Source organism: Aphelocoma coerulescens, unplaced genomic scaffold, assembly GCF_041296385.1.
Source record: "Aphelocoma coerulescens isolate FSJ_1873_10779 unplaced genomic scaffold, UR_Acoe_1.0 HiC_scaffold_125, whole genome shotgun sequence".
In the NCBI taxonomy this organism is placed as follows: Eukaryota; Metazoa; Chordata; class Aves; order Passeriformes; family Corvidae; genus Aphelocoma; species Aphelocoma coerulescens.
In genome coordinates, this window is record NW_027183481.1 from 415,352 (window position 1) to 487,440 (window position 72,089).

A 72,089-nucleotide genomic window follows, 5' to 3' on the forward strand; every position below is an offset into this window, starting at 1 on the left:
CTTGTGTAGGACTCTAGCAATTTATAGTGACTTGGACTTCTAACAGAAAGTCAGGGAAAAGACTCCATCTCTGATTCCTTCAGACTGGGTATTGGTAGACTATAAATGGAATTTTAATATATCAGCCCAGAACCGTGAGGCAGGTCAGGCTTAGGGTTCTGTTACTGCCTAATGATTTAGCAATTACTTACCTCAGTTGAGGTCAGACCCTGCAATAAAAGGTCAAATGATGTTCAGGGATGTCTTGAAAGGATATGAACACGGTCACATTGCTCTAAACCATGGTAACACCTTCTTGAGCTGCAGTGAGAAGAAATGGTAGTAACTGAGCTGTGATTGCCAAACATGTGGAGAACTGGGATTGCTCAGCCTGGACAGGAGGCGACCTCATTGTGGCCTTCCAGTGCCTGAAGGAGTGACAAGGAAGATGGAGAGAGATTATTGACACGGGATGGAGTGCCAGGACAAGGGGGAATGCCTTCCCACTGCCAGAGGGAAGGGTTAGATGGGATATTGGGCAGGAATTGTTCCCTGGCAGGGTGGGCAGGCCCTGGCACAGGGTGCCCAGAGCAGCTGGGGCTGCCTCTGGATCCCTGGCAGTGCCCAAGGCCAGGCTGGACAGGGCTTGAAACCACCTGGGATAGTGGAAGTTGTCCCTGCTTATGGCACGGGGTGGCACTGGATGAGCTTCAAGGTCCCTTACCCCCCCCCCCCCCCAGACAAATCTAAGATTCCATGATTCTGTGAATGCTGTTAATCTTTTAGACATGTTAAACCCCATCCCTGTTAGAAGTCCCACAGTCATGTAGTTGTTCTTGGTGGTGATAAGCCAAAAAAACTACTGGAGCACCTACCCATGAACCATACATGTCTTTTTTGCTGGATTTGACAGAACAGGCAAACGTTACACATTAATTAAGTATATAGTATTTATTAAGCAGCTGTATTTCAAAATGTGTTTTCTGAAGCTGGGAATTGGGTGAAATGTCCCCAAAATACAAGGTTAAATACCTTGGAAAAGAAACTAAGTTCTATCAAGACAAGTTTTTCACAGAGTAATAAAAAATGGGAATGGAGACAAAGATGATCTCATGAGGTCACCTAGTTGATGTTTTGCCCCAGTTAAAGCTAAGCCATTCCTGACAGATGTTTGTCTAGCTCTTATTTTTCTCATCCCAGCATATTTTTAATTCTCTGGCTGAACTTATTCTTTTATGAATCAGGCACTATCGAGTCTCCATAAAAGATTAAAAGTTTCCTTTGAATAAGAGACTGTATGGTGTAAGACAAATTATGTACAGCAGACAAGGGAGAATTTCAGAAGGGAAAATGTCTGACCTAGAAACTGCTGTCATTACTAAAAGGTCTTCTCTAGAATGAGTTTGGGATTAAATAGTTACACATTGCAGTATATGCTGAGGTTTAAAAAATCCTTGATAAAATCAAAATACATTTAAAAAAATCAATTATTCCTCAAATGGTGTTAATAACATGTATCATGTCCTCTGCAAATCTCACAGGAGTAAATAGTTAATGCTTATTAAATGAAACCCTTGGCCGAAAAACATCATAAAAGTAAATGCTACTAGTACTAGAAATAATCACAAATGGGAGTCTTCCAAACAATATTCTTATAACTGCTTTAATGAGCAGGGCTTTTTTTTTTCTTTGCACGTGTCCAACTTTTGCCTTCTTTACAGATGGTGTCTCTCTCCTAAATTTAGAAAACCTCTTTTTGGTGCTGGTTGCATCCTGGGAAACATTAGACCTGCAGCAGACACTGTAAAGCAACACAAGAGCGATGCAGATTTGCTGGAATTATGTATTTTGGCACCATGTCCCTTGCCCGTGATGCACCAAGGGTCAGTCGACGTGTGCATTGTGCTTAGAACCTTGCAAGAGTCGAAGGGATGCTGCAGAGGGCACTATTTACCAAGAAAATTAAAATAGGCTCAGGGTTGGGCTTAAGGGGTGAGCCATGCTTGTGAAAACACGTAGGGCGCTTTGATCCATCTATTTTTTTTACTCGTTTTAATCAGGTATGAAGCAAGGATTCCATTCAGGTTTTTCCCTCCCCAAGTTCATTGGTCTGGGAATGTCTGCACTCTGAGTTTTCTCAGGATGATGTGTACTCACTCAACTTTTATTTTTTTCAGGAAGAAAATATTTACAAAGACAATAATATGTGATGCAAAGTTGTGTCTGAGACAGTTTTAATACTTCGAGGGTTTTTTTCCTGGTCTGCAATAAATTGCTGGAAAATGAAAGAAAGTCAAGTTCTAATATCACCGAGACTAACGTTAGACTGTAGCTTTCCACAAAATCAGAACAAAACAGAAGAAAAACAACAAACCCTTCAAACAAAACACAAAAGCAACCAAACCTGCCAAAAAAACCCCCATCCTGACACTAATAAAATGACTGAACCAGATAATTTGCCAGGTGCGAGGATGAGAAGGTGTTGTAAGACACAGAACTCTCAGTATCAGCCTCTCCCAGTGTTCCAGTCACAGCCTGGCTGCATATTTTATCACAGTAGGTAGCTTTAAAAATTATTTATGAGACTTGAAGAACACTTAGTGTACCAAAGAAAGGACAAATCCCTTCTGCTCAGTGTACATTTATGTTGAATTCTCACTGGTCTGCGGCGAGGTTAAGATGAAGCTTCTCTTCTTTCCAGGGAAAGCAGCAGAAGTGTGATCCCAACAGGCGTTTGGTGGTTCAGCTCGTGGCACCTGCACAGGGCTGGGAAATAGTTTTCTCTCCCAGCTATGCCACAGCAATGTAACCTGCCCCATTCCATCAGCAGGAGCTGCTTCCAGCAGCCTTTTGGTGGGTTATTGCCTGAGTGAACTAAAAATGCCAGAAAGATGCAATCAGATCAATTTTACGAGTGTTATTTTGAAAGGAACTTTTATCTGCAATTCAGCCTGCGCTGGTCAGATTTTTATCTGTTGCTAATAAACTCAGTGAGCTAGATTTGATTGTAGCCTGGAGACAAGCAGACCCTCTGTCTTGGGATGTTTCCATCATATTAATCAGGAAAATCTGCCTGTTGGTCCAGTCACAAGACACCACCTCCACAATGGATTTCCAAGTCATATAATTTGTTGTATTCTGTTAACAGGAGTAATTCAGGAGCTGAGCCAACACAAAATCATATCAGTGTGTTACTGGAGCACAATATGAGTTCCCCATGCCTTACAAACATTTTCTACATCTTTTTCATCCCCACTCCACCAAACACAGGGATATACCACACAGGTTCTTCAATCTCTTGTTTGCTTTGTGTTGTATGAATTTAATGAAGCATTATATGCTGTTCTTTGTACTGAGGTTTCTTTTTATTTTAATGGCATTGAGAAAATAGATCAAACTGTCTGGGAAATGTGTTTGTCTTTCTAAGTGAAACCATAAATGTATAGAATGGTTTAGGATGGAAGGGAGCTTAAAACTCACCCAGTTCCACCCCTTGCCATGGGCAGGGACACCTTCCACTATCCCAGGTTGCTCCAAGCTCCATCCAGCCTGGACTTGGACACTGCCAGGGATCCAGGGGCAGCCACAGCTTCTCTGGGAAACTTATTCCTGCCTGGAACAGTCAGTCAGCCTGTTCCAAATAAGATGATTTGCCCCTGATGAAGAAAGAGTTTGCTTTTTAAATGTTGCAAAAAGCAATACAAAGTTTTGATGTACTGACTTGTTAAGAGTCAAGTGTCTTCATTTAAGAAGGTTTTCAGCAGATACTCCTAAGATAATTTTGACACTAACAGTGGTAAATGATACAACAGGAAGTTATCTGGTTCCTAAGCAGTGGAATAAAAGACCGTAAACACGTAAAATTGATAAATAAGTCTGTGCACCTCTGAGTTTTTCCACATGTACTTTATAGAAACAGCTGCTTTGCAACTTCTTTCAGGATGAAATGTTTAATGTAGTTTATTTGCCTTGTTGAGTGAGGGATGTTGTGAGAATGGCAGAGAGATGCTTGTGAGATTTCCCTGTGCGACAATGCAACATTAGTTTTAGTAGGAGTGCTAATGTCTCTTTTTTCTTTCTGCTTTAGACTCTGACTTCCTGCAACAATAGACTGACTCTCTGATCACTCTGAGTGCTCAGTAATGAGGAGAGGAAGGTTCATCCTCTATAACCACAGTCTAATCCAACAGTCAACAGTACCCACAGAAGCTCGTTCTGATACAGGCAACTGAAATAATTTTGTCAGGGATTTGTAACTGAAATTGTGAATATATTGTTTCTGCATGGGGAAATGAACACATATTTAAACTACAGAGGTAAGGGAATAGAAAGAATCCTCCAGAAGTTGCCCACTCACTGTGCTAAGGTGGGATGTAGGATTTGGTTGCCAGCTGTTCACAATGAAGGCAGCAGGTTTGCAGCTGGTGGCCAATTACCCAAGCTGCATCCAGCCTCACAGGAACTTGGATGGGGAATCTTTTCAGAGGCTGAACAGTTTATTTCTTGGACATCAGTTGGCTTGGTATCACCTTTGCTTTTTTCTGGAAATCTCTGTAAATCAGGGGTTGTGATTATTCTAATCTTTATGACTTCCATTGAAGCAGCAACATCTTTGGTATTACCAAGCACTGATAAAGTTGTATTTCCTTTTGTTTTGTGAAGGTGAGAGAAGAACAGACCAGCACTGAAAACCCCAGAGGTCCTGGCTTTGTGAAGGCACGAATCCAGGCCACTTTAGTGTCTCATTCCAGAAGGGTGGTTGGACCTGCTCCCAGCACTTACTGCAGGCTATTGATTGCCTGGAGGAGAAATTCTGTGGGTAAATTTTATGCACAGTAGTAAGAGATCAAGTTTGACAGTGATATATCTGACACATTCTGACATCTAAATTACAGACTTCACGCTCAAGCCTTCTGCCAGCGTTTCTCCCCTCACTCTCAAAAAGCACATTTTCCTAAGAGCTGTCCCAGGGCTGACACGCTCCCCTGGCTGCTGTTGTGCCCAAGGCAGATCCCCTTGTTCTCTCATCCAGCACGATGATGAACAGCAGTGAAGGCTCAAGGGAGAGCAGAGCACCTTCTTTTTGTTGCGTTGTGCTGCTACAAGATTTGAGCAGGCTCCTCGCTATGACCAAACCCTTTCTTTATGGAAGTCCAAGATTAATGGCAAGTCTATATACTAAGTTTAAAAACCAAAAAATAAGTGTTTCAGTGAACTGCACATGGCATGGCAGTGTCTTTAAGAAGGGGCAAAAGAAAATTTTATTAGTTAACATAGCTCAGCAGGGAGCCCAGGATAAGATTAGATTTTCTGAAAGAACAATAATAACCTTTAAACCAGATACTAAGATTTTTTTTTCCTATGTTTTTATTAAAGCAAACCTACTGTGGTAGCAGGCACAAGAGAGATGACACAAAATCTACCCATAAATAATTTCTTACAACCATTTGTCTTAGGTCCCTTAGGTCTTCTACTGCAGTCAGGTTTGCTGTAACAAAACCACAAAACATCATCTTTTGTTGCCTGTGCAAGAGCAGCTTCATCACATTCACTAGTTCCTCAATTGATTCTGCCCCTGGAGTTAAGAGAATTCATTTTGCTAATTTCAGTGACTAATGAAGCATGATCTTACAGAGGAATCAGTGTGATTCTTGGTGAACTGTACCAAGAGATGTTTTTTTATGAGCACTTTCTGAGCAAGTTGAATCTAAGAGACAATTTTTCTCTCAAGTCATATGGTCGTCTTCAGCATTTTTGCTTCCACAGTTCAAAAACCATCTGAATTAATTTCATTCCGGCTTAGTCTTACCCAGACAGCTCTTTGAGTGGTGAACTGTGCTGCCTTAGCTATTCAGAATGGCAAATGGATTGGCAAATGGAGCTCTTGGCACACTGTAACACTCTCTCCCACCCATGCCTGGACCGGATCTATCCAGGCTGCAGCTTCTGAAATAGAGCTGCAACTTCTTCTTGCACATCTTTGAAGTGGTTCCAATCACTCCATTTCCAGTCTTGCCTCAGATTGCTCCCCACCTTAAATTCCTGTTCCTTGGCATATTTTAACCTCATTTAAGGCTAAAAATAATAAAGGGAAGGATGCCATGTAACACTAATGTTTCTTTTTTCCCCTAAATAATCAGTGGTAATGCGATAAGAGCTTATGAAAGAGAAGTGTTTATGGATTATGTGACTGTATTGATGTACTGCCCTCATATGCAATTAGGTAAGTGCTTTACTTCACATGCCTAAATACTGCCAGAGGGTACAGCATCAGATGTTATCACTGCAGCAGCAGAAACAAAAATTGTCTTGAAGTTTTGTACTGAAAACAATTTGTTACTGGAAATTAGTTAATCCTTTACCTGTATACTAGAAAGTATGGAGTCAGAGAATTGTTTGGGTTGGGAGGGACCTCAAAGCCCATCCAGTGCCACCCCCTGCCATGGGCAGGGACACCTCCCACTGTCCCAGGCTGCTCCCAGCCCCAATGTCCAGCCTGGCCTTGGACACTCCAGGGATCCAGGGGTAGCCCCAGCTGCTCTGGGCACCCTGTGCCAGGGCCTGCCCACCCTGCCAGGGAACAATTCCTGCCCAATCTCCCATCCAGCCCTGCCCTCTGGCACTGGGAAGCCATTCCCTGGCTCCTGGCCCTCCAGCCCTTGGCAATTGTCTCTCTCCAGGTTTCCTGCAGCTCCTTCAGGCCCTGCAAGGCCCCAGTGAGGTCACCCCAGAGCTTCTCCTCTGCAGGCTGAACAAGCCCAGCTCTGGCAGCCTTTCCTCCCAGCAGAGCTGCTCCATCCCTCTGCTCATCCTGGTGCCTCCCCTGGCCTGGCTGCAACAGCCCCAGGTCGTTTCTGTGCTGGGACCCCTGAGAGCTGAAGGCATGTTGGTATCCTTCTGAGACATGCATATTTTTGACCTAAAAAAATTAAAACATTCAATGACACCACTGTAAACACGGAATTTGAATTTCTGCTCAGGATAATGGCACAATTTTTCTTTCCTGTTGTAGAAGGCCATCTGTGCAGCACAATCTGTGCAACTGTACAGGCACAGCTACAGGGATATCACAGGTGATTTTAAGCCATCAGTACTTTTCAACAGCTTACCTGTGCTCATTACATGTCAGGACATCCAAGGGTGTCTTGTAAAGCACAAATAAAATGATGTGCACTCCTGCCATCCCCATCTAAGTCACAGGTGGACTCACAGTTCTCACAGTTTTGTGCTGTTGGTTAAATTCTCCCCAAAAGCCTCATGGGGACTGAACCCTTCATCACCTCTTAAGTCTCCCTGTCTCTTCCATGCGGTTGTGCTGCCACATTTCTAAAATTCAGGAGACCAAATATGCTGGATTTTAGGACTTCAGGCAGGCACTTGATGGAGCTTTTTGTTGGTTGGGAATTCTCAAGCAACAGTGAAAGGTTTCCTACTTTTTCTTTCAACTTTGAAGGAGGCTGTAGACCAGCAAATAAAGAATTTTATTAATGGGGGCATAAACTTAATGAACAATCCAATGCTAGATACATAGATACAATGATAAATACACAGAAGCACTAAATCTGAGATAAAGAAAAAAATGTATGGAATATCCCTGCGTAGGATTTTCAAATACCAGCTCCTTTAACTTTGTGCAATCTACAGAGGTTTGAGTTAATGCTACTCCCACAGAATGGCTATAAGTGAATCATCAAAAAAACTAAAAGCCATAGATACTGGTCCCAAATTCCTCTAAGTTTGGGGGTTTTTTTAAAGTTTCAGAGTAAATAAGATAAACTTGCTCATGTTATTCACTGTGTCTGTAGAAAACCAATTTCCTAGCTCCTTTTTTTTACCTCCAGGTGTGTCTCAGATACCTGTTACATAAAAATAACTTTGTTTGTAGACAGCATGTGCTGTTGAGCAAAAACATTAGCCTGTTCCAGCCAGTGAAAAGGAACAAGTCTTAATTAACCCAGAAATACCCAAAGGAAGTCAGGAGCTGGTCAAGCTTGTAGTTACAACCTTCCTTATTTTGACATCCAGGCACCATTTCCTGACATGGGTTTTGAAGTCCTGTTTTAGAACATTACCACCATGACAACCTACTTTAAATTATCTTGTTGGCTGGAGTCTACTGAGTGAAAACAGAAAATGAACAAAAGAAATGTAGTTGGGTGGTGGGTTTTTTTTGTTTTGTTTGTTTTTGTTTGGGTTGTTTTTTCGGTGTTTTTTTTTTTTCTGCCAGGTGCTTGCAAAATAATGTGTTTCCCTGCAGGCTAAAAATAAAAAGCATCTTATTAAATCACATCATAAATGACCCATGTAGCACAGTTTATTTTACATTACCTAGGTAAGGAGGCACTGAGCCAAATAAATCAAAGTGAACAAGGCAATAATTGTTCCTCCTTTTATATCACCTAAAATATGGGAGTAATGAACAAACGTGATTAAAGGGATAATACTACATTAGTAATAGGCTCTTCATTTATTGTTTTTTAGAGAAATCGTGTTCACTGTGGATATGGAAGCCCTTTCCCCTGTATTATCAAGCTGACACTTTGTATATTTTAAAAGGATAATGCTGTACTTGTAAAATAAGAACAAGTACAAAATGCAGGTGGCTTTCTTTAGAGAGATTTTATGAGCTGGATTTGTTTCGGATTTTTTTCCATGAAAAATAGTATGTTCAGATAGAGGTCAAGACATCTCTTCAGTGCTTGCATTAAAAATTCTACGATTTTCTGGAGACCAAAGACCACTGTAGAGTCTTTCTTTCATGTGCTATCTAGTTTTATTGAAATAAATGGAATTACTAAATGGAGGTTATGTGGTGAATCAGTTTCTTAACTGACCTGTGTACTTTGCCCATTACTTTTCAGAAGGATTAAGATTTCACAGAATAGTGAATTAGATTTAACAATTACAGCTTAAGTAAATGAAATAGCAATAAGGCCAAGTGTAGAAAAATGCAATTAATTATGATTAAAAATACAAACCAAGGAGGAACATATCTTTATGATCAAGATCAGCCAAACACTTGGCAGGTCTGAAACATGATTAGGTTTTTAAAGGTGCATCTGAAAATATTCCAGCCTGGTCCTTGCTGGCTCAGACCAAGGGTTCTCTAAGTGCAGTGTCCTGTCTCTGAGGTCAGCCAGAAAAGACACAGGAACACAAGAAATAGGAAGTAACAGAATTTTGGAGAGGTACTAAATGCAGCATTACATACAGGTGCTTTCCTCCCCACACTTTCTGTTTTACAGGCAAGAGTTCACATTGTGGACCCTCCTGTTGGTTTCACACTGACAAGCCTGTACTCCTTCGATTTGTCTGATCCTTTCCTAACTCTTTCACACATTTTGCAGCGATGTGTTCTGCAGTGGGATTATCTGCAAAAAGGTAATTTCCTTCTGTTTGTTTCAGGTGCCCCTAATCCATTATGGGAACGGGGAATGCTGTTTGATTCCTGCTTAGCAGGAGGCTGCTGGAAGTACCAGTGCTGAGATTTTTGGTTAGACACTGAATTCAGATTCTGAGCTTTTGAGTCATCCAGACTTTTGGGACAGAAGGACAGAGGCTGTACCATGTGAACACTGCTTGTCTTGGGATGACTTTATGATGTGTATCCCATATCGCTGCCCTATGCCCAGAAATTAAATTTGTGCCTTTCTATGCCTTTAAACTGAGCCTGAGAGGGGGAAGGAAAAACTGAGCAAAACGTTTTCAAAGCAGTTTGCAGCTTGTTCAAGGTCACACAGAGATAGCAACATTTTTTTCCCAGCTGCAGCAGGGGAGTGAGGAAGCACCCAGCTTGCTGCTCCCGAGTCAGTTTCTGGCCAGTGTTTCAGCTTCTTTTTCTCTGAAGGGAGACTGAGAGTTTAACTTTGCTTTTCCTTCCCTGGAATTTCGGATTTTCTCCCTTTTCTACTGGACTGCTTCAACCTCAGAGCATATCAGGAGGACTTTCCACCGAGCACAGAGGGCCTGGCCCTGGGCCAAGCCCCAGCTCCGAGAAGACCAAAGGCAGGGCTCTGACACTTTCCCAGGTTTTTTCTCCACAGTGAGAGATTTTATTATTTAGCATTACTTTCATTTTCCCGTGTGTTTGTTAAATAAATAGTTTTTATCTCTTTCACTTTCCTTTAAGGAAAATTTATTTTTTCCCAAACCTGGTGGGGGAGGGGTGGTGACCTGCCTTCTCTCAGAGGATATATTTCTAAATTTGGCCAAACTGGAACACTGCTGTACCTCAGATGGACCCCAAAGCCATGGACTAAATGACCTCAGTAAGCGTTTTGGGGACATTTGTAGACATTTCAAGGACATTTGAGAAAAGTGGTCCATAGACTAAGGGAACAGTGTCTCTGTACCCCATCAAAAGGAGGGAAAGATGGGTGGTGGTTAACAAGGGTGCACTGGAGACTGCGTGGCCTGGGCATGGAAGAAGAGGTGGAGGATGGATTGCGTTTGTCTGGGGTAAGGTGAGTTTTGTTCAGAGTAGCTGGTGTGGGGCTGTGCTTTGGATCTGTGCTGGGAAGAGTGTTGACAACACAGGGATGGTTTTGCTCTTGCTGAGCTTGCACAAAGACATTCCTCCTCCTCCCACCACCCAACCAGGGCCAAGGCTGGGACCACACAAGGAGCTGGGAGGGAGCACAGCCAGGACAGGTGACTGCAGATGACCCAAGGGACATCCAAGACCTTGCAGCATCATGCTCTGCATGTAGAGCCGTGGGGACAAGGAGGAAAGGGGGGACATTCAGAGTGCTGGTGTTTGTTACCTGAAGTCACCATGACATGTGACAGAGCCCTGATGTCCTGGGATGGCTGAACACCTGCCTGCCTGTGGGAAGTGGGGAATGGACTTCTGGTTCTTTGCTGTGTGCACGGCTTTTCCTTTACACGTTAAACTCTTTATTTCAGCCCATGGGTTTTTGTCACTTTCTCTCCCTGATCCCACCAGGGCAGAGTGGGCAAGAAGCCACGTGGGGGTGACTTTCTGGCTGGGGTTAAACCACGACACACATAAATCTTGACAGCTGATCATGGGAATGGGTGATGCACTCCCTCACAGTGATGCTATGTTATGCCTCAGGAGTGAATTCTGCTTGATGTCCTTACCTAACATTTGCAAGTAGAAAGGGTCAGGCTCTTTCTCTGAAAATAAACTGTGGAAGAGCCTAGTAACAAGCCAGTGTAAAGCCTGGTTATCCAATCAACCAAAATGCAATCTCATTTTCCCACAGGAATCCTTTAGGAATGATCTGGATGCACAGGCCCACTTGTCCTTGCTCAGGGGAGCAGTGATCAACCTTACCGCAGAGAGGGCTGTAATCTGCATTTTCTATTACTGGCAGGCATGAAACAAACTGACACTTCATAAAGCATTTTGTAATCCTGTTGGGATGAAAAAAACCCAGTAGCATAATCCTCACTTGGCCTTGTGGCTGTCTTGTGTACCAGAAAAGAAAGGAAAGGAAGAACAGTCCATATCCTTTCTCCTCCTTTGTATAAGGTCTTCCGTAATTTAGACATATAAAGCATCTCAAATTCACCTTTACTCAAAGCACAAACCTTGTAAGAGTATTGTTTTCTCATCCCAAATTACCTCCATATAAATAAATTCCTCGAGCCAGCTCACAGAATTGGCTCAGGAGTCAAATACTTGGGAGAAGAACAGAGGAAAGAGATTTGGGCCAGCTCCCACCAGCTGTCCAGTGATGTGATCAACGCATTTGTGCATCTGTGCTGACTCTGACCTGCCAGCCAGCCTGGGAAATACATTGCTTATTTGGATCTCCCACATAATGGTATCTTTCGGTATTAGATTTCTTAGTTTAAGGAGGAACAGAACCAACTCATCAGTACCAATAATTAAGAGTTTGTCAGGGTTTTTAGGACCAGATGACAATGAAGCCATGCACTCTTAGGTTACAACAGCCATCAAGCCAAAAATTGACTTTTGGTTGGTGCTTCAAGACAATGTGTTGAAGAAGGCATGATCCCCTATGCCTCCTTGTCCATAGTCACCCCAAAGTATCTCCCTCTCACTGACATTAGCAAATCTTTTGAGCACAGGCCAACAGGAGAATAATGGAGGTCACTGAGAGTGGTTCCAAAAGATCAGTTTTCAGCTAAATAGGTCTGTGCAAAAGGAGACATCCCTGGGCTGTCCTGACAGTTCTTTTGGTGCAGCCAGCAGCGAGAACAAGCAGCACTTGCCATGAGTTATTTGTGAAGGGATTCAGGGCTGGATCCAGAAGCCTGATGGAGGAAGCCAAAGCAGAGTCAGCAGGGTGTCCAGCCCTTCTTGGCAGACGAGCACCGCCTGTGTGATGCTGATGGCTTCAATCTGCAATTGAACTGTGTGTAGATTTTGTTTATGGCCACTGAAGATGGCAGAGGAGTGAATGCTGCCCTTGTGCGTTGTTTATTCTCTTAAATGGGTGGCTTTCAAGGCAATGCTTCTGGCTTGCCCTGCTTTGTTGTGGTGGGATAGGGCTGGGGGCTGTCAGTGTTGCTTTGGTAAAAATGGTTTCATGTCACAGTCGGTCGTAATTGAGAGAGTGAGAGCACATCCAAAAGCAACATTAAACAGATTGTGCTAAATATGATGTGCTATCTTAATCAAATGTGTCGTTTGAAGGGTAACCAAACACGGCCACAGCTTTACTGTCACTACATGGTCATTTACTGGGAGCCAATAAATTACACAGTGCTTGTTAAAACCAGAGTGACCTTTTCAAGGCTGAGTACAGCACTAAGTGTATTAAACGAGCCGTGTTTCCTTATCTGGCATGACAGATGTTTGATTTTGTTGACATTTTCAGGAATGCACAAACAATTACGACTTCAATTGTTTATTCATCAGAGAATGCAAAGCTACCTGATGGTGCTTATATACTGGAGGGTATTGCTCAATAAATCTTGCTGGGGTTGTTGGTGCCACCTAAGTTTATCAAGCATTTAAAAAGACATAAGCAGTGATTTTTTTTTCCTTCGTGGAAAGGTCATTCCTTTCTGAGGGGTGATGTTTTAGGCACCAGCAGTATCTCATGGAAGCGTGAGACATTTAACAAATTACTTCCAGGCATTACAGAGAAACCAAGCATTGGCACAAAACTACATGAAAAGGCATCTAATTTGGGTACTCCTGAATTTTACAAGACTCACCAAACCAAGGAGTATCCTGCTCCCTTGGGTGCTCTCTGAATGGATGGGGAGTAGCTGATGGATGTCTGACTGGGAATTCTTTCCCTTTTCTTGGTGACAGTCCAGAATTTCTAATTTTTTGGCAAATGTTTGAGCATGCATTTCAATTTTCTTCCACTTATAATACTTATTATAGCAACAGAGCACTGTGAAAACACTGCCTGTTGAGAAAATGAGGTAAGGGAATGATTACAGTCCTTTGGACATTTGTGTGAGACCACTTGAACTGAGCAAATAAATGAAGAATTAGACAATATTTATTCAGATATTGCAGCACTATATAAATAATAATTCTGTGCAAAGACTGAAGTTTTAGGAATTAGGTTTAACAGCTAAGAAGTGCAGAATACAGGGAAATGTAATGGCAAAGCTTTAGAAATGGTTTTAATTTCCTCATTCTGTGCATATTCATTCCCAGGTAACAAATACTGTTTTTGGGTGGAACAGAGAGCAACTCCAATAATTTACATAATTATTATTTTTTATCTGTACACCATCATACATATACATTAAAAATGGATGTAAATTAATAACTAGGAAAAGATGCATCACACAAAGCTAAATAAAATGGTTGGACAAAAAGCTGACATTTTTTTCACACAGTTTTGGTTTTCTACCACATCTACATATGTTTCACTGTTCATTTGATATTCAAAAGAATTCCTTAATTGGATAGACTTTGACTATACCCAACTGCTATTTTATAGCTTCCCTGTCAAAACAAGCCCCACAGAACCTTTAGCTAGGACTTCTCAATTTTTATTTTTTAAAAAATATATCTGTATTCTAAGTAATGCAAATACATTTACAAGGTCTGAAGAGGCTCAATCAGGAAAACCTGCTTCTGTTGTAAATGTCTGCTTTGTGTCACATTAGCAGTGCCATCCTTCCTGCCTTAAAACCACATTTGTTTTACAACACTTACAGTACCATAGAGCTTTGGCTCTTTTTTGGGGGGTTTGAATGCTTTCTAAACTTACAATCTTGTTATGATAAAAAGAAACTGAATGTGAGAAAAGAACACACAGAAGATTATGAAGGGGAGGGAAGGAGCAATGAATTTTTGATAACCTGCAAGACTAACAGAGATATGAGTCCAGATGGTGCATTGCCTTTTAAATTACTTTTGCATTTTACAAAAAGGCTGGAAAATTTTAAAGCATTAGCAGCTGAATGGGATTGTCAAATAGGTATTTAATTATCAGCACTGAATAGCACCAGTGTTGATGTTTCATAGAGTATTTACAGCTAGAAATGGAGAAACTGCAGTTTTACAGAGTGGCTAGTGAGATAATGCAAATTTTTGAGAAGGAAAATGTTTGGGATTAAGGGTAAACAACAACATATCTTTTCTTTAGTGTATGGGCTGATTTTTTTTTTTTTTCTAAATAAATCCTAGTTTAAAGGCTTCTACGTTTAGGGAGTATGACCTCCCCAAATCTGCCACTGATCTGGTGTACACTAAATGGAAGAATTGTCCAGAAAAATTGTTCTGTCTGAATAATTTGAGATTGGGTACTCAGAGCTGTGTACCCTGGCTCATAAATGCTGCAGAAAATACAAGCCAGAATAACGCATTCTATTGCTGCTGCTTTATTTTTAAAGCCCTCCTGCAATTACAGATGGCTTAATTCAGTAACAGGTTACGTAGCATTCAAAGTGTAGATAGGAATCCTTATTTATGTTTCTTCAGGAAAATGAAACAATATTCATTCCTTCGGCACACAGCTACCGAATCCTGTTCTCCCTCTCATGTTTGGGGTGCTAAAACCCTGAGCCTGGTCTCTGACCCCCAGGCAGTGGCTGGGTGTAGTTTGCACCTGCACAACTCAAACCAGTGAGGAGAAATACCTGGGAGAATTTAGGTCCCAGTTTTCTCTGTTGTTTTATTCACCTGGCAGGTGGCCAAGGACCCTTTGGTGGGCAGTTTTTCTTAACTGTGATTTGTTGCAGATGTGAGCCATTTTAACCTTCACTAAGTACCTCTTGCCCAGCAGCACCCTCCACTATTTCATCTTCAGTGAAATAGTTTGAACTCCTGCTTTTTTCCCTCTTTTGTCAATAGACTTACCTTGAATTGTCTTCTATTTCTGTTTGGTCACTAATTTCTCAAAGGTCATTGATTCCTAAGGGAGAACAAAGGTTTCATTTAGCAATCTCACACGAAAATTGCTAGGGGGGTTTTAAGAAATTACCATTTTCAGTCCCTGATTACATATTGTCTTTTTCCTCTCCTGCAATTTCAGAAAAAGCTCTCTTAGAGTGTGCCTCTGGCAGTAATGCCATTTTCAAAAGCAGAACCTGTGGTTATTTCCTCTCCTGCGTGACCTGATTTAGTGGGTGTTCACATGGCTGCTGGAGCGGTATCTAAATTTAGCTGGAGAAAGAAGAGGTGTGTGGTCACCTTCCACCCAGGTGAGCTGTTGTGCAGAGTATGAGAGGCCCAGGCTCAGTTTCAGATGATCTGTGGTGTCTTCCCAGGGGTGTTGCTTTAATCCACACGGTTTGAGCTGCTCTGGTGAGGGCGTGCTCTCACTACCAACCCGCCGAGCTATTCCACTTTTCAGGGATTGTTTATGGCAGAGGAGGGATGGTTCTGGAATTTTGCTAGGAGAGAAGGGGCCTGAGTTAGTGTTCTAGTAAATAAGAAATAATAATTACGTACAATTGTATTTAAACACCCTCTGGAGCAAGTGCTCAAAGTCCAGTCTTCTCTCACAGGAAATTAGGTTGACTATCAATTTTATGGGCTCCTTGGAAGGAAAAGTGAGCCAGTTATGGCACCCAAGACCCCACAAAAACATGGGGGTCCGAGCCCTGACTTTGTGCTCCGTCCTGTCTTGGTGCTGATGTTCTGCTTGGCTTTCTGGGCTTTTCACTTCCCATTATTGGAATTCCCTACATAGCAGGAAAATTGCCTTGAATCAACCTAAAAAGTAATCTCTCTGAAGTGTTACTAGCTTAGGTTTTGCTGACCTATTTAGGATTAGAGTAGCTGGCAAATTGTTTTACATAGTTTGATTTCAGAGGTAAATTCCAACTGAACTGCTGCAGTGTTGCTTTAACTTCAAAGCAGTGTCAAAGAGAGAATTAAATAAAATTTAGGTAATTTTGAAGTCACACCTTCAGCTGCTTCAGTTGTGCTGCAGCTGGGCTGTCAGGTGCCCACACTCTGCTTTTGGATTATGTAGTGGGCAGAGGAACTTCACCTATGCCTAGCAATTAAATTACGCAGGTATTTGCAGAATACTTCCCCATTTGTGCTGCCACTCCAGAATATGAAAATAAGGGACCTTACTTAGGAATTGCCAGCTTTCCCCCTGACCCCTCCAAAAAACCCCCATCCCTTCCATATCCAGCTTCATAAAGACAGCACTAAAATATTCCCAAATGAGCTATAAAGAGGCACTTACAGCTCCTGGCAGCGGGTTGAGACAATACTGAGTTTAACAACTGAACTCCAGCTGTTTGGCCGAAAACAATTCTCTGCAGTATTGGATTCAGAGGACAGCACCACGTCTGGGAGAAACAAACAGGAAGGAGAAGTGACAGCATGGTTTTGGAGCACAGGGATGTGCACATTTCCAAAAAAGTTTCCAATTAGCTGTTCCCCAAATCTGCTTCGGGCTATCAGAAAACAAAGGTGTTGGAGAGATGGATCTTCCTTAAGGAGGCACATCTTCAGATTTCACTTTCAATTACCTGGATAGCTCATGGAGGCAAGCAAAAGAATTTCTCACTCATATTAATGACCTGTATATCTATGTTTGTGGTTTTTTCCCCGACAGCCCATTCTGCCACTGTTTCAGGCAATAGCTTTGGTTCACAGCAAAGCCCCATTTAGCCAAATATCTGTGCTGATTGATTGGCTTGTGCAGATTTTCCCTTCCTTGAGAAAGAGATCTTTCTTCCTGTCTTTACAAAACCAAATTTAGTCCAGGAATGTGGAGTTGTGGTTTGGGTTTCTTTTTGGCCAAACTTAGTCTAAAGAGCTCTCAAGAATTATGAATTTTAATGGGGCAACCAAAATTTTACAAAAAAAGAAGCAAAACCTCAGACCACGCTCTTCCCTCTCATCTCTGTCCTTCCACCACTTGTCATAATTTTTATATACATTTATATACATTTTCACATACATGATTTTTACACTTTTTTTTTTTTTTTTTTTTTTGCCAGCAAGGTACATTTCCACATTTTGTTGCTGGCTGTGCCTTAGTCAGGTACTCAGCAACACTATTTATACAGTGACATTTTTCAAAGAGCTGCACGCTCTACATAGCTAATGGAAAAAGGTGGCGCAACCACAGAAAAGAACTTAATGTTATTCATGGAATACCAAAGGAGAAAATGGAACAGTGGATCACATTAATTCCGGCAAATACTATTATTTTAAACTCATTTAAATTCAAGTCAAACTTATTGAGCATATCATCCCAGAGAGCAACTAACATTTATCTTCCCTGTGCAAGCAGAGCAAACAGGAGCTGAGCGGGTGCTTGCTGTTCGCAGAAGGGGCTGCCTCTGACAAACCCATGGGAGAGGGCAGGGGGGAGAGCCCACACTTATGTTTTAATTGAAACAATGATTAATTGCATCACACAGGGTCTCACAGTCACTGTCTTTCCGTCTCGACCTGCCATAAGCCACTCAGCGCTACTCCGAAGTGTTTTTCCAGTAACATATATCCTAAACTTGCACCATTCCTCCTATTTTTCAACCTGTGTCTTTTTGTGATAATTGAAGATGTAATTACACCACTTTTAACAATAAATTAGTGTGTTACTGTGGTCCTCTGATACACATTCCAATTTCCAGTTAAGCAGTCCAAAGACTTAATCTGTTTTGCCCTTCTATTTCTGTCCTAATGTGTATTTTCACACATTAAAATAATGATTACAAATAGCTTCTCATAGGCTGTTTAATGTACTCCACAGAGGTGGGAACAGGCAGGAATATTTCTATAGCATTGGCTATTGTACATCAGCTCTGATATCACCTATTGTGCACATCTTTTGACCTTTATATACCTTTATTTTTTGATCATGAAATTGAGAACAAATTTCTTTTTCATGGAAGCAGCAATTTTTTCTTTCCTTCTTTCTCCTTTACAATTCTATTTAATTTTTTAAAAAAATCCCATTTATGTTACTGCACTGAAAACTCAACCAAAGTAATGAATTGCAATGTATAGAAATATAAAGGATAAAAATAGTTTGAATGTGCTAGCTTGTACAATACTAAGTTCTACTTTCATATATTTTTCCTCCAGCCCTATCTGTTTATAAACTTCTAAACTGCTTCATGTTCAGACAGAAATAAAAATCTCAGACTAGCAAGAAACGAGAAAAGAGTAGCTGATAACTTACATTAAAAAATATTTTGAATTTTTTCCCTACTACTTAACTAGCAGTAAAATGATCTTAAAGGAATTTTCATAAGTAACTCATACTCTTAATTACTGTACAGGACAACACCTGAAGGAGTCACAATTTAAAAGGAGAAAGAACTTAGTCCAGGTTTCTGTTTTACTTATATCAATCTATTATGAGAGGGCTGCCCACAATAATTCAGAAGTGTAGCTCATCCAATCCAGTGTCTTATCTCTAACATGGATCGATACCAGATGCTTCAAAGCACAACAGAACAAGACTTGAAACTTCTATTCTTTGGGGGGGGAAAAAAAATCAAACTCCCTTTGCTTTCTGAAAAGTGGATATGAAAAAGATATGCTATCAAATTAATTGCTAGACAGAAATTCCAGAATAATTTGATTTGAAAAATAATATATTCATTTTCACAAAATCAAAGTAGTTACCCTGTTCAGTGTAACTGAACCCAAGTCCTTCCAGACTTGTCCCTCTGGAACAAGGAGTGTTCCAGAGTAAGAAAGAAAGATCCACAAACTGAAAACATCCCAAATATTAAAATATGACATCTGATTCACATCCACTCAGATTTAGTTCAGAAACAGTGTGAAGACTATACCTAACATAATTAAAATAATAAGCTGTGAAGCTCTCTGGAAGCAAAGCAGAAAGGTTTTGAGTTTGTGCCAAAACAGAAATCATGCAGGCAAAAATTCTAACAGTAAAATTGGAAAAAAAAAAATCAGGGATTATTAATGATTTTCCTTAAAATTGGCATCTGGCAAGCAAAAAATTACAATCATTCACAAAGATGTGTTATTTCCCAGAGGTCCTTTAACCACTGCCTTTTTTTCCTTCATACAATTTTAATGACAGAGGAGCACCACTTCCATATTGCTTTTTGCCTATTTTCAATTGATTTATCTTCTACCAAGTCAAGGTGCCCTAAAGGGAACTGAAAAGACTATTTTAAAATAAATATTTCATTGGGTACCCAGACTATTATATAGCTGAGTGTGATGGAACACACTGTTATGTTTTTGCACAACAATTCTGCAGCTTGTGGGCTTTAATGAATCTGATCCATCCCTCTTAATAACATTGAATATCAGTTCATTCTTACATATTTATAGTGACACTTCTGTCTCTAGAATCACTCAGGGCTGGGTATTTTTATGTTAATATCTGTGGTGGGAATGTGTTTAGAGAAATCACTCTGGAATGAGAAAATAAGGTGAGAAAAAAATCTGAGTTTCTCTGGCTCACCTCTTTAGCAGTCAGTAAACAAATAAAAGACTAGGAAGACTTAAAACAATAAACTATAGAATGGGTAAACTACAAGAGATTAAGACCAAGGTAAATTTGGGGAGTAAATGAAAAAAACAGGCAGTTAAATGAATAAACAAATAAATAAATAGGTATGGTTGGCTGAATGCAGTGATCTTCCCACATGAGCAAAGAAACGAATGCAATCTGGAGTTGTGTCTCTGTGAAATTAAAACACAAACACCTGGTATTAATGACAGGAGCCACATCTCTCTCAATGACAACCTGCATTTTCCACCCAGGCAACCAAAATAATGAATTTTAGACTTTGCTTTATTGAGAAGTAATGAAATTACAGATAATCTAGAATTAAAAAATGCCTTTGGGTAGAATGCAGGCTGTCCCATTTTGTAGTAACAGAAAGACCAGCACGGATCTGTTAATGTATTTCTGCTGCAGAAGTGAAAAGTTCTGAAGTCCTAAGGGAACCAATTACTTAAGTCAGGCAGAGAACTTACGGGCTTGGTAATTGATGTGGCTTGAAAACTACTGAAAACTGCCCAAGCAACTCACGTAGGGGAGCAACCCAGTTCTAGAGGGACTAATTACAGCTTTGGCAGCACACAGGAGTTAGAGAGTTTGCCATGAATGGAGAATACAAGTACTCATTTTCTAACTCGCAGCATGCAGGTGTTTCATCAAAAATACAAACTAACAACTACCTGTACTCAAGCAGCCTTCAATTAACTGACCTGATTAACGAAGGCTACAAGATTGTACTACACTTCCTTTGTAAATGAAAGGTTAACTAGCAATAGCCCACCACAAACACAGGTTTATCAAATAGTTTATGACTAACATGATGCATTTCATCAGCCCTCACACGAAGCAGGGCTGATGTTGCTTAATTTTTGCATGATTTGCACTGGCACACAAAAGCTGAGGTTCTACAAGGAGAGCTGGAATACAACCACCAGCACAGAGGAGGTTCAGATCCTCCATCCCCTCAGCACACAGCCATGGAAATTATGTAAAACAGCAGCAGATGAAAGATTTCGGGCACTGTGCTCCACATCAGTGATTTATTTATCTGAGTCGGTAGCAGGGTTGGAAACAAGGTCATGATTTAGAAACTTCTTATAACTACTAGCCCCCAGGACCTTTCTGCTTCTAAATGACTACGATCCATCAGTGTAACAACACTGTGAAGGGATGATTACAGCTTTAGAACACATCACAAGAGGAGAAAATCTCTAACACTTCATCCAAAAATAATTCCTTTAAGTTTAACCACCCATGCTCAAAAGTATCTTTGAAAACTACAAGAGAAGGGGGCAGCATTCAGAAAGGAGACCTTGTTTTTAAGCACAGTAAAGGAGTTGGTTTGCCTATCCCACAGGGTGACCCTTCAGAGGCAATGTGTGCTCTTTTCAAATACATCAGGGACTCTGGAATAAGGGGGAAGTCATCTGCACGTTAGACTCACCCCTGAAAAAAGAAATGTGGAACCCAGTAGCTGCTCTGTTACGAGCAGCATGTTACCCACTCCCACGTACTGTTGCTGGGGGAGCTTGGTAAGAAACTGACATCCATACAGAATAGCAAGAAAATACAAAATTTTATGAAAATCTTCAGTTTGCAGATTCTGCTGCTTCAAGCCACATTAAATGCACTGTGCTGCAGCAGGAGGGAAAAAGGAGAGCAGAAAAGTTCAAAAGGAACGCAGCTCACAGCCCTTCAGAGCACTGCCTGCAAGGGTGAAGGGGCCATCCCGGAGCAAGGCCAGTGCTCTCCATACCCTGTGTCTCCAGAAAGTGGCGTGGTCACAACAACAGCAGTGTGAAAATGAGTTTCTATTTGTGCTGTCAGCAAGGCCACTGACTGAAGTGTCTGTGAGCCCTCATTGGTTTCAGTATCCTGACAGCATTCACAGCTTCTGGACTATCTTTAATTACACAGGCCTCAAGGCCAAGCACAGCTCTACCAACAGAAAGCCATCAATTCCCTCCAAACACCTCCAAAAGTTCCAGTTTTGGTAACTGTAGAAAACTACCAATGATTTTTTCTGGTCAGAGTTATGCCCACCTCATCCCCTGAGCCTGAAGCTTCATGAAACCTCTAAAACAGTGCCCAAGTTCCTGCTCAGAGCTGATGCTACAGAGACCTGGGACCAGCAGCTCTTTAGAACAGCTCAGCATGGAAGAAAAGCCAAAGAAAATCCTCACTGAAGTTAAACAATTCTGCAGCATGGATTATATGATAGGATACCTACTTCTATAAACAATCCCAAGTCATTATTCTGAGCCAAAACAAAAGTTCAGCCCAATCCCAGTTTTGAAATGTGATTTTCCCTACCCCACTTTTATACGAAATGACAGTTAACTGTTTAATTTGATGGCAAAACACTGTAATTTGAAGGGATTCTCAGTACAGACCAGCTGTCAAAAGCACTTCAGGAGTTTCACAAAACACACAGCCCAAGGCCTTGGGGTTTAAGATTTTATTTAGAGATATCCAGCATGGATTGCAGCTATCATTTTCCCATTGAACAACGCTGTGTAGAAGACTTCAACTCTGCAAGAAAAAGAAATTGAACACATTTAAGAACCCTGTAATAAACATTTAATTAGAATTTTTGATGGGCTTTGCATCATCCTCTGTCTGGTTTTGCATCAGAGGCCTTGACTTGCATGGAACCACACAGTTCTACATGTTCAAGTTCAATACAAGTCTGCTGATTTTGGTTTTCTCCTCAGTGTAGGGTGGAAAAAGCATCAAACTGATAAAGGAATTACATAATTTGTTCCAATTGTTACTTCCTTTCAAGAACTATCTGTGTCACTCAAAAATGTTTTAAATTCTCAGACTACAGACAATATTGCGGTTCCAAGTGGAATCAGTTTAAGACAAAGTGAAGTGGGCTTTCACCTGGAAGTGGAATACTTGCACAGTCTGAGTCATGTCTGAGGCTTGCTTTGTTAGGATCATCAGCAAGCACCAATTAATTTCTGTTAATGACCTTATCTCAACCGGACAGCATGCCATAAACCATCAGGAATGATGTAGGTGGTGAGACTGTTTTGATACAGGGCAGGTTCAAGAAAACTTTATTTTCCCCTGAGCTTTATCTGGCACATCAGAAAGCGTTTACAGCATCACAGTTTCTCATCCTGTTCTGTCACATCACACGTGCCAGGGACTCCCACAGATCACTCTTTATTTCCTCAGGGGAGGAAACAGACATGGCTTTGGTCAGAGCCAGAAGCTGCAGGCAGAGAGGTGTGGCCTCTGTGGAGGCAAAGGTCACAAACCAGCAGAGTGCAGCAGCTCTGTGACACAAACTTCCACCTCCTCACCGTTTCAGTTATGATGCAACTGCAGACCACAACTCCTCAGAAGCCGCACTGCAAAAGGTTGAGGGTTATAAAGGTTTTTTGATGAGGTCAGGCTCCCTAAATTCCACAGTGCTATGAAATCCAACAAAAGCAGTTACCCAGCTAGTGCAGCTACAGCCTGTCCTCTTCATTTCTTCAGGAGCTGGTGTCTGACTATGAAGAAAGGGGCACCAAATCCACTCCCAAAGAACGCACACATCATCGCGAGCAGCCGCCACTTGTTGTCCACAGAGAAGGGGAGGTTCTAGAGGAAAAAAAAAAGGCAGTTCTACCTTTGCAATCAATGCATTAATTCCTTTCTCAATCCATTTAAAAGTGCTAAGAATCTCAGAGCAAAACAAATATGCAGTTGCAAAGCATTTTCAATACCTCTCAAGGAAAGAAAGACAGTACTTAGGATAATAAATAACTTTCCAGTATCTGAAGGGCACCTACGGGGAAGCTGGAGATGGACTCTTCATCAGGAACCACAGTGACAGGACAAGAGGGAACAGATTCTAATGGAAAGAGGGGACACTTTGGCTAGATATTAGAAAGAAGTTCCTCCCTTTAAGGATGGGCAGGCCCTGGCACAGGGTGCCCAGAGCAGCTCTGGCTGCCCCTGGATCCCTGGAACTGTCCAAGGCCAGGTTGGATAGAGCTTGGAGCAATGTGGGATAGTGGGAGATGTCCCGGCCCACGTCAGGGGGTGGAAAAAATTATCTTTAAGGTCTCTTCCAGCCCAAATACTCCATGATTACAGCTTGGGTGTGACCTCTGGAGGTCACTTTGTCACCTTTTCTCCTCTCTCTCCAAGCCAAAGTGGGGCCAGTTTGCTGCAAGTCTCACGCAGTCAAATATAAAACCCCCTGCGGATACACATCCACAACCTCCCCAGTGTTCTGGTACTTCATCATCTTCACCATGGAAAAATTTCCTAATCTCAATTACACGTGTAAAATTAAGCTTTTAGGCCAATGGCTTGAGAAAACACGCCAGGTACATCAGAAAGCGTTTACAGTATCATTGTTGCCCCTCATACCGCAATGCTCATCATCTGTACCACCGCAGGGAAGGGCGCTGGCGTCCATCACCACACGATCTGCGCTGCTGTGGCTGTGCCGGCATCACCGCGCCACCCCAAAGCCCACATACCAACCAGCCACAAGGCAGCCATCAACCCCCACCCCACCATCCCCCTCCCCGCGACCTTCAGCGGGCCAGGACGCTCCTGCCCACCTTCCCGGGTCCCTCCTCATAGTGGCTGCGGCGGATGGCAGAGGTAGCGAAGCGGCGGACGCCGGCGGACAACATGATGGGGACAAGAGACTGCGGCCACTCGTCCGCCCTGCGCGACCTTCCCGAGCGCGGCGCGGCTGACGGGAGCCGGAACCGGAAGCCGGAAGGAGGAAGTGACCTCCCCGTGCATGACGGGAGTTGTAGTTCCGCAAGGTCACGTGCAGCCAAACGACGGCCTGCGGTTGGTCGAGCCCCGCGCGCGCTCCCCGGGGGGCGGGAGAGTCCCGCGCGCCCCCGCCGCCATTTTGTGGTGGCTGAGGGGCGGAGGGGAAGTGGCGGGAGTGGGCTGGCGGGTCCGACGCTTTGGTACGTCTCGCGAGCTGCCCTGGACTAGTTTTCACGTAGAGCTCGTGGATCCCGCTAAGTGGACAGAAAAATACAGGAGTAGTCTGTGTTGGAAGGGACCTTAAAGCTCATCGAGTTTTACACTCCCCGCCCCTTCCAAGCCCCTTCCAGCCTGGCCTTGGACACTTCCAGGGATCCAGGGGCAGCAGCAGCTTCTCTGGGCACCGTGTGCTAGGGCCGCACACCCTGACAGGGAAGAAGTCTTTCCCCAAATCCCATCTAACCCTGTTCCTCTCCTAGTCTGCATGCATTTCCCCTCGTCCTGTCACTCCATGCTCTTTTTTTTTTTTTAAAGGGTTCCTCTCCATCATGATGGATGGTGATGATTTCTACATGATATATTTATATGGTATCACTACGTTTAATGACTATATTGTGGCCTATTTAAAGAAACTTTGGCAATGTGGAGGGAAAGAAAGACCCCTAGCACTGGTCACGTTTTCCAAAGGAATAACAAAGTTACTTCCAAAATTGGGGGTCTCTAGCTGTTTTCTTACATGGAGTATTTTAAAAACAAACTTATTTTCCGGAAAAGGAGTTTGATGCTGCCATCTCAGTCTTGCAAGGATGCAATTTGTTTTTTATAGCCTTTCTACATATTTATGTACTGTCAAAGAATAGAAAACCAGGATTTTTGTGCTCACCAAGGTAATGCTTTAATAAAAACAGGTTAAAATGCTTTTGAGAAGTGAGGCTTAATTACATTAGTTGATGGTCCTTGACCATTAGTAGGTGAAGTAGAACTCTAGGACACCTTGTGTCATTACTTGTGGATCTAGTTGTAACTTCTTTAGCTAGTTGTTTTTCAGATTTTTTCCCTTTGTTTAGATAGACTTTTTATTTGTCAGAGTTTGCAGTACTTTTTTTTTTTTTTTCCTTCATTTGCTGATTCTGAGGTCTACTGAAAGATGCTTCCCTATTCTTGATAACTTCCATTGCTATTCAGGCAACCAGGCCTCTTCTCCCCCCGTTCTCCCTTTCTCAAGCATTTTCTAATTGGAATTAATATGACAATAGTGCTCTGCAAGCTGCTTTATCATCTCTATAACAAATGTTCTTATTTTAATGTGGCTCTTCTCGCCCTGTAGTGGATGTTATGGTGTTGCTGCAGAGGAGATGCTGAATAGAGGCATAAAGATTCCTGTTATACATCTGCATTGGCAATAGCAATTTAATCCTTGGTGCTCTGCAGATGTTTTTTCTGTAGACAGAAGCAGGGATCTCTAGGTAAATGTGATAGAGAGTGGCAGAAATCTAGAGTTGTTTTACAGCTGGAGAAATACAGCTGAACAGTAAAACCTGTTCTCCTTCAAGGCATAAACTGATACAAAGTAAGTGCTCGCCAGCCCCAGAAAGCCATGGAGGAGGAGTTTAGAGTAACAGATTCTGATGGGATTGACCGGCATTTTGGCGAAGGAATGAAAGATAGTATCTTCCAAAGTGCTAGAAATATGATGTACCTTAATTATGATGAGGATAATCAGGTAACAGGGCAGATTTTCGCAGGAGATGCCAAGTGCCCCACTGTGTGTCTTTATAAAAAGGCTATCTAACCCACACACAAACGGTGGGAATGACAGAATTAATTACTGGGTGAAATTCCCTTGCCTGTGTCATGCATGGGGTCACAACGGGTGATTATAGTGGTACCTTCCAGCTTTTAAATCTATGTACCTTTGAATCTAGGCTGCTAGTTCACATGCATCTTTTTATATCTACCATTTTTTTCTTCCTTTAAAAAAACTTACCTTTTGCCAGGTTATCTCTTTCATCTTCAGTAATACATTACATTTTGCTGCTGTGAATATGTCTCAGTGATGAATTCTTTCAGGTACTGCTTTCTTACTCGCTTTTCCCCGCAAAGAATGTTTCTCTCCTTGAGCTAGATGCCAAAAAATGCAAATAAGAAAAACCACGGGTAGCTAAGGAAAGTAATGCACAGGATCTATCTTTTGTGATCTTGATGGAAGAAAGAAGCATAGAAAGGTTAGTGTATGTTTTACAAAATACACAGGGCCCTACTTTGGGGCCTGAAACTGCCAATCACTGAGATACAGTGAGAGAACCAAGATAAAAGTCACACTGGCTTTTTGAATCCTCTTTTATGAGTAAGTAAACAGCTGTTTTTAAATGCTGGAATTATGTATAATCGAGTTCAGATGTGTGTACTTCATGAAAGCTTTTTAATAACATAAACTCCCTAAATTGTTTTGCTACTGTAATGGACAGAGGGCTCAGGAGACAAAATGACCGTCATAGATGACACAAAACCATTGTTTTTCTGTAGAAATTATCCTCTGTTTCTGTTGACATGATAAATTATTTTGTCTAGCATTCATCTTAGGTATTAACCTCCCTTCAGGCATAAGGTCAGGTATTAACCACAGGATTAAGCAACTGTTAAGTAATAAAAGGGAAGGGGTGAGTAGAAGCTGTGAGAGACATTTTATAATGGATATTAATGACACGTTTTTTGGCAAACATATGGGTTAACAAAAATTTCTCTGATAGAATAATTCGTCATTCAGTCTAATTTCACAGTTGTAGAAGTATGTCTTTCATAAGAATAATTACTTTGCCTCATTTGTGAGAATGGCTTTTTCCCACAAAGTAGGTATTCTGATATAAAAGCCTGTTACAAATGTAAAATAAACAATTAATAATATTAAAAATAACGTGTGGATTTTCTAAAAGAGGTGTTGGTATGTGAAGCATTTGTATTTAGCACAAATACACCTTGAAAACCTTGAAATGAAATACAGATAATGTTAGTTTAAAAGAGTTATTAGTCACAGAAGATACTTACCTTGGTTCCAGAGAGCCCACCTAAGTCTCAGGAAAGTGGAGTAGTAAAAGGAATTGTCCTTTGGAAGCAGTTACGGAGTTGCTGCAGACATTGATAGCCACAGGATGCCCATGGGAGAAGGTTGTGAGGGAGAAGTAGCATCTTTTATTCTTCCATGATAGTTGTTAAAACCAGTCAAGCTTCCAAATGTGCCAGCCTTCCTTAAGGTGTGAAACTGAGTTACTTCCAAACGTAAACATTCACTGAAAATAATTTTTCAGGGCGCAGTTCAAAGGACACTTTCCTCCCTCAGCTGTTCTTTGGAGTGGATAATTTCACAGATCTAGTTCAGGGTGTAGTGGCAGAAAGTCTTAACTGGCCCACAGAAAGGTGTGAAACAGTTGTAGCATTGGAAAGGTGGAAACGGATGCATAGAATTAGTGCTTTTCTTGGCAGCAACATCGGTTATATTGGCAAAAAGAGCTTGCCCAACTATTGCTTTACTGCTGAATACATATCTACTATGTGGTATTAGGGCATGAGAAAATTATTACATGAGACACATCAAATTCTTTCCCAAGCCCCAGACTGGTAATGCCTAATGCATTTATTAATGGTATTAATGGATCATCCTTGATGATATTGAAGATAAGGGGGTGGGTATTAAAATATTATGCACTTAAAAAGATTTCAGTGTATCATGGTACGTTATAAACAAGAGGATAAAGTAGATGGAAGTTTCTTTTTGTACTGTAATATCTTTATGTGCAAACATCTTCCTGACAATCTACTGTTGTCATTTTGTCAGCCACCACTCCACAACTTGTCTTTAAGACTGTGTAATTACCATTTTTAACCTTTTACAGTTAACATGCTAACATGAGAGTTAACATATGCAGCTCAAGTTACTGTTCTCAAGCTGAATTAAAATACTATGATGTTTGCACCCGTTTGAAACCCAAGAGTGGACCTGTGCATCCAGATTTGGCCTGGTAGCTCTGGTTGTATCATTTGGTTTGCTATTAGGATTGCAGGGGGAAGTAATATAGTACTTGTGGAATTCATACTTCTAAGTCACCGTGAATATAAAAGTGCTGCAGGAACTTTTCTGCTGTGACTCTGCTTATTAGTGTCATTTTTTAGTGAAAAACATGGGTAGTATGAAAAGTTGAGGACGGATTTATAGATTGTTATGCATGAAAGCAGCTGTAGCTGGGTGTGCATAGTGACAAAATTACAGTTTTGGCAATGTACCTATATAAATTTATTTTCACATTATGTGAAATAGCTCAAAAAATACCCCTCATGTAAATGATTCCTTGTGAAAGCAGAGTCTCGTTTGTACTAACTATCTGTATTTCAGCAGCTGAAATAAGTGTCTAACAATAATATTTTACCCTGAAAGAATTACTTTTTTTTATTAAACTTTTGCAGCATTAACTAAATCTCCCTAAAGTCTGTTTAAAATATGTAAGGGAAGGTTGGTTTCACAGAACCTACTCTGGAGGCTCCATGAGAATACAGCACTTCCACAGTGAGTAAGAGCCTCTTTGCATTATTTATTTTTTCTTCATGTCTTTCTCTAAAATGGAGTGTGTAAAGCTCTGTATTTTTATCAAGACAGTTGGTTTGCAGTTACAGCAAGCAGCATTATAATTACTTGCATTTTCAACTATCTCACTGTAACAGCCATTGCTTGGTTGCTAAAGCTTGTGCTTGAAGGAGCTCTTTGAGTGTAGGAATATCTTAGGAGCCTTGAAATAACAATTTTTCTTGCAGGTGCAATACTCAATTTATTTGGTGGTAAAACCAAAAAATACCCTTAATTTTTTGGCCCTATTTGTGCTTATTTTGTCTATAGTTTAAAATGGGAACTTTTTTTTAAGTCTTCTGATTGGTTTCTCCACCAAGAGGACAGGATGTGGCTGAGAATATGCAAGGGAGTAAAAAAGAGCCCTCAAAACACAGTTATGCTAATATACTTATGGTATATATGATTCACATAGTTGTCACATATTGTTTTTTGCCTGTTTCCTTCTTTCAAACTCTTCAGTCATGCACAAGCCTTTTTAATATCTTTGTATTCCTATATTTATCTGTAAAATCTTCCACTGATGCCTTGTTTCCAGCTGTTCACAGCTATACACACTGTTACCCTGACTGAGGTAAGTGAAAGACTTGCATGTGTCTTAGTTTAAAAAAAAAAACTTAAAATTGAGCATTTTTTTCTGCCTTAATCTTGGAAAGAAGTGCTGAGAGGTAGAGCTCCGTTTAATAACATCAGTGTTGTCAACTGGGTATTAGTTGTTTACAAAGCCATGACAGATATTGTGAACACTTCCTGAAGAAATGCATTCTTTACAGTAGGCTAAAATTTGTGATATGTTGGGCTAACCCATAAATGCAGCTGAGTTTTGAAGGAAGTGTTTAACCTATCCAGTTTGGTTTTTTTTTTTTTTTTTACAAGTTAAAAAGACCAAATCACTCTCAAATTACCAAGTCAGCAATTAATTGGAAAGGGCTTGTTTGTGTAGACAAGGTGTACTGCTGTATATGTGGTAGAGTGATGTGCTAAGATACCAAGTTTCTATAATTTCCATGAAAAGGGGTGACCAAGCACAAAAGCCAAAAATTGAGAAGCACTTGCCTAGTGTGGTATTTTTTTCAGTCACTGTAGGTATGCTCTGGGTGATTCCCAGTGCTCAGTGTTTCCAGGTGAGAAGACAACGTCAAAAGAAATGCAGCAATTAGAGAGAAATAAAGGTAGAAGGAGGAAGGCTTTTCTATTAGGTACTTTTTATGCAAAAAATCACTTTTAACTATCAATGATCAATTTGCATTCCTCTATAACTTACTGTAACGATGTAATACCACCTCTGCTTACTACTGTTTTAAGTACTTTCACAGAACACTTTCTGGACTGATGTTTCCAGCAACTTCTAGTTGGCCATAAGCAAGAGCTCTCCATATTATTACTTTCTCTTTCTAATTATAGCAGATGGTTTAGCTGCTAAGCAAGTATTGCTCTAATTTTTCTTGTTTATATGTTGTTAGACTATAAATTCACTTGTGACAACAGCTTTTAACTGTGTCTTTTACAACAAGGATGCCTGCCAGGGTGGTTACTGCTGACTTACCATGATGAAAGAACAGTAACTGGTGTTTTTACAATCCATTCCCAGGTACTGTAGGCAGACACGCCAGTGCTGACAGGAGGTGAAATTGTGTAATTTAAATTTTGACATCATTGAGGATATAAAAATGATTTATTGTCTTAGTTCTCAGAGCTCAAAGCTGGAACTTCTGAAGTTCTTCAAAGTACTTGCTGGTGTAGTAGTTCATGGAACCTGATGAGGTGCACCCTCAGGTCCTGAGGGAACTGGATAATATTCACCCTCCTGTAAATACATCATAAGAAACTATGCACATTTCTTCAAATATTTTGATTCATTAGTAACATTCCAGTTCAGTGTAGCTGTTTTATTTATACATGAGCCTGTCAGTTCCTCCAGTGACCTATTCACTGATTTCTCCTCTAAACGTAGTTTTTCAAAATGTTTTTGTTAATATGCTGGTTAAGTAGAATGTGTCACCTATCAGTGACCATTATCATGAAATATTAACTATTTGAAATGTTGAATGTGAAGTCTGCTGGTGGCCTCTGGTTTATATTCATTGTGCATCAACATTACCATCTTTGTTTATGAGGTCAACAAGGAGCTAATGTCTGCCAAAGCACAGACACTTTTTGTGTCAGAACTGGCTGTTTGGTCAGCAGTCAATGCTGAAAGGGCAGTGAATATTTAAGTCTTGGACTTGGTTATGAGTTTTCTATGTAATTCAGGCTGTAGTGACTCGCTCATGTTAAATATGACCTTAAAATGAAGTGACAGGGATGAGAACTCACATCATCTTCATTACAAACACTAACAAGGTCACTGTGCTACAAAGTCTGGAGTCGAGTTTTATCAGTCAAATGAGCAAGATGAGTAGGAGGAAGTATTTTACTAATACACTTTTCATAGTGGGATAACCAGAAGATTTATTTCATAGAATGGCATTTTCAAAATGTTTTCAGCTGCTGCCTTACCATAGGTTACTGAGTATCCACAACAAAGTTTGTGCCAAGCTGCAAACTGCAAATGCAGCCCAAAAGCTGAGTAACCACTATTTTTCCTAATGGGAATCTCAAGCTAGTAATTTGCCACATCTTTTGGCAGTGGATCTGCTTCTGTGACATATCCAAACATTTTAGTGGAACATATGCTGGATTTTGATACATTCAGGTTTCTGTGCTGGAATTTTCTCTGTATTTCTCCTTCTCCACCTAAAACTGTCTTTTTACTAACCAGTAGTGTTTGTTTTGTCCACTCTGAGGCACCATGAGAGAGTTTCCTGCTGTATCAGGTTTATGTGGCAAGGTTTTGGTAGTGGAGGACTGCAGGATAAAGTCTTGAAATAGCCAGCTTGTGTTAGGAAAATTTACATTTGCCCTACTTACCTTGGAAATCATGAACTTGACTCTTCCTGCACTCCTTTTGGCTCCTCTCAAGTCACCTAACTCCGAAATCCTTATGCAGAGTTTTACTTGAAAATTTTTAAAGATATTTTTTATCAGCTTAATATTTGTTCCTGAGATTAAAAAAAATCCTCTTAAATGTCTGAAGAAATACTCTCTGGAATTCATATTAGTGGACTTACTGTCATTTTTAATCCTCTGTGGCTCCAAACTTTATCAGATGTTTGATGTATTTATCAGATACCTTGAACAATTTCTTTTGCTCAAAAGGTTATCTTTTTTTCATGTCTCATCTTTGTCTTGTTCTATGTCTTGAAGAGATGTGTGCAAAACCTTCCCTGAAGAATTTGATAAGTTCAGCAGCTTGTCACTGGGACCAAGCTCTCTCCTTTAAAATAGTTCATTTTATAAATGGCAATTCAATACATTTTATAAAAGGAAATCATTATCAACTAGACATGGGGATAGCAGTGGATTTTTTTCCCCACTGCACATACTCAATTGCTTCATGGAATTTCATTTCACAGTTGGAAACTTGACTCCTGACTAGAGCTGTATGATACTGCCAATTTTTGCTTTGACTATTCAAGTGTAAAAATAGCTAACTTTGCAAGAGTACAGTATGTTTAATCCAGCTCAAGGGTGTCATGTTATTGTAGAGCAAGTGGTTCTTGTCTTTGAAAATAACTGGGCTGAAGTAATGGAAATGTGAAACAGAAAAATGTCATTTGCCTGAAGGTACTCGGGTTGAATCAAAGGTTATTTATTGTTTGTCTTTATTAGAAATTAAGATTCTGAATGGCTAATTCTGACTTAAAATTACACAAAATGGAGCAGATTGATGGCCCATTGTCCTCATTTGTTTCCTACTGTTCTAGTAGCACGCACTGCAGTTGCATCCAGGTAAATGTGTTCCCTTACGGCTCCTCAGAGGGGGGAACAGGGCGTGGACAGCTGGGACATGAATTTCTGCAGGGGATGAAGCTTCAGCTTTGGAAGGACAAGCATGTGACTGGGTACCCCTTGCTGAGTCTTGCTTGAATACTGCTTGTAGAACTTTTTTTAAAACAGTTTTTCAGATAAATATGCATCATGGGTGGAAACATTCTTGAAGCTTCAACTGTGGGTGAGAATTCAGGGACAGTCTGTAGAAATATGGGGCAGATATGCAAAGTTTCTCTAAGAAACTCAGTTCTCCCACAGTGTTTACTTGCATGCATAATATCAGACATCAGCTTAACTTCTCATACAAAATTTTTATCACCAATAGCACTTTCTCCTAGATTACATCTAAAGTGTGAGAGTTGCACATGTAGGATGAGAACACAGAATTCTTGTCTCTTGAGACTGAGGGTGCGTGCCACAACTTCATCCCAGTTCTTTGCCTGTGCTCTGTATTTCTGGGATTTCTTTTCTTTAGAAAATACTTGCAAGGCTTATGGCGAGAGCCAGAAGTGGTTCTGATACTTATTATTTTTCCCCAAATCTGAAGTATCTTTCTAGGCTTTCCTGGCAGATCCCTTGAGGCCATTTAAGTTGTTGATGTTCTGCAGGATTACCTTAAACTGCAGTTCCATCTCTTGAGTACTTGATGCATGAACAGTGATTTGGAGAGAAAGGTAGAAGGAAGCAGAGAGCTGGGGCTGGAAGCAAATACATCAGGAAAGGATATTTGGGAAAAGGCAGATGAGGAAAGGACCAGTGAAGAAAGACACAGGGGATTGGATGACATATCCACGAGATAACAGCATCAACTTCTATTCTGTGCTACTGTTCCCTCATGGATTCAGCAAGGCTCTTTGGGTGTACAAATGAATGGTAGTGGATGGTTCTCCAGTATGTGCTGAAATGCATCCCAAACTGGGATTGGCTTTACAAGTGAGCTCGTTTTTGTCTGATGCATCTGATTTGGTGTCTTAATAAAAGGAAGGCAGTGACACATCTTTCTGTTATCATCGTCTCCAAAGGGCATGTGAATGTTATAAGGAAATATCTGTTAAATCTCCTGGAATTAGAAGTGACAATATAATAAACACTTTCAGTTTTTATTTGCTGTGCCTTGTGTGATGTTTAATCTTTAGCCGCCTACTGAGACTATTATATTTGTTGAGAGGATAAATATGTTTTCACATTTGTCATTCTCTTTCAGTAAAACATTCAAGCAGCAAGTTGTTGTCCTGGATGTTGTGCAGAGGCCTACTAGTGTTGGTGATGTGATACATCATATATCATATACATGTCAACATCATACATGTGATGATAGTTTGTACTTAAGATAGTTGTTAGTTCTTAATCATTGCGTTTTTCTGCCAGAATGTTTGTGTGCAAGTCCTTGTTCTCTTGAAATCTCAGTCTGTTAACTATTCTTAACAATCCTAACATTCTCTGCCATTCTACCTTCCTAATTTACTTTTTGGACTTTCTGAAAGCCTTTTATGACAATTTAGCTTTTTTTTTTTTTTTCAGAAGTTGTAGCCAAGATTACACAACTGTTCTTTGAGAGCTAGTCCTGGGTTCAATTCAGCTGATCACCAAGGAAGACTACATAGCCCTGTACTTTAGAGGAGATTTTACGTCACTTGCTCAGGAGTCCTACAGTGGCTTCAGCCTTAGGAGGCTTTCCTTGAGGGTCATTTTTATTCCACATAAAGCAAAAATATGGGGCATTTTCCAGTTTATGCTTGAATTTATGGCAAGCAAAGAAAGATGAGTTGTGGGTACAAAGTCCAAATCTAATGTAATCAGTGATTTAGATCTGAAGGGGTCAGCAGCAGGTCCTGTCTGTACTAATTTATTCTCTTTAATCAACAACAACAAAAAAGATCTTATTGCTTTTCTTGGTCTTTTGCCTATAGCTGTGTGGTCTTTGGAGAGAGTCTTGTCAAGTGTCAAAATCAGTGTCTCAGGGATTATCTAGCATTTTTCCATAGGAATTCCACAGAAAATGCAGGTGCAGGGAGGGTTATGCTGATGTTTAGTGCCTTTCTGTATCGTTCTTAATATGTGTTACTCCTTCCTCTAAGTAAAAACTGCCTTCAACAATGCATTTAATGATTCTCTTTCCTAGAGAAATTGTAAATAAAGAAATAAATTTTAAAATCCTGTGACAGGTTTTCTAAGCAGTATTTCATGGTTGCTACTTCTGTTTGCCTGCAGACATTTTATAACCTTCTTATTTTGAGTGAGGAGACTAAAATGATAAGTTGTCAGAAGAAAATGAGTTTTTCTTGTTTCTAGTCATTGGATCTCCTAGAGGAGGAGGAAAAGTCAATCCTTTATCTGAGTGCATGTAAAGAGAGATCTTACAGGTCATATTTGGTATGGTGCTAGGGCATATTAGCAGATTCTTTGATAGTTGTGATCATCTGATAGAAAAGCTATGTCCTGATTATTTAGTGTAAGCACCTTACCTTTAGGACTTCCAAAGGGACAGGGAATTCCTGAGGACAGCCATGTGAGAGAAATTTGACAAGAGACTGTGCTTGCCACAAGTTCTGCTGTGTCTGACATGGGTTGTCACTACAGTGGCACACAAAATGAATGAACACATAAGTAACAAATAAAAAACTTGCTTCTTAATATGGAATATTGTATTTTTAGAATCTTCTTGTCTCAGAACTTGGTGCTACAGGAAAATGTGATAACTACTGAGATATGTAGAGTCCTTATACAATGACCTATAGAGAGTTAGAGCTCAGAACTAATCTAAAACTTAACAATACCACAAACCTTCAAAATAACAATTTTGCATTGATTTCAATAGGACCAGGATTGTTCTGAAATCTATCAGCCAGTTCATAACTCTATAGATTCTCAGGGCGATGTCTGAGACTCTAGTTTGAGCCCTGGAACTGATATCCTTTATTTACTGACTGATATATTGGAATAAACCTGATCAAGTGAGGAATAACCTGTACAGTTGTTTTTTTTTTCTATGCCTGCAGTGTGTAAGGAAGCTGGTCACTGCTTGGCTGGAACTGCAGTTTCAAGTTTCTTACTGCTCTTTCTGTGAGTTTTCTCCAAGCCTTGGGTTTTTTATGTTGGGTCAGGAATCCACGTCCCACCTGCAGAATGCATTTTTCCTTCATCCCATGGGAAAAGGAGTGGGTTGGTTTCCTGCTTCTGATCCTGGTGTGGAGCCTGTCTCACTTGGCTTCATCCTCAGTATGGTGCTTGTAGGGCAGTTGTCCACATCTGCCTGGAGTGGGTAGGGGCATGGGAATGTTATGAAAAATCCAAAAGACAGATCAGGAAGTATGAGAAAACAGAAGGAACATCTTTATGTGTGAGGGAATGATAAATTAGATGCTGTTGGGTGTGTATATAAACATATATAGATACTGTATATATGCACTGCATTTGGATACAGCTATAAAAACATGAGCAGCTAGGAAAGCAACTTGGCTATTTCCTGACAGAATCTTTCTTTGTAGGAAGGTATTCCTTTGCTGAAACTGGAGCTAGAGAAATTCCCTGGGAAAATGTTTGAAATATCTCACCCAGACTTTCCCACTGGTGTTCTATATTGTTTGCAATGAAATCGTACATCAATGTTTTAGATAGCAGAGAATCTCAAAATCGGTGACTTCATGCACTCTTTTTACCTTTATAGGGAAGAAATGAAAGATGAATGTTACATGACAGGATCTCCTTTAGTTTGGCTGAGTTCCGTTTTACTTCAAGATGACTTATTTTTAAAGCCTGTAGAAATGTCTGTGCTTCACAACCATGACAACCAGAAGAGAACAGACTTCCACTAGGACTTTCAGTTCCTACAGGGCATGCAGAAGGATCCTGTGGATCACCCTGTGGGTCATGGCAGCTTATGGCAGAGTATTCTGACAGCTGTTCTTCCCTGTGAAGTAGCAATACATGTATTACAACAGCAAGACTCTCAGGTTAGTTTTCGTTTATTTGCAGTTTGGTTGTATTGGTTGTTTTTGTTTGTGAGTTTTTGTTGTTTGTGTTTTTTTTAATCAAACAACAAAACTGTAGGGATTGTGCAAATAGTTTAAACATCTTATACAATCGTATGTTGTTTCTTAAAAATATACATGGTTTTGTCTTTCCCCAAAAGATGGGCAATGTGATTGTTTTATGTCTGAAAAATTTTCCTACCCCTGTGAGGAGTTAATTTCATCTTTCTCTGGAAGATGAGTTTGAATTGCTACTCGTTCTAGACATGAACATTTGTTACGTGTGTTACCTTTAGTCAGCACTGGTTTCAGTAGGTTTTGCTCTTAAACCAACTGCAAATAGGAATAGGGTAAGACCCACAGGTTAATATATATTATGTTAATAATTTTCTTTGCATCAAGCAACATTCTGTTTCTTCCCTTTCCTAGGCTACATGTTTGTTTGCAAGACCGACAGAAGAGATTAGGTCTGTATGTGCAGCTCTTTTCTCAAATCACTTTCTCCTAAAGGAGGAAGAACGCAGTTTCTGAGGTTGGCCTTTACATAGCAATGTCTTTTAGCATGTGAAGGAATTGGTCTGCGGTCTGTGCAGCACCAGCAGAAAGCCTCGGCTCCTCTCACCATCAGCTGGAGCAGGGAATACAAAAGAGCATTTGGAGAGGCAAAGGGGGAAGTGAGGAATGAGGTGAATGTTAAAAAATTTAAATAGTAGGTGTCAGCTACCCCAGTTGGACTGGAACCAGTTAGGAGATGCTGACACAAACGGGATGCTGGAAAGTAGGTGATCATAATGAGAAAATGGGTGAGGTGATCTCTGAGCAGCCAGAGAAAATCCATGCTAAAGGACCTCTGAAGGTCACCAATCCATCAAGGGCCAACTAGTTTATAAATGGTGCTAACATTTCTATTGTGTGTGCAAATGTTGAAAATGTCAATTACTACAATGAGCAGTGCAATTTACTTGTGCAAACTGATAAAACACTGTAGGGAATATTGAGTTAATATAATGGTTTCATTCAGCCATCTAATGAAAAGAAATCTTTCCACTCAAGATAGTAGTTGGATTAGACACTTTCTTTTACAGTGACAAAACAATAATACTAAGTGCTGTAAGAAAGGCTTTCGTAGGTGAAATGTAATTTGAATTGTAGTAGCTGTAGGTTTCCTTTAAATATTTTAGTACCTAATAAATATTCCAGCAACAATGTCGATGAATTTTAACAGAGTGTCCTGCTGGTGCTACTCATGCTAATTTACAAGATTTACAGCAATTACCATTCCTGAAAGCTAAAAAATTGTGAGTTATTTCATGAAGACATAAAACAAGGCCTTTGAAAACATTTAACAGGACTCTTAAAGTGAAATATTTGGCTCAGATATAATTTGGGACGGATACAAAATTAAAGTGCACTGTCATTCCTGACATTCATAAAAATAAATTATTATGTATTGTTTCTTTCTCTTTATTTCTGAACACAGATCAGTATGAAAGAAACTGGATACTGTCATTCTCTTCTTTCTGAGGCTGTTGGGAGTTTGCTGTGTGCACATCCAAGTAGCCAATTAAACCTGGAACCAGAAGAGCCTGTTTCATAAGTTGATGTTTAGAAAACCAGGAAGATTAGTCTTTTAAGAAACTGGAAAATTTGTAAAAAGCATATTAAGAAATTGAATTCATTTTTTTATTGCTTTTTCATATATTCTTTAGGCTATTTAATCTGCAGCCATTCCAGCAGTATCATAAATGTGGGGACTTTTTAAGGGGAGGCAGAGGGATAGCACATGAGAAAGAGTTCATGGTGTCTCAGTTCAGAGTTAAAAACTTGATTGTAGTGAAATCAGTGAGAGAAAAATCTATTGATTACTGAGAAAGGTTTTGCTTATCACCAATATTTGTGTAGAAGTTCCTTTAGAGAATTTAAATGAAAGGATTTTTGTATGCACTTCCCTCCCTGTGATGCTTATTCTCCTGTTGAGTTTCTGTGTGTACCCATACATGTCTTGTCTTATCATATGATACTGGGTAAATATTGCTTTTTTTTTCCATCTCATTTAGGGACCACTGTAAGACTCTAGTTCATAATAGTTTTCTTCAATTGTAAATCTTTGGTTTTTACTTTGGTATCAAGCCTCTTACCTTCTGTATTACCATATAGTTCGTTCTCTCAAAATGGTATGGTCCTACTTAGTGCCATCCATAAATGTCATCACGCCCTTTAGAAACTTTTTGAAGATCAACAGGGAAAAAACTCTCGATAGGGCTTCATGAACTGGAATCTTATAGTTAAATAAATGTATATCTTTAGAAGACACAGAAGAGCTCTGTAAACTACTCTCAGTATAAATCTATATAAGGTGAGTTCTCTACTAGTGTCAAAGTCTCTGCTGAAATTTGTGGTTTTCCATATCCAAAATGTTCTTTGATTGTTTTGAGATAGAGAATTAAAAATACAAGACGTGGTAGCCTAGTTCCCCACAATTCCAAAGGAGGAAACACGAGAAAAGTGGCAGTGTGGATTAAGCCATACACACACACACAGAGTGTGTGATATGTAGCTGTACTTGTGCAAATGTAAGGAAAAAGTGATAAAATTTATCTGAGACCCTGACTGTGGCCATGGGAATAATTTAGTTGTATACTTTAGCCATTTTTTTCTTCAGGTGTTCAAGAAACATATTTAGATCTGCAAAGCAACAATTTCACAGCATGTCAGAAAATAAACTGCATGTTTTTGTTACAAATTATGTCTTTTAAATAGGAATATACTGATAAATACATAGAAATCGCAGCTGATAAATGCATAAAATGTTCAACGATCCCAAGCACAAATCCAGGCTAGGCAGAGCAGGGATAAGCAGCCTGGGGGGGGAAGGCCTTGAGGGTGCTGTGGGGGAGAGCTGGGACCCCAAACCCCCTGAGCTGGGACCCCAAACCCCCTGGGCTGGGCTGGGCCCCAGCGTGGGCAGCAGGGCAGGGGGGATTCTGCCCCTCTGCCCCTCAGCTGAGCCCCCACCTGCAGAGCTGCCCCAGCCCTGGGCCCAGCTCAGGAAGGAGCTGGAGCTGCTGCAGCCAGGCCAGGGGAGGCACCAGGATGAGCAGAGGGATGGAGCAGCTCTGCTGGGAGGAAAGGCTGCCAGAGCTGGGCTTGTTCAGCCTGCAGAGGAGAAGCTCTGGGGTGACCTCACTGGGGCCTTGCAGGGCCTGAAGGAGCTGCAGGAAAGCTGGAGAGAGACAATTGCCAAGGGCTGGAGGGCCAGGAGCCAGGGAATGGCTTCCCAGTGCCAGAGGGCAGGGCTGGATGGGAGATTGGGCAGGAATTGTTCCCTGGCAGGGTGGGCAGGCCCTGGCACAGGGTGCCCAGAGCAGCTGGGGCTGCCCCTGGATCCCTGGCAGTGCCCAAGGCCAGGCTGGACATTGGGGCTGGGAGCAGCCTGGGACAGTGGGAGGTGTCCCTGCCCATGGCAGGGGTGGAATGGGATGGTCTTGAATATCCCTTCCAACCCCAACCATTCTGTGATTGTATGAAATTATGGTAATACACACCTAGGTATTTTTGAACTTGATGATATTCTTCAGAATTCTGCTTTCACAACTAGGTGATAGTACATGTCCACTTACATGTAATTGATAATAACATGAAAGCAGTTGGATACTCCTTCATGTTGCTTGAAAATAGAGATTGCTTTTTCTAAGAAAAATTGAAGCCTGGAGACTACTTCCATTTGTATTCTTCAGCTGTTCTACTTGAAACCAATCTTGAATGTAAGCTGTTTTGAATGTTGCCTCACGAGCATGTGCTGCCATCATCACAAGGAATTCCTAAACTTATGCATAATGTGCCACACTGGGATTTTGAAGTGGCTTTTGTGCTGTTTAATTGGACTGTTGCTTTCCTTCTCATTCTGATATCTATACATATATTTATACACACCACTGCTGTGTGTACACCTTTTCTTGCAGTTGTTTGTGAATGATACAGAACAAGCATCCCAAAAGCACATTTCAGTTGCGAGATGAAAGAGAGAGTCTTGCTACTAAGTTTTCAAGTGGTAGAGAGACAGCTGAGTGGTGCTCTGGCTGTAAGCCACATTCATGACTGCTTCTGGTCTAAACTTGAGTGTCTTCAGCTTGACTTACCCATGCAATTGCCAAATTTCCTGGTCATACCAACAACTTAGTCCAAATGCACAAGTTGCCTGCTGTTCCCTTGCTTCAGCCGCTGGCAGGAAAATGTTTTTGAAGCTGTTATAAATAGGCTTGAGATTAGAGGATCATTTTTGCCATGGTGTGCTGGAAGAACAGACAGTTCCAAGGTAGCAGAGTTCTTGCTCTTCTGGGGTGATGAGAAGAGCTCAGTGCCTGGAGGCTCAATATGTGTTGATGCTCTTTCATGTCAAAAGCAAAATGTGCCTCAGTCAGCATGAGATGTGTTTTTCCATCTGGATGGACACCAGTTATTTTCTTTACTCACTCCCAATGTGCAGAGAAAGCAGCACTGTACATAAAGTTGAGTTGATTTTTGTGTTTATATTTAGTCACTTTATGTGTGAAGTTATGCAGAATAACATAATCCAAATATTTTCTTCTTTGACTACTGAAATAATTTTAGTTGTGAAGAAGTAAATCTGAGAAGTTATTCATTGGCTGTGAGCATTTCTGAAAATGGGTGCAAAATAACGGGTGGTAGGGTAAGGAAATAAAGAACTGTCAGAGTGTAAGAGGCAATACAAATAAAATTCTTATAATGGAGATGGAATTAATATCAAAGGCAATGGAGAAGATACTATTACCCAACTATCCTTAAATGCCCAAATCCTTATTTATAGCTTCGGTTCCCTTTTTTTTTGTTGTTTATTTGCATTTGCATTTAACAGTTCTCAATAAAATTGTGTGACTGAATTGCTATTTCCAGCCTTAGCCTTAGCCAGAGGAAATTCAATTAACAGCAAGGACAGAGGAAAAAGATAACAAATAATTATTGCCCTTCCTTTTACCTTTTTTTTTAAATGTAGATTTCTAGTCTGTGAAACTAGACATCAAAAAAAGATGTTGGACACTTGAGGAGCTTGTAAATAACATCTCCAGATGGTCTGACTCATTTGTGTTACATAAACTAGGCTTTTCAATTTTATAACTGTAATGGGTCCTTTTTTGCTAATTTATTGACATGATACTCTTTTTTTTTTGCTTTACACGTTTTTAAAGCTGTTATTTATGGTTTAAATATTTTCAACATCAGGGCTATGTTTAAGTCTTTATGTTTTATAGACTGGCTTTGGTGTCTTAGCATGATAATATACATTTGACTGGCTTTTTGCTTCTGGAAATGAAGTTTGAATGAATTAAAAAATAAACAAGAGACTAGAAAATGAGATCCGGCACAGCATGAAAAGGAGAAAGCTTTTCTTGAAGAAGGCAAGAAAAATGAGAAAATAGAAAAAAGCCAGATTACTTGGGCTGGAGGGAAGACATCAAAACCGTTAGTACATAAATGTAATTGCCCCATGACACAAATAATCTGTTTTTAAAGATGTGACAAAAGTTACTGGCAAGAAGAAGCATTCTCATGTTTTGTCATATCCTTATGGATGTTTTCTTTCTCAAGAGTGTGTGCTACTGACATTCTTACATTTGGCATTAAGTATGAAATTGTCCATTGTCATAAACTCATTAAAACTATGCTTGTGCATAAACTGGGCTAAAGGCATAGAAGATCTGCGAGGTCATTAAGGATTTCACTAATTTATTTACAAAAGTAAAGATTGGCAGTGAGATCTGGTATACTCTGCAGTCTGAATGGGCTCTTGGAGGCTTCAGAAATGTAGCAAAGGTTTTGTTAGGTTTGCTGTTTCTTGGGGGCTTTTTTCCAAGTGAAGAAAGAAATCCTATCAGGTTGTCTGCAAAATGCTCCCAGAAATCGGGATTTAATTGGTAACTCATCCAACATATGCAGGGCAAATTTCTGGTGATCCCTTAGTTTAGGAATCTGAGCCTTCAAAAGATTTTACTAACACCAAGTGAATTTTTACAGATTCAGGGATGCAAACTGATTGCAAGTGTAGAGATAACAAACAAGTATTGCCCTTCCTTTTTCTTTTTTTTTTTTGTAAAGTAATTCTAGCAGCAACTGTTGGACAAAAACAGAATGGAAAAAACTGCAAGTCCTGGACCCTTTTGTGATGAGAAGTGATGGGAATTTTGCCAATACTGGCCAGATCTTACCCCAAACATTCATTTTCTGAGAGGTCTGTAGGACTTCATTCTAGAGGTAATTCCTTGGATTTCCAATATTAATTGCAGATTAATTTCCTTAATTTCCATCCATAACTTCCTGGGGGCAGGCATAATTTATTGCCATACTGCTAATTGCCGAAGAAATTAAGAATAGTAACCTAACATTAAAAATGTATTTCACATATTACAGAGGATAAAAATTTGAGGTGATTGATTTACCAAAATACGAATATCGATCTAATATCGATATCCAACTGAGACGGACAAAAACTCTCTAACAGTTTAGAGTTAGAAAGTGCATGTTCCATTTGGTGCCAGGCACTGCGTGGGAGAGCTCCCTAAGACGCAGGGCCCTGATCCAAGCAAACATGATACCTTTTATTTCCAAATATTATGAATATCCAAAATACAAATGCATATTCATAGTGTTAGCACCTCCCATTCCCTGCTTCGTATGGAAATGAGCTTGCATGTCATTAAGCATGCGTAGTGTGTGATCTGAATTGAGTCGGTGGTCTTGAATTGGGTCAGTGGTCTTAAAAAGATGAAGTAACTCATCGTCCTCATTTTGACCTTTTCGCCTCTCTGAGCTTTAACAATCCTAATTACTTTAGTGACCTCTAAGTTTCCTCTTGCATGACTTTTGGATGGGTTCCCACCAAGGGAGGAAATTGGTAATTGTCCTTGTTCCCTACACCAATTTATCAATGTTTCTATTCCTCATTCTAAGCACAGCTAAGCAAACATGCAAATGACAGATCATCAGTTATTTGGTAATCAGTTACTAACATCTTAAAATCCATTTCAGGTCCAGCTCTCTTAACTATTTTAATTAACTCTAGCTGGGCCCAAATTCATTCCTAATTCTAACTAGTTTCAACACAGCTGGCCTGTAACTAAAATCTTTATGTTTCTTCTAAATCTGTGTTTCATGAAATCCTTGATCCCCTGTCAGTGGGACAGGTAGCCAGTAGGATTGTTCATCAGTTTAATTTCTGATCCTTTCAGTGGTGTGATTTTGAGGAATGCCTGTGTTTGAGGAATGCCTGTGATTTTGAGGAATCCACTTACGTGGATGCCTGAGGAAATGATAGCAGTACTAAACAGATCGGGCAGTACCTTGGAAATGTGTTCCTCTGGTGTGTGACTGGTGGTATCTGCTTGGGCAGCATTACATAGGTGAGATTAGTGAGATGCACGACATCTGCATTATATTTCATTTCATGATACGAGCAGGTTGACTTTATGATTTTATTTAACGCTTTGGTGAGTGAGCCACGACCAGGAATGATGCTCTTACATCAGCTGTGCTGGGAGAAAAGGAGGGAGGATGGAAAAGCAATGGGTTTGGAAACCAGTCTCAATAATTCATCCTTCCCCCCACAAAGGGGAGAAGTGGATGCACATTTTATGGAGCTTAAATGAGTTTGCTGGGAAATAAGTGAATGTTGCTTTGCAGAGAGTGCTTCCTTGGCATCAGTGTAAGTCATGCACTGAATCACAGAAGCTTGTCCCTGTTAACTGCAGTGGTTCTCAGGGAGGGGGAATATCACAAATGGGACAATTGCAATTATCTGGAGAGATTTTCCACCCCGGCCCCAGCTTTTGTTTCCTTTCAGAAATATGTTCTCTGTCTGCCTGAAACAATGACAGTTAATCCTTGTCCTAAACATAATGATAATAATCATAATAATCTAGTTTCTTTCTTCTTCACTCATGTGCAAAGAGCACCTACGTCTACATAGGTTCATTTCTCTGAAGGTGTTTGTTGCCTTTCTGCTTCCTTTGTGATGAATTTACCTGGGACCAGAAGCTGGGATTGGTTCTCTTCCATGCTGCCACACTGTTGAGGATGATCTTGAGCAGCACTGGAGGAAGGAAGGCAAACAGGAAAATTCTCTGTCTTGCTGGGGTGACAACTGTTATTGCTGAAGAGTCTGAGTATTAAAAGCAAGCAGATTTTGCACTGCAGACAAGACCAGAACTAAACCAGTGTGGAGCTCTGTAAAGACACAGAGAGTTTGGTTTGGAGCATTTAAGCAAGGATCTAACTTTTTCATTCACTATATAGATTCAGATTCCTAAAACAACCAATCAATCATTAGTCATAAATCACCTGGATACTTTTCAGTTCTTGACATCCCTGTTTGCCCTGTTTTGAGAAGACATCCCCACTCAGCATGTCACAAAAAATGTAAAAGAAAAATAAAACTGGGAAATTCTTAAAAAGAAAACAAAAACCCCAAGAAACTTAAAATTGTCCTGGCTTCATTCCTTCGTAGTCTTTTTTTTTCCCAAAGCCTCTTGTAACCTTTTGTTTTGTCACTGCTTGGGAATTAACAAGATCTCTAAGGAGAGGTCACTCAGCGTGCCATCTAATTTCAGGCCTTCTGTTTTAACAAGTGTAAGAGATTTGAAGAACACATTAAGCAAGTTTTGTATGATAATTCATGTCATTTTCCCTGCTCTTGGGCAAGGAGGTGCCTTAGGTGGCCTCTAAAACTCCTTCCATCTGCCCCCCCTTGATTCTGTCATTTATGGAGCAGTGACTCATTTCTTTGTCCCTCCTGACTGGCTATAAAGCTCCTGATCCTTTTCAGGATGCAGTGATTTCTGCAGCAGACTGGACCTTACCTCACCCTTTGCAGGTCTGTGTTCCTGCCAGAGTCATGCAAGAGCTCACCATTGGTCCCTGGGCTTTTGCAGTGCACAGTATTTGCTTGAGAGAAAAGCAAGTGGAAGAAAAGGTTTAAACACAACTGACTTGCTGGAAAGTACCCATTGGTTACTCAAAATCAGATTTTCCTCAGTTCTTAGCTCTGCAGTGGGGCATTTTATCTGTTCTTGAGTGTACCTCAACCAGAGGTTGTGTCTCCACGGCACCAAGGAGAACTCTGTGAAGGCACTAATTTGATCTGAGAATTATGTTTATTAGCCAGGTGTAGTGCTTGAGCTAATAAGCCATCCTTTCATTAGGCGATAGCTTTTTTACTTCTGCATAGTGACAAATTTATATAGGGTTGTGCTGTTCAACTCTGAATCTTAAAACACCTTCATATTTTTGGTTTTTAGGCTTATTGATTCTAAACAGCAGCATAAATCATTTCACAATGGAGAAAAAGGAAACTTCCAGATTTATTTATTTTCCCATTGACATATGTCAGTTACCTTATGGAGTTTTCAGGCTCCCAAAGATATGATGATTGATTATATTTAGGTAACAGATTTCTTTCAAAACATCACAATGACAGACATATTCATATTTAAAGGTCCATGTTTTTCTCATATTTTTCTCTATAATGTAAATGGCTTTCAGGTATAATAGTTGCTTTGATAAGAGCATAAGATAACTTTGGAACAACATTTATCACCTTTTTTTTTTAAAGACACAACCCATTTTAATTCTGTTTTTAAGAAAAGGAAATTTATTTTTTAAGAAAAAAAAGGTCAGGAACTGTTTGTCCATTCTCATTTAAAGCAGGTGAATATTTTTCTGGTTTAAACCAGAATATAAGGAAGTCTGATAGACTTTTATTTATAAATGAGCAATTTTTGTCTTGTTTTTATCTGTAATAAAAAACCTCCTTCAACACGAAGCTTTCATGTCCATATTAATGTGCTGTGGGCTCAGCCCTTGCCTTGCACCCAGTGTTCAGGAAAGGTAACACAAACTTCATTCACCTCTTTGACTGCAGCTTGTGAAGCTGTGTACCAGGAACAACCTTGCCCCTTTCCCCTCTACCATATTTACCTGAGAATTTGAAAGCACTCAGGCAGCTGGCCCAACTTCACTTCCTTGTGGCAACACTTCTCTGCCAGGTGTACCAAAGATAAGTAGTTTAAAAATGCCTTGGAAATGTTTGTACCAGCTGTAGGTGCACCTCCAGCTAGAGTACATGCACATCTTTCCCTAATTTTGTTTTCTTGTTCAGACTGTAAGATGGTGGAGAGTCAAAAATTGTTGATACTCTTTTCAGGAGCAAGGACAACACTTTTTTAAGTAGGGATCTCATCAGTGTTGGAGCAGTACACTGATGAATCTAAATCAATTCATACCAAAGCTGGTTTTGTTCATTTAAAGTCTTAGATGCTCACAAATTCGTAGGTCAGTTCTTACTACACCACCAGTCACTGGCTGTGGCCCAGCTACATGCAGTCTGCTTTTGGTGAGTTAATTCACTTGCTGTTCTTACTGATGATGTCAGAAATGCTAAATAGACTTTACATTTCTACTTATTTTGACTGTAGCACAACTTAAGAGCAGCAGTCTGTAGCTCTGTTGCTTTGCATTTTTCTGCTTGTGGGTTTCTGAGATGACAAATGTGCAGGAGTCTCAGAGAAAGTGCCCTGCTTACGCTCTAACTCAGCTCTTTATGTGATGTACAGGTGGTCTGCTTGTACATGATCAAATATTATATATGCAGCCATTTCATGAAGGCAGTGGATCATGTCCATAGTAACCCATGTGCTCTTAAACCTTCCAGTGTTGAGAGAGTTGCTGGTAAAGTCAGCGGAACTTGCATTTAGCAGCAGTCTGAACTAATTTGTGTGCTGCCTAACATTTGTACCAGGCATGACTGTATCTTATACTGCCCTTTGTCCTGCCATCTCCCTTTCTAAACAGAGCATGACTGTGATCCGTGTTGGAATACAGAATATCCCTTCCCATCAGTGGCAGCATCTCCTAATTCTAAGACACATCTTCACAACTGGATGTGAGGTGGAGGAGGCTGAAGAAGCCAACCTGTACTTAGACATGGTTGTTGTACCAATGGATCTGTGTCAGTAACAACCTCTGGCAGAGCTGTGGGGCTTTGTAGGTGACACGAAGCTGGAGCACTCAGCTGAGAATTGCAGCAGATTTCTGCAAAACATGGTCAGGAACGAGATGGACCTGAGCTCCAACACTGCCATTTTTCACTGATACAAGCAAAAAAATGTGGTTTATATTTACCTTGATACTGCATTGGGAGTAGTGCCAGACCACAGTATCAGAGAGCCATAGGTGTCTCTTTAACCCCATCCTGCCAACTTTCAGCCTTCCTGGTTACGTTTTTCTCAGTGAAGAGAATGAATGAACCCTCTGAGAAGCCAGATTTTCAACCACTGACTTTCTTTCTCTCTTCCTGTAGGCAAACCTGGGGTGATCCATTCACCAAATGTTGCCTTTGTTCTATGTGTATGCCGGGAAGAATTTTCTGATGCAACTGTTAACAAGTTTTCACATTTCTGTAGTTTCCCTCCTGAACAAATATATTCCTCTTCACTATAATCTTTCCCTGGCTTCCCATTTTGTATTTTCAAGGACACAGAGGTAAGTGTTTGTCTGGTTTTTCTTCTGTTCTCTTTTGTTCTCCTGAAAGGAAGGATTGTCAGTTCCCTGTATAACTGCAATGCTACTTCTGATGCTGCCAGCCAGAAACAGAAAGGTGAATTGAAAGGTACCTGTAGTGTTTGGGTGATCACTGTGAATGGGTTTTCTGGTTGAAATGTCACACTAATCTTTTGGGTTAAAGATTTTTCTTCAAGTGTGTGATGAGGTTGGAATTCTGCAGGCAGCATTTGTTAAGAGCTGCTGTTAACCTGTGCTGCTTCTGCCCAGTTTGCAGAAAGCATACCAGGTCAGAAGCTGCATTGCATGACTGTCACGTCATTTAAAACAACATCAGTTCTCCCTAGTGTATCACAAGTACTTTCCTCTTACCTTCTGTCTCCTTCCACCACTCCTGTTAGTGCAGTAGATGTTTCTATTTCACTGTGCAGTGCTGGTATTGTCAGTTGGTGGCTACTAAAAACCCTGGAATTTCTAATACTGCTTCTGGCTTTTCATAAACATTCTCAGAGACACTTGAGTGTCACCGTATTCATTATTTTATTAGTGAATCACATAAAGAGGAACTATGGATTCTTTGTTGTGATACTGAGTTTGAAAGGAAAATATAATTAAAAGGGAAGACACAAAGAAATATGAAGAAAAGAGGAATTTTCATAATGTGTGTGTGTGTGTGCATCTATTTTTGTCCCCAGTCAGTGAGGAAAAATTGTTGTCATTTTCGGTCACAGGTAGTTTTGTTGGTATTTGTGTGCCCTTGTAGTACAGGAAGAAACTTGCTTTCCATTGCAGTGCTAAAAAAGCAGTTATTGATCACAGAGTGAGTGAGACTTGAGATGATAATAGAAATCTGTAAAACTGAATGATAAAGATAGGCCAGAAGGATGTTTTGAGATAAAGGATGAAAATTGGCTTTCAGAAAAGCATCCAATTCTTTTTTTCTGGCTAATTTCAAACACTGCCTGGATATGAATTGTCAGCCATGCCCTGGCCTGCATCAAAATCAATGTGACTGGAAAATTGACAGAGGTGATTCTCCACCTCTGCTCCCCTTTTGTGAGGCTCCACTGGCACTGTTGCTTGGGAGTCTTAACATACGGAGGACTTGGAGCTGCTGGAGGGAGTCCAGAGGAGGACATTGAGATGTTCTGAGGGCTGGAACCTCTCTGCTCTGGAGCCAGGCTGGGAGAGCTGGGGGCGTTCCTGGAGAAGGCTCCAGAGAGACCTTAGAGCCACTTCCAGTGCCTAAAGGGGCTCCAGGAAATCGGGGGAGGGACTTGGAACAAGGGCTGGAGGGACAGGACCCAAGGAATGGCTTCCCGGTGCCAGAGGGCAGGGCTGGATGGATATTGGGAAGGAATTGTTTCCTGGGAGGGTGGGCAGGCCCTGGCACAGGGTGCCCAGATGGATCCCTGGCAGTGTCCAAGGCCATGATGGACAGGTCTTGGAGCAACCTGGGATAGTGGAAGGTGTTGCTGTCCATGGCAGGGAGTTGGAACTGGATGATCTTTAAAGTCCCTTCCAAACCAAATCATTTTGGGATTCCATGTTTCTATGTATGAAAATTCTCTAGTCATCTCTTTGAATAAGTTATGCACCCAATCTCCTTGAAAATTTGGTCTGAAGCCAAAATCAAGAAGATTTATTAAAAACACAAGAGTTTTATAATTCTGTTTATCAACTCTGAAATGCCTACCTCTAAGTCAATTTGCAAACAGTGAAAACTTTTATTAGGTCCTTGTCTTCCTTTTTTGGCTGATTTTAGCAAAACAGACTTTAGGAATGAATTATTATCCATGACTATTATTATTATTATTATCATCATCATCATCATCATCATCATCATCATCATCATCATCATCATCCATTGTTCTGGCCCTCTCAGTTTTTCCTGTGGTCTTATGCAGCCCTGTGCATTCCCAAGTAAATATGAGCAATATCTCTTATGCATTTAGTTTTAGTGAAGAAGGAAAGGAGATACAGTGTTTGAAATTACAACTAGATCCACTCTATTGATCCAGGTAAAACCTGGTGATTAAGAGCACGGTTCACTGTCCTCTCTCAGATTCTCAATTCTGACTTAATTGCTGGTTTCTAAAAGGATATTAGAGACAGAATAATGTCAAAAAAAGCTTTTCTCATGTGTTGTTTTTTCAAAAAATGAATTACAAAATTTCGAAACCTCAGACTCTTGTATGCTTTCAGCGTCATAAAGTTGTTTGAAAAGTTTTTCTCGAAATGTGTTTATTGAGTATTTTTACTGCTATGATGAACCACAGTGCTAAAAGTGTACAGGTGTCATTGCCTCCAGTTTTTTTTTAATTTTCAGTGTAGATTTGGTGTGTTTTCAAAATTTTTTGTAAAGCTATTTGTATCATGCAAAAGGTCATCAGAACTTTGTACAAGTACCCAAAATAGATAAAAGCCTTGATTTACGGTGTAGATAGGTGTGTGCAGGGGAGTACAAATGCACATAATGTCCTTTTACAGTTTAAAATGATAACTCCAAATCCATATGTTAGATGTGCCTTATTTTCTCATGCTGTTAACTTTCTTCTGCCATAGAAACCACAAATGGGTATTCAGTTGAACCATTAAAGAATAACATTTTCCTTCTTACAACTTGATGTCAATGCTGTGTTGGCTCTCTTGGAATCCTGTTCTATTTGATCTTTTTCCTTGTCCTACCAATATTTTACACCTAATAGCAGGAAGGAGAGTAGAGACAGAAGTGGGTTCAGTGAGGAATCAAAACTATGGAACAAGTTACTGGAAAGAAGATGGGGAGAAAGGGACATAAATGAGCTAGAGAGATACAGTTTTAAAATCTATTAAATACAGATGCAGCTGTGATGAAGACTAAATAAAAAAATTGGCACTTAAACTGTCTCAGCAGACTACAGGAGAGCTCATTTTTGATCCTAGACGTGACACTGTGTTGGCAGTTCTGGAACCACCTGGAACCAGCTGTCTGTGCACTGTTTCCCCAGGGTCTGAATGACTTTTTGACTTGAGACCATTGCGCCACATGCATGTGTAATGTTGCTCAGCTTGGGTTTGCCAAGCTCAGAGCCTTGCCAGGGTTGAGAGGTACCTAAAGGGCTTCCCATGGAGGTACCTGAGTCCCTCTCAACTGGACTGTGTCCTTGTGCTGCTGACTCTGAGCTGGCTTGTCTGAGACAACACATACTGATCTCCTGAGGTTCCTGAGCCTGCAATTTGCTGTAAGGAAATCAGTAACATTTGCAGTTAGCACTGGACGAAAAACCTCTGTATTGCTTCTAGGTTCCAAACCACCTTTTCAAGTAGTTGGATTAAGAAAAATCTGCTTTAGATTGGGGATAGTTCTAACAATGCTGGACCTTTACTGTCTGCAACTCTCCAGTGTTTGAGAGTGGAGGTTATAACTCCCTGTAATGGGCTGTAACAGCCAGATTTGAAGCCTTTATTTTCCATATGCAAGTTTGTGTATGAGGGTAGATACTGTACTTTCTAAAGTTTGGAGATAAGCTGCTGTGCAATTTTATTTTTTTGTCTAATGATTTTTTTCATGGTTGCTCAGGGTCTTTTGTAGAAGTCTCTGCATGGTATGACATGCTTTTGCCTGAATGGCTGGAGTGGGACTTCTGTGATCCTTGTGGCTCTCATCTAACTCAGGATATTCTATGATTTTGTAAATTTTCTCCATCTTTCAAAGTGGAGACATGAAAAAAAAAAATTACAGAGTTATGATAATGAATACAACCTATTCCCATTCTATTAACAAAAAAAAAAAAAAGAAATTGAAGCTCAGAGCAAATGACTTTTCTTTCTGTTGATTAAAAGCAATGTTTTACCTAGTGTTTATTCTCATGCTGCCATCTGTTGAAAGACTAACTCTCTTAAATTAAGGTTCAATTCTTAAGTGGTATGTTTAAAAAGTATTGAACTAAGAATCTCTTGACATCCAGATCTCTCTTGGATTGTTTGGATTTTCAGTGCTACCTTTTCATCCCAGTGTACCTGAAAACTCTCAGATCTCAGAGGTTTTGCTTGAAAAGTGTATGTTTTCACCTTAAGGAAAAATTCCCAGTGTTAGTCATGCATTATTGAATCCTAATCAGGGAGAATTGAGAAAGATGTGCTGAGGGTTTGTTTTTTTGATTTTTTTTTGATATAGAGATAAGGTTTTATGTTAATTTACCAGTTGGTGCAAGTTTATTGAAGTCCTGCTTTGAAGGTACACGATTGCTTAGTAGTCCTGTGAGGTGTGAAGTGAATGAAAACCATGAGTGACTTGTTTTCTTTGCAGTTTTTCCAAAAAAAAAAAAAAAAAAAGAGCATGTTTCTCAAATCCCTATATATATATGTTAAGTATGTAAAGAAATGCACATTGCCTTCATAGTGCACGTGTGTCGAAGCCATGTGTCAAATCAAACGTTACAGCAAAATATCTATTTTTATTAGGCTACTGAAATGCTGCCTCATATTCTGCTATTAGGAGAAAAGTGTTCCCTAAAGTAAAAATAAAGGTCATCTTTGTTGTTGTTTTGGTGGGGATTTATCAGGCAAAGTTCTCTAAACAAGTGTATGAAATTGATGTCTGCCTGACTGAAGAGGGCAGTGGTGCCTAATGTGACAGAATGTCCTCATTTTCAACCAAATGCATTCTATTTTTCACTAGATTTCCTTTGATAGATAACCTGAAATTCTTCTATTACTCTTTTAGAAATGCTTTATGCAATTACACTCCAGAAAATTGTACTTCTGTACATTATCTCATAGGAAATACCAAGGCTTGAACCACTGATGCATCAGCGTTCCTGAGATTGACTCTAAAGTCTGAAATAACTTTAAAACCCTGCTGATTTTTTGTTGTTTTCCTCTGCATCAGTTATAGACTTGTACTTTTATTTCCTTAGAATTTTTATCAAAATTTCAAACTGTAAGTCGAACAACTGAAGTAACTCTAGGCACACAATATGCAAACTGATGTTTTTTGTGCCTTTGTTTCTTGAATACCCAAATATAAATGTCTTATCATGTTCCCTTAATATCTTTCGATGTAGGCACATAAAAATGTCAACATTCAGAATCATGAAGCAATTCTCAAACTCAAACCAGAAAGAATGAAACATGGAAGGAAAGTGTTTCTTTCTCCCTAGAAGAATACCTAAGATTAGAAGCTCACATATTGTTAGGAAAAAAAAAAAAAAAAGAACCAGTAAGAGCAAAGAAAAACACTTTCTCCTAGGATTATTCTCTTGCCAACATTTTGCAACTTACCACCTTTGTATATCAGGTAATTTGCTAGAACTCTTGAGATATTCATTACATTAATTAAAATGTTTTTCTTTGTGTTTCTGTGGAAGTCTTTCAATACGTGTGCTTCTTTTGACCCAAGCAATGCATTTTAACTGTAGTACTAACGAGGTGATGGCATAATATTCTAAATCAATTTGGAAAAGGCTTTTGTCAGATAAGCCAAGTTGGCAACTTGTTTGAAGTTCCTATAATTAAAGCATATATCTTAGCTGAAATTATGTTTAGCCTGTTGATTACATTTTCAAACAGCTAGCCAAATTGAAAAAAACCAGCAAACCAACAACAAAAATCTTCAGAGATCCAGCTAAAACTGATGATGTCTCCATGAAGCATTTCTGTTTAGCTGGCCTCATAATGGACTGAGGTTGGTAAGTACATGGGTTTTGACAGTGAATGGTCTGTGACTTTTAATTTTACCTTGTGTGGTTTTATTTTTTTCCTAGGGCAAGTGAAATAACCTCAGCTGAAAGTGAAGTAATGCTCTGAGTGCTGTTCCTCTTGTAGGTTGGCCTGGTGATGGCAGGAGAGATCAGACTTATTGAAGGTGGAAACAGAAATGTTCCCTGTAGCTGTCATAAGTTGGTTTTTAATCTGAAGCTCTGAGGCTTGTGAAGGAAAGTTTCCTAGCCTTTCTGCAGTTTTCTTGCAGGGAGGGTGGGTGGTGTGTGTTTAAATTCCCCTTGTTTTTTTGACAGAACAGATTTCTGTCCTTGCAGAAAAATGAATTGGAAAGGGACTATTAAAAATGAATGCATCTGGTGGTTTTTTTTGCACTGAAACCTAGCACACCATTCCAAAGTCCTGAGATCAAATCATTTGGGTACCCTGGACTAATTTTCATTATTTCTTTTGAATCACAGATTCAGATGATTAGTGCTTCAACAAGCCATTTTTTGAAAGAAGTATAGCACTTAATCTGTCATAAAGTAACTTAAGTGTTGCTTGGTGTATGTGTGGGTTTGTTTATTTTCTGATAGACAGTGTATGTGTTCAGTGTACAAAAGAATGGTTATTAGAGAGTAGGATCAGCAAGAGAAATGGATGTGTGTAATCCAGAAACTTCACATTTAGATCACCTGTGATGAAACTTTTCCTTTGAACTGTGTTCTTTTTGTTTTTAGAAGAAAAAGTGAAAATGAATGACTTGATGCTTAGAAGTAAAAGTGCACAGCACTTTTAGTCTCTTCTCTGATAAATGTACCCCTGAAAAAGAACATTCCTTTAAATAAAGTTTTTGTGTTACTGAAATAGGATTTTACTTCACTGTTTAGTAGGAGAGGCCACAGTAGTCACAACAGCTTCATCACCATGGTGGCAGCTAATAACTTGGGACCAAGAAAATAAAACTCCAGTTCTTTATTCAAACTGAACACTCCTGTCCTTGAGCAAGGGCACACAAAATACTTAAAGGAAAAAGAAGCAGCTTGGCTTTGTCATCAGACAAACTTTTTTTCCCAGATACTGTGAGACAGTTAAATTTTTGCTTGGACCTTTGTAGTTCCTGTAGGGGTAACTGTGTGCTTAGGGCTTATCTTCATCCTCTCTCTTGCTAGAACCGTGTTTAAGCTCTGTTTAAGCTGCTGGAAGATGATGACGATCAAATGTAACCCAATAATGTTTCATGGATTGATACAAAACTGCCTAAAGTGTTTTGCGAGTGTTTTGCTATTGCACTTGATCCTGAGGAGGACTGAGTTAGGTAGAGAGAAGGCATGCAAATGGGTTTTGCTTGCTTTGGTTCTGACCTGCTTAGCTGCTCTTGCATTGGAACTGATTTGAGTTCAATTTTCTCCAAGTTTGGACCAGGATGAGATTATTTTCTCTTTGTCTGAAGAGGTCATACTGGCAGATCAAATGCTGGTTATACCAGACTTACATATTTAGTAACAAATATATCCAACTTAAGTTGTAGCACTTCCAGTGTTTTGGTTTGGAGAAAATGAGCACAGAAATCCATATGAAAGACACTGAATACTGAGAAGTGGTTGGGGTTTTTTTTAATCTTTCTTTTTTTCATTATTAATCTTCTTCTATACAGACTTTCCCAACAGCATTATTCTTGGCCACTCACTGCTGCTTCATGGGCTTTCAAAACAACTCACATATTAAATTTCCTATATACTTTGGCTTTTTTCTATCATCTGTGAAATGCTTTTGGATAACCCATTGTCTACAGTGGGCAACACTCACCAAAATGCCTGAGTGCATAATGATCTGTATCTTTGCAAGTCGGCCGTGGATAAATACTTTATTGATTTGTAGGAAACAAGTCTATAAGGCTGGTGATCCCTTTTGAGGTGGGAAAGCCTTGAACAACCTGAAGCTTCATGGCAAATTTTGGAGGGAGTTGTGCTTCTTTTGGCCTGGGAAGCACTGGAAGTGCTGGGAACATCTCAGCTCTTTGAAGGACTGAGCCTTCCCTCAAAAAGTATCATTTTTCACTGTCCACTGTTGCCATGGCTCCTAATGAGAGAATGATACCAAATGGCTTTGATGACAGATAGGAAATATGTCCTGCTAATCCACTCCAGGGGCAAAACATTTGGCTACTGAGAATTTCTTAATCTCTGGAACTAAGTGACTATATCCAGGTACAGCCAATAACTTAAAATGCGGACAGAAAAAGTGTGATCAAGATCAGTTCAAAAGAGGGTTTCTGCCAGTTTTGCCTGATATTCCTAATGGGTATCTGTTGAATACATAGTTGGCTGATTGATGCATCGCATTCTGCAGTGAGTTTGGGATGTGGAAAAGCAGGTGATAATTGAAATTTTGAATAGTAACCATCATATCTGTTTTAAATCTGTACTGCCTGTTAAGCGAGAAAGAAAATGTCAGCCTGTGTCTTTCTGAGGTCCATTGGTTCTCATTCAGCAGCTTGGCCTTCTGAAACCCCTCTGAGCATCTGTCAGATGTTTTTCTTTAGAAACTGAAACCTGCAGTGTCCACAGAGAAAATATAAGGATTTGTATGCATTTTCATGGAAAGGTCTGTAGTTGTGTTTTGAATTTTACTTCTAACCCTTATGAGGAGATGATTGGTCCTTGGACATCTTTTTGGATGCTGAAGCTTTGTCTAATGAATAATCTTTAAATCTTCGTTGATAGATTTTGAGACTATCACTAAATCATTCACTTTGTTTTATCTCTCAGTTATATGAATAAAACTTGGTGATTTTAGAGTGAAAATTGCATTTTCCACAGTGTTACCTCATTTGAAAGGCCTTAGTAGGATTCAGTGGAACCCAGCCCCAAGTACCGTATTCATTTTTAAGTAAAAAGTAGGAAGGGAAATTTTTGAGAGGGTGCCTCCCTTGCTTTATTCTTCATTGACATTTTTCAGAGAATTTATAATGATTCTTGGCTTTTTTTCTTTCTTTTTGTTCTCTTTATCCCAGTAAAAAGAAGAATATCAGGGAAAAAGTCAAGCCACAATAAGTCTGATGGCTGGTTTAACCCTTGCCTTCAGATCTGTGGGTGAGAACAGGATTGATGTCCCAGCACTTGTTCCTATCCATGCACATGGTGTACTTGTATACCCTGTGATTATGAAATTGTAGTAGTTATTAAATCCAGGTCTTAGGGATTGACAAATTTTGCTATTGGATATGAAATGCAAATTCCCTATAAACTCAAAAGCTCTGTATTTAGTTCTGTAAGTGCATTTTGGATGTAAAATGTAGAAACAAATAAACCTCTTTTTTAGGCTGGAAAGAAGAACAACAACTTTGGATGAGACTGAATTCTAAATATACATACACCTCAAGTAAATCCATGTGCATCTTAAATCTATGGGAAATCTATAACGTTATGAGTTCTGCTTTTCTATGCATCTGAGCAGTAATGTTCTTTCACTTTGACGCATAGACATATATGTATGTTCTCATATTCAGGGCTTCAAACTGAGAGAAAGTGGATTTAGACATTGGGCAGGAATTGTTCCCTGGCAGGGTGGGCAGGCCCTGGCACAGGGTGCCCAGAGCAGCTGGGGCTGCCCCTGGATCCCTGGCAGTGCCCAAGGCCAGGCTGGACATTGGGGCTTGGAGCAGCCTGGCACAGTGGGAGGTGTCCCTGCCCATGGCAGGGGGTGGCACTGGATGGGCTTCAAGGTCCCTTCTGACCCAAACCATTCTGTCATTCTGTGATATGTATTTATTATTGCAATGTATACATAAGTGCACTCATATAAATTAACTACCTTGTTAATATTTGTGTAAATCTAACTTGTCCTGCCTAAGTACAAGGGGGACATATATTAGACTTTTTATGAATTATTGCCATAATCTAACCCTTTTAAATTTCTCCCTGTTTTTCTTCTGTCTCCATATGTTTTCCCTATATTCCTCTCTTTCAGAGATGGAATATAGCTATTCTTGCCACTGCAAGTGCCCCATAAAAAAAATTTAGTAACTGAAGAAAGTTAGCAGTGCTTAGTTTATCATTAGCAATATTAGAATTCAACAAAATTTCTCAAAAGGAAAATTAGTTGCATGCTATTAATTTTATGTAACTCACCTGTCATTTGCTAGTATTGAACTTTATCTTTCATTGATGCATCTCATTTTTTTTTCCTTTCTTGTTCTCTTTTCCTTCTGAATTTAAGAAGGTTATTGCTGAAATGTTCTTAGTGAATCCTGTCAGCAAATGGTCTTTGCCTTAGTTTCTTCCTGTCATACCAATGTCGGAAGTCTCACAGAGGTGCAGCATCTTCTGTGGTGCCTGACCTCCTAAGGAGCAAGATCTTAGCACTACACAGGGCACTACAATGAGGTACCAAAGAGACGGGTCTTTAATTAATTTTATAGTGAATGTTATACTCACTTCCGGGCACTGAGGCGCTTCTCTTATGCACAGCTCTTTAAATCTTCCCCTTGGTTAATGCATATTATTTCTGTGTTATGAATTCTTGGAAGGTTCTCTGTGGGCCTTCAGAATATTCTTCTTAGTGCTCTTTGCAATTTACAAGTTTTATTAAATTATTCCCTAAGAAATGTCCGGGGTCTCTCAATTCCCGGAACATCCTCTCTACTGGTTACCCATGGGATTGGTTTTGAACTTTTATATTTGTCTTTTATTTCCTAGTATTTAGCTACCGAATGTCTCACATTTAAATACTGATATTTTTCCTCTTTTTTTTTTTTTACTTTTTAAAAAGGAATCTATTAGAAAAATCATAAATGCAGAAATGTTTTGTTTGTTGGTTTTTAAAAAAATAAGGCTAGAAATGCTGAATAATCCACTGCTCTCTAGCCCTACAGAACTTTTTTCTTCTGTAAGCATAAGTTCATCATAATTTCGAGTTGTTTACCTGAGCAGTCATACATCTCCTTTGAGAGCTCAAATGCAATGTGTAAATGTTGTTCTATTGCAGTTATAGTATTCCTGAAAAAGGAGGTGAAAGGGGTTTTGAAATGAAGGTTGAAAAGGAATATAAATGATGGAAGATGAGCCATTCAGTGAATAAATGAGTGGACGAGATGGTTGGTAGGGAAACTAAGATAAAAATGACAAATGAGAGGAAAATAGAAAGGGTAAACAAGAATGAAAAAATACTTAGGCTGTTGAAAGCCTTCACTTGGAGGCTCAATATATTCACCTGCCAGATGTTTTTAATAGGTGGGACCTGCTCAACTACAAAAGCTTGGTATGTTCAGAAGAGATATGTGAAACTGAAGTGCATGTATTGGGAATTTGGTATGACTTGGGCACTACAGGCAGTGGGAGTTTGAGCTTTAAATCCACCATTGTCTTGGAATTTCTGTTCATCCTGGGCTTATCCAAAGCTCCTCTGGAAAACTGGTGATGTGTGTAACAAGAGGCATGATTTCTTCACTTATTAAAGCCTTTTCAAAGTGCGTAAAAATTAATAACAGTTAGTAATTAATAAATTTTAAAAAATATTTTTTACTTAGACGCTCCATAGGGATTCAGTAAGACTCTTGCACCAGTGCTAATTGCAGAGCAGGTACCTAATAAAAGACATTACTGTTTTTAAAACTGTAACTTATTCTCTACTGTCAGCCTTTTACTTATTCAGAGCTTTATTTATTTATTTATTTATTTTTTAAAATACCGGTGTTGCTTCCAAGCTTCTTCTACTGCAGAGGTATGAAGTTTGTCATAATTTGCTGGGTTATGTTAGTGAACAGTGAAGTTAAATGGAACTCATATTTTGACATTGTATAAGTCTATATTTTTTACCCAATTAGAATATTTTTATCTTTTTTACAGCCATAAGCCCAATCTCTGCTGCTCTACATGCCCTCGTTCCCCTGAGGAGAAAATCAGTACATCACAGAAACATTCGTTGGTAGGTTTTTTAAAACCAAATACCTACCAATTTTGGTAAATGTATTTTACTCAGCTTCTGTTCTGTTGGAGAAATAACATTTTAAGTAATGCAGATGCAGTGCTCTTCGTGTTTCCTGAAGAGACGAGAGCGTTGCAATTCTGCAGCTGGATTTTCAGGAAATCCTGAGCAGTCATGCACATACAGTAAGGCTTCTAAAAAGGCTTATCTCATCAGAGACATCCAAAATTTGAAACATCCAGAATGAATTCTAAATTATGAAGCATTTCCCATAAATCCTAGTGTTAATAAGTTACTCTGTGTAATAAATACATACAGTATAAGAAGTAAGAACTTACATGTTACTGGCAAAACTTCAGTTTTTAAGAACTACAGTTTCTCTTAAGGACAGCTTTTTATATAGATACGTTTTTTCCTTTTTTTTTTCACTTATTTTTCTTTTTTCCTTCCTCCTCTTCCCCCTCTTCCCCCTCTTTCCCCCTCTTCCCCCTCTTTCCCCTCTTTCCCCTCTTTCCCCTCTTTCCCCTCTTTCCCCTCTTTCCCCTCTTTCCCCTCTTTCCCCTCTTTCCCCTCCCCTCCCCTCCCCTCCCCTCCCCTCCCCTCCCCTCCCCTCCCCTCCCCTCCCCTCCCCTCCCCTCCCCTCCCCTCCCCTCCCCTCCCCTCCCCTCCCCTCCCCTCCCCTCCCCTCCTCTCCCCTCCCCTCCCCTCCCCTCCCCTCCCCTCCCCTCCCCTCCTCTCCCCTCCCCTCCCCTCCCCTCCCCTCCCCTCCCCTCCTTTTTTTCTTTCCTTTTCCTTTTCCTTTTTACTTTTCTTCTTTTTTACTTGTGAGAGACAGCCTATACATTTGTGTGAGTGTGAATGGATCATAAAGAATGACCAGATTAATATTAATAATTATTTTGATAAACCTGACACTCATCTCTTAGTTGCATAGTGCTTTAGTAGGTATTTATATCAAAGCAGAGACTTGTGTGATGAAGTGACTTCAGGAACAAATAATAACTAATTTCTTTGGGAGTTTGTATTCTTTTAGCTGCCTTGGGTGAACAACAGGTTCTGAATTTGCAAGGTTCAGGCCAAAACCCACTGATGTGTCTGAAGGTTTAATGCTAAGGTTCTTAAACAAGGCCACAACCATGTGTTTCATTTAAGCAACTGTCAGGGCATTTGCTGACATATCACAGTTTGCACACAGTCTGCACATGAAAAAGAAATGCCTGACCTTTATATGTATTTCATGATTCTTTGCTATCCCCCAGAATATTAGTTAAATGGCTTAGTCCTACACTATCTGTTGTGTTGTGCTGATTGCAGGGGAAATAAGGAAGGAATAAAAAACAAACATATTTTTTCAGAAACTTTGAATTCCACATAATTATTTCTAGTTAAAATATATGGAGTAGAACTATGCATGGCTCACAAAATTTATGTAGGCATTTGCAATCCTTCTCTTTCCTAATTTGCTGTTCTTCCAAGCAGCAGCTTCAGGTGGGATCCAGATGATGTCCAGATGCATATTTGGGTTCATTCCCTGTTAACCCCCTGGCCAAAGGTGAGCACAAATCTGCATTTCTCATTTTGGATTATGAATGAGGAAGGGATGGAGAATGGATGTAAAATCCTCTCTGCCTGCAAAAGGGTTGTAAATAAAGCATTGCATGTGGATCCATATAGATAAATAAACATTCCCACATGCCATCACCTGTTTCTTCCTTTTGCTCTTCTTTACAGAACCCCCAGACTATATTCCATTTCCATGTGGAATCCAAGAGCTGCAATATTCAATCCTTTTTAAACATGTTATAAAATTGTGAGTATTCTCCTTTGTTCTTTTTCTTTGGAGAGAACTCCTGATGTAGTTGTGCTTTTATAACTGAAATGTTAATTATAACATTGGATGCATTGAAGGAATGTGTAAAATACAAAGTCCTGAGTTCAAAGGACTATCTTGTACTGTCTACACTATGAATAACGTGTTCTGTTATGGCACAGGGTGTGTTTCTCTGCCCAAAAAATTCACATATGAAGGTAAAACTTAGGATTTTTTGCTGGGGGCAGCACAGCCTGGTATCTGAGCAATTCTATCCTTCCTATTTCCTGAATATTTAAGAGTAAACCTATAAAAATTGGAGGTATATAAATCTGCCAACTGTGTTCCATAGCTGTAATCATTCTTTGAAAGAAATCCTGAGGTATACATCTGCTGCTTTTAAATATCACCCTTTAAAAGCACAGTAAAAACTATAACATCAGTAGACTGATGTACAGTAGCTACATCAGATGTTTGTAGTGTTTTGTGTAAAGCTAGAGGGTAGCCCATGTGCAGAAATGTGATTCAGTGTATTTTTAACTGATTTATACTTCATTACAAGCAAGTCTATTCCCCAAGAGATGTATACTTCACAGTACTTTTAGAAATAAACATCTTTAAAAGATTATGCTCTTTCAAACCCCTCTCCTTTTATGTCTAAGAAGGACAAGTTTAGATAGAATCACACTGAAATATTTAAATAGGATTACATATTTCTGCTGCCTGGGTATGTTTTTTGAAAAAATTAGCATCTCTCCAGATTCCTTCATCCTGAGACTGGTGGCAAATGCTTGTGGAGGGGCATCCCTGTTTAATGAGGCTGGTCTGGAGCACCTCTGGGTGGCATCACAGCTTGGTCTCCAGTGGCACCAGGTGCAGCAGTCCTGGTGTAGCTGTGCAGGAGGGAGGGATGCTCTGGCCACCTCATGGAGGGGGTCAGATATGCAGTCAGGGCATTTGTCACTGTGCTGCAGTGTCTTTGAGTTTCACACACAATCCAGAAATCAAAAACGGGGCACTCATAGCTGTTTTCTTTACAGGCAGTACTTTATTAGGTGGTAATACAGTGGGGTTTGTGGGAAGGCATTACCACAGCTGTAATTCCAGGGTGTAGTTATTAGTGGAGATTACATTAGCTTTTCAGTGGAGTTCCATGCAGATGAAACATAAATACCCACAAACTCCTGGTACCAGGAAATGGAAAGAAGATAAAGTGGCGCAAATGATTGCTCTTTATTTCTCTGGGTTCTTTTAAAGTACCAATATATAAGTGCTTTACAAGATGAGGATTGCAAAATAGATTCTGTTCCTGATGATTGTTTTATCTGCCAGAGAATTATGCCTGGTTTATGCTTGCTCTGCTAGCATACATTATTTCCAGAGGAAGCTTGTCTGCTACCAACTTCTGTAGAGACATAAGAAATGGACCTGAGTGTAAATGTGTTCCAGATACCTGACAAGCTTCTTGTTTTCTTTCGGTCTGGTTTGTTGTTCTTGGTTTTTGTTTTGTTTGTTTGTTGTTTTTCACAGAAGATGGTAGGTTAGGGCTGTATAGAGAGTTTTCCTGTGGTTTTGCAGAAGATTGCACAATACGGTCTGATTTTCCCAAGTCACCAGGATTTACAAGATGAGGGTTTTCCATATCTTCTGACATTCCAACCTTCAAGTTAACAAGTATCCAATTGTTATTTTTAAATTTAAATATATTGATTTTGTTTATGAAAAATCAGAGAAAAATTGTACACTGGGTAATGCCAGCTAGATATCACTGAAGGCTGATCAGGAAGGCTTATCTTTTTGGAGAAATTCTGGCTATCAAAAATTAAAACACAAGCACCAAAATTTTTTTTCCTCAATTCAGCAATCTGGAATTTAACACTTTGCATATTTGTTGGCTGAAAAATGGCCTAGGACTATTGACTGCTTAAGAAATTTTTCTTAAAGGAGTGTCTGTTTAATTTTTGAGGTTACAAGATTTGTTCTCTGCCATAATTTCGTTTGGGTGAAATTTATATTTTAAGTAGAGGAAAATATTCCCCCTGCCAACAGTAATTGAAGTTAGATTTAGGAAATTATTTAAAAATTGAAGAGTAATTAGAAGAATACAGTTAGTTATGGTATGCTAAGTTCACTTACTCACATGCTCAACTTTTCAATTTATATATATTGTACTTGTTTAAAAATAGAAAAAGCATAAAAGGAACAACCCTCAATTAAGGAAATAAATGTAAAGATGGGTAGGAGGTTTTAATTTTTTAGAAGTTATTTTTCTATAATACAGATTTTAAAAAATCAGCCCTAGTCATACCTAATAAGGTTTTAGAGTGACCAGAAGAATGTACTGAAAACACCCAAATAAAATTTTAAGTGTGGCAGTGAAAGGATACTTCTGGCATAATACACAGCACACGAAGACCTGAAGGCCAGGACTGAATTTTATTCTTTGCCAGAGCAGTGAGGGATGTACAGATCAGATTTATGTGCTTGCTGATGGCAGTTGTTTACTCCATGACAAAGCCCCCCTTTCAAGTCCGTGAAATTATGAGAAAATACACTTGCTGCATTTTGGTGCTTATTTTTCCTTTCCTTTCTTTTTTCTTCCCCAGCTTTTTGAAGAAATGAAGGTTAATCTTTATATCTGACCTAGACTGGTTTCTTTCATACCTGGGTTTAGGATGGCTATCCCTCCCTAGGGATACTCATTCTAATCAGAAATGAGAGACATCATCCATTCTTGTTAGAAACTCATTACCCATCTCCATTAAAAATGTGTTCTTCCTCCTGGATGTTGCTTAATTACTCTGTTTCACAAAGACCCTTTGGTGCAGACCAAGGGCTGTGATGATAAAATGGTGAGTGAAGTTAATAATTCAAGTTTTTGAGACGCGGCAGATGTTCCTCCCAGATTACACTGAAGCCTCACAAGCTTTTATTAAATAATAGGATAATTTGTCGACTAATTGTCATGGGTTAGCAAGCATAGTCCCGGAAGTGATGTTCTTGCAAAGGATGCTTACAGCTTCCTCTGGGACCTGACAGAACCTATCAGTGGCCAGTTTGAATATGGACAATTCTTTAAGCCACTTAAAGTTGTGACCGCCTCTGTGATCCACACTTAAGAATAGACAAACTCCCCCCCAAGCTCTCTCTCGTTTCCGGCGCTGGCACAGGTGGCTGCAGGCCCCGTGCGGGGGCCAGCGGGCCCGGCCAGGCCCTGCTTGGGCCAGGATGGGCCAGGTCACGGCCATCCTGGAGCTGAGGGACCTGTTCCACCCATGGAACCCCCCCAGCCCTGCGGTGGGCAGCCAGAGCGGCTCAGCTCTCCCCCCTCTCCACTGTGATAAGCCACACAGCTGCAAGGCCGGGGTGAGATTAACCCTTTTATTGCTGTGAAGAGCTGAAAACCTGAGGGAAGAGAGAGAGGAGATGCTTAAAGCTGAAAGTCTGTTGTAAAGCTATGATATATCAGAGTATCCCGTTGTAATTTCATGAAGATCTGGGGGGTGGAGTGTTCAACTCGTAAGCAATAGGCAGATGCTGACACAGCTGTAATTTCATGAGAAGTTTGGACAGGGAGAGATGGTCCAGATGAGGACTTTTGCTCCAAATGGAAAAGGAGAAAACCTCAGTTCCTGGAGATGCTCCCAGAGATAGTCCTAGAGATGAAGATGAGGAGGACCCTTTGCTCCCAGGGAAGGAGAAGGGCCTCTGTTCTTAGAGATGAAATGCTCCCAGAGATGGGTGAAGAGAACTTTTGTTTCTGAACGGCTCAACCTTAAAATTGTACCCCAAAAAACTTCAAGAGTGGACCCTCGAAAGCAGTTGTGGGAAAAGCTGCAAGTCGGGGGAAGGGACTCACATGCGAGCAGAGAGACTCCTCTTCCTAAATGGACTGAACAATATTTGGAAGTGGGCGGCTGTCTCGTTGTGATACTGTTTTCATAGCACGAGCAAAAAGAGACTCCTCTTTCTAAATGGACTGAACAAGGTTATTATGGAAGTGGTAAACAGACTGAACATCTCAAGGGTTGTCTTTTTACATTGTCAGTGGGAGAAGGGAGGAAGGTGGGGGAAGGAGAAGTGCTCTGAAGGTGTGGTAAAATTTTTTTCCCCTCTTTTAGGTCTGTTAATAAACTTCTTTATATTCTTTCAAGTTTGGTGCTTGCTTTGCGTTTCTCCTAATTCTTACCTCACAGAAGGTAAACAGTAATGAATATCTTGGACCAAACCACTACACTAAATTGGTGTTTCTGCCCGGTTACAAACCAAACCCGCTACACTAATGTCACTGGTCTCATTGACAGCAGAGAATTCAGCTGGGCTAAGGGATCAGGTGAGCAGCATGAAGCATGGCTGTGTGTCAGGTTTTCCAGGCTGACGTGCATGGATATGTATATAGATATGGATATGGTGATTTCATCAGAGAGACATCTCACCTCAGGGGACTGTGAGAACAGGGAAAAATGAAACTGGGAATGCGCTGCAGTCAAGTGCTAGTAGGTGTTCCTCCTGCAGAAGTTCACTTAGGTCTTTGCCTGGATCTGACCCTAAGAAGAGACCTTAAGAGTTTGAGTAATTTTTGAACCTTTGAACCAAAATGCACCAGTAACAAGTGAATACCACTGGTGTTACATGTATTTCTGACAATGTCAATGCAATCTGAGTTAAATTAAGGAAAAAACAAAACATCAAAGCTTGTTCTCGATTACAGAGTCCATGCCTTGCTGCAACCACTGAAGGTTTTAGGGGGAAAGAATTATGATCACAGCTCTCTTGTTCCATTTCAGCCCATGAAAAAATGCTTCTTTTTCTTTTCACAAATCTTTAATGAAAGTGAAGCACCTGAAATTAATTCTGAGAAGAATTTGCCAAATGAGGAAGCTAAAGCAGGTCAGTGCTTTTTAACAGTATTGTAATGACTGACACTCAAATAGAAATTTGTTCAATACCGTGTTCTGTTTGTGCTGGTTTGAACCCTGATGCCCATTTTTCTGGAGAAATTTCAGAATAAAAGACATTTTAAAGTACAATTTTGTCATTTGAAGCCAATTCAGATTGAATGGAAGACTGAAAAGTACTACAATGAGAACCTCTCTGCCCCTCCAGTAAGTGCTCTAATCACCCAGTCTGTGAATTACATCACTCTCTCTACTCACAGACAAAGAAATGGCAAAATTCTTCTGGATTCTGTAGGAATATGCTGCATTTTTACCTGACCTTTTCACTGATTAAAACCAATGAAAGTGTTACGCAGCAGCAGGGGTTTTTATGAACTTGATTGAAAATGGAGGCAAGATAGCACTGGGTGATTGAAACTAATCTGTGTTTAAAAATCAACCACCGAGAGTAGTTACAGTTCTGTTCAGAGCATGTTTCACGAAGTAAGAGAAATTTCAGTTAAGTTAATCATCAATTTATAAGTACTATGTAGAAGGTAGCACTGTCTCTATTCCAAGTCTTGAAATTTATTAAAAAATGAGAGATTCTCTACTCAGATAATATAATGATAAAACCTATAGAAAACTGAATCTGCAGAAATGATCCTTGAATTAGTAAGGTAACTATCCACTCTTTACCCAAGAAAAAGAGAATGAAAAACCCCCATGCCTTGAGGCAAAAAATACCATCTTTCTCTCTGAATCAACCATCAGGAACTGGTTTTCGCCTTACATACCAACCGAAATCATAATGTGCTGCTGGACTAGTAGAAGAAACTGTAAAATGAGAAAATAATGTATTTGTGATCCAAAAGTTTTTCTGACAGACGTACCAGAGAAATTGATGAAATTCCTTGTGGTGAATAATTCCCTGTGAAGCATATATTTTGTGTTGGTTTAGCTGGTGATTATTAAAACTTCCAGTTTGTCTGTGAATGAGTTACAGCTCTCAGGGAGATTTCTTGACAGTCAAAGGCTTGACTGTTTTAGTTGTCAGCAGAGAGAATCCTTATTAAATTCACTGAAAAGACACACAGTGGTATTAATGTGAGACAAATCAGATTATACCATGGGGACTAATTCCCAGAGGAGCTTCAGAGTAAGGAATTTCCAAAATCCAGAAGGAAATGTGGGAGAAACTCTTGCTACTCTAAAGAGAAATAAAAATCAGAAGTTCTGCTTGACATCTACTCAACACTGACTTGTGATACAGAAAGACATTCAATATTTTTATAAAACTATTATTATTATTATCATTATTATTAAGTTTCTTCCAGAAACCTCTCTAGTCAAACAAATTATACTTTCTCATTTTTGTTCTTTGATTTATCATTGACCACTGATCTTTTACAACGGTAAGATATTATGAGTGGCAAAATTTTAAGTGACTGAATATGTTTAGACATACTAACCCTTTTTAAGCATTAATTTCTGCAGCATTGGCAGATAACAGACTTTTGCTCCCATATAATCTTCATTGCTAGACAATTTAAACTCCCCAGGAGCTATTTTTATTTTCATGGTGTACAAGATGAATTAATACAATCAAACTAGCAGGAAACCAATTACATTATGCATGAAAGCAGTTGAAAATATCCAAATAAACGTTTAAACTTTTTCTTTCATTTGGTAGTTAAGATTCTGGAAGTGGCAGAAAATAAGGTTTTTATTGAATATCATACAGGTAAAATAAGTTTCAGTTGCTGTCCTGTTTAAGGAATTATTAATTTTTATTCTCTCTTTTTACTTGTTTTACAGTTTTATGTAGTCTTTGCAACAAAAAGAACTTCAAAATTTCTGAGATTCCAACTGACATAACCCCCCAAATGCTGATTATGAGCAAGAAAGGAAGATTTGGAACTCGACCCAAAAAGTGGTTTAAATACCTGAAGAAAAGCTGCAGATACTCTGATTTGCTCATTATAATGGTGAGTGTTCATCTTTTTTTAAATGTATCTGGATAGGGGAGGGGAAGGAAGGGCAGAAAGAAAGAGGAAAAAGTGGGCAGGTTTTGGGCCAATGTTTTAAATAAGTTTTCAGCACCTGTTTCCAGGCCCCAAAATAATGTTTTTGCTATGCTACTTTAATTTTCATCTGTTTCCTATATGATTATAATTTTTTTTTTAATGATTTCTTGCCAAAAATTTTAAAATACTGTGTTTGATAGACTATGAGGAAAAGCTTATGTTTGAAGGAAGAATGACTATTCAAGGCCTCTATCTTTGATATGAAAATCTTCAAAATTAGAGGAAAAAAATTTGTGAGAAATGACATCACTTTCACACACAAAATCTTTTTATGGCTTATTCTTTTTTGAAATTCTAAAAATCCTACTCTCCACATCTTATGGTAGCAAACTTGACATCTTAATTTTGTATTATATTGGGAGAATAATATATTCTATTCTTTTAAATTTAGTATCTTTTAACTTCTTCCCAAGCCTTGTGCTACTAGCATTTATTATGTTGGGTATTGATCCACATGCATACTTTCCAAAGTGTTACTGTGGAAAATACCTCATGCTGTCTAAATCATGCATGGTACAGTGCTGGTTACTGAGTAATTAATACAAATCTTACTTTCTTTTTCTTATAATCAGGAATCTATTATAAGTACATTGTGGCAGTAAGCAAAATCCAAAATGTACTCCTTTTTATGAAGAAACACAGTTTTCTCACATTATCTCTAAATGTAGTTGCAGTGCATCCTCATTGTGCTGTGAACCTTGAGCACATCCTTAAGACATGCTGATTTAAATCACTGGGTGATTGAAAATAGCCATGTATCCAACACTGGGTATTATTTTTGACCAGAAGTTTGAAAATAATTAAAACATATTCAACTTTTTATTTCTATTAGTGCAATATATGCTATCTTTTCAGCTGTTCCAGAGGCAGCATCTATAGCCCTGGCTTCCCTGAGCTATCATAAATTACCAAGTCCTTATGTTATTTGTGTGCCTAGCCTAGTATTATTCACATCTGGGAGTGATAGATGTACTGTTATATAACAAGATCAAAACTAGCAAGAAGTAAAGCAGGATGTTGTTAAAAGCACCACAGTACAGTGAAAACCTCTGAAGCTGTGGAATACTGGGAAAGGAGCTGGCTGCTGCTGAATATCTAGAGATTGGTGAGGTAGAAAAAGGAAAATATTTGGTCCTCATTGGAAGCGGAGTCCCTGTACTGAATGGTCTTTGTACATATTGTGTTTCTCATGTTCTGTCGTTGCTGGCTGACATCAGGCTACAAAACATAAATGAACTGTTGCCCATGGAAAATACAGCCAGGTCCATCCAATTTTGTGCTTTCTAATTGGTGCCAGACCGCTGGTCTTGAGACAAAGGGGTCAAGTGGAAGACAAATTGTTACAGGTATTTCTCAAAGCAACCTTCTACGGCCATGGGATCTGCAAAAGATGGAGTCTTCGTGCTCAGGGGTTTTGCTGGTAAAGAAATCCTGTGTGAATACTGTGAAAATGGGCAGAAAAATGTAGAGGCAGAGGATGGCTGTAACAAACTGATAGTGGGAGAAATGTGCTCCATCAGAGCAGCAGGTTTCCCTCATCCTCCCCTCTTGATGTTCCCCTGCCATCACATTAACCTTGTGCTTTGCCAGCCCTGATTGCTGTTCCTCTCTGGGAACATCAATTGGCCACAGAACTCCTCAGCTGCAACTTATTCCTACATTAGAGTAAAAACAGTCGCTGCAGGAGGAATGCTCTTTTTATCTTTACAAATCAAGTAGGATGTTCATCCAGCTCCAGTCTAATCCTGTTTCTCAAGTCCAATAATAGGGAATTTGGACTGGGAGTAAGCAAGCTTTAGAACTGAAATGCTGTGTGAGCCATCCTCCAAACTCCATGCATGGATATGGAGGGAAGAAGCATTTTGCTGTTGCTTTTTAAATATTAAGGGGGGGTTATTTTTTTTTTTCAGAAATATTCTCTTGCCATGAAAATGTATCTTTCATTGTTTTTAAAATTCAGAGATTTATAAGTCATGTGTAAAAACTCCTGTCTAGAGAGGAGTACCGTAGGCAGGGAAGAAGTGGCACAGAAACTGTCCGTACAGCAGAAAATGCAAAGAAGTCTATGAAGGCTGGAAAAATGAATCCTGCATTACTAAAATATGCAGTGTTTCCCTTGTTTCCCCACAGGGCAATGCCATGTGCTGCCATTTGCATTTCCCCAACAGTGAAACCACAGCCATGTAAAATTAATGAGAGTGTACAGAGTGTGTTTAACAAACGCTGACACATACCCTGTGGTGACTTGGCATCCAGCATTTTGCTTGGAATTGATAGAGATGTGCAGAGCTTACTGGGGAAAAAAAAAACAATGCACAGCATCTGTAAATAAATGAACACATCCCCACTGTCCAGCAGGTGCTGGGCAGGTCTGGAGCTGTCAGATGCTGCAGGACCCTCAGGCCAGCAGGCAAAACATGCATCCAATATATGTCCCCTGTGGCAGGACCTGGTGAGTTGTGTTTGCTTGGGAATGGGACTGTTCAGTCCATTCTGAAAGCTTCTAAAACCTTTTTTCCAGCCTCTGTGGAGCTTCTTTTTGCTGTCAGGGTTTTGGCACAGAGCAGAGCACACAGTTCTTGTTCAGCTGCCTTAAGTACAACTCCCTACTCTGTAACCTCCTAGAGTTATTCACACCAATACCTTGAAATTTTTTATGTCCTACTTGTAAAATATTTAATGAAATATTTAGTCTGACAAAGCATTAAGATGGCATAAAGCATTACTGCTATTAATCTCTTTATTCTTACCTGTCATGGTGCGCTGTTTTCAACAGTCAGATTCCTTCATGCATTTGAATTTTTCCAGGTTATGCAACAACATTGTGCACAGGCCTATGTATTCTGTGATACTTAACTGGTTGTTGAAGTGAGGGAGAGTTCCTTTTTTTTTTTTCTTTTCCCTTTCTCTCCAGGTAGCATTTTTGTGAGGCATGTCTGATAGATATACAGCCCTAGGTCATGGCAGTAGCAGTGGGATGGGACCCTGAGCAACTTGGCCCAGTGAAGTCCCAGTCCATGGCAGGGGGTAGAACAAGGTGGGTTTTGAGAGCCACCAACCCAAACTGTTCTGTTTTTCTGTGGTTCTATAA

At 39.9% G+C, this 72,089-nt stretch overlaps 2 long non-coding RNA genes and 2 other non-coding genes across 4 annotated transcripts; all 4 read right to left on the bottom strand.

Moving 5' to 3' along the window:
- Nucleotides 1–13,412: 13,412 nt before the first annotated feature.
- Nucleotides 13,413–16,771, bottom strand: LOC138100660 (uncharacterized). Its single transcript, XR_011146886.1, has 2 exons — nucleotides 16,587–16,771; nucleotides 13,413–15,780 (listed from the first exon to the last, which is right to left on the bottom strand). It is a non-coding gene; the product is annotated as an uncharacterized lncRNA (long non-coding RNA).
- A 5,519-nt stretch (nucleotides 16,772–22,290) lies between these two features.
- Nucleotides 22,291–23,214, bottom strand: LOC138100663 (uncharacterized). Its single transcript, XR_011146887.1, has 2 exons — nucleotides 23,162–23,214; nucleotides 22,291–22,379 (listed from the first exon to the last, which is right to left on the bottom strand). It is a non-coding gene; the product is annotated as an uncharacterized lncRNA (long non-coding RNA).
- Nucleotides 22,938–22,998, bottom strand: LOC138100666 (small nucleolar RNA Z39). The gene has a single exon (XR_011146890.1). It is a non-coding gene; the product is annotated as a small nucleolar RNA Z39 (small nucleolar RNA).
- A 965-nt stretch (nucleotides 23,215–24,179) lies between the features above and the next one.
- Nucleotides 24,180–24,242, bottom strand: LOC138100667 (small nucleolar RNA Z39). Its single transcript, XR_011146891.1, has one exon. It is a non-coding gene; the product is annotated as a small nucleolar RNA Z39 (small nucleolar RNA).
- Between the last annotated feature and the right edge of the window lie 47,847 nt (nucleotides 24,243–72,089).